Consider the following 72089-nt stretch of genomic DNA (forward strand, 5'->3'; position numbering starts at 1 on the left):
CCGTTCTGCACTGGCCAATGAGAATTCCCATTGTAGCCAACCCAGGCAGCCGGGAAACCTGTGGGGCAATCGGAATCCCGCTGATTGAGAATTCACCCCACTGTCACCACTCTCTATCACATTCACTGTTGCACACACTGTCACATTCAATGTCACACTCACTGTCACACACTGTCGAACACACTGTCACTCACTGTCACACACACTGCTGCACACACTGTCACACTCACTGCCGCACACACTGTCACACTCAATGTCACACTCACTGTCACACTCACTGTCACACTCACTGTTACACACATTGTCACACTATCACATTCACTGTCACACTCACTGTCGCACAAACTGTCACACTCACTGTCACACACACTGCCACACTCACTGTCACACACACTGTCAAACACACTGTCACTCACTGTCACACACACTGTTGCACACACTGTCACACTCACTGCCGCACACACTGTCACATTCAATGTCACACTCACTGTCACACTCACTGTTACACACACTATCACACTCACTGTTGCACACACAGTCACATTCAAGGCCACACTCACTGTTGCACAAACTGTCACACTCACTGTCACACTCACTGTCGCACACACTAGAACATAGAGCATAGAACATTACAGCGCAGTACAGGCCCTTCGGCCCTCAATGTTGCGCCGACCTGTGAAACCACTCTAAAGCCCAACTACACTATTCCCTTATCGTCCATACTACTTTCTGAGTAAAGAACCTACCTCTGACATCTGTCTTATATCTATCACCCCTCAATTTAAAGCTATGTCCCCTCATGCTAGACATCACCATCCGAGGAAAAAGGCTCTCTCTGTCCACCCTATCCAATCCTCTGATCATCTTGTATGCCTCAATTAAGTCACCTCTTAACCTTCATCTCTCTAACGAAAACAGCCGCAAGTCCTTCAGTTTTTCCTCATAAGATCTTCCCTCCATACCAGGCAACATTCTGGTAAATCTCCTCTGCACCCTTTCCAATGCTTCCACATCCTTCCTATAATGCAGCGACCAGAATTGCACGCAATACTCCAAATGCGGCCGCACCAGAGTTTTGTACAGCTGCAACATGACCTCATGGCTCTGAAACTCAATCCCTCTACCAATAAAAGCTAACACACCGTACGCCTTCTCAACAGCCCTCTCAACCTGGGTGGCAACTTTCAGGGATCTATGTACATGGACACCGAGATCTCGCTGCTCATCCACACTGCCAAGAATCTTACCATTAGCCCAGTACTCTGTCTTCCTGTTATTCCTTCCAAAATGAATCACCTCACACTTTTCTGCATTAAACTCCATTTGCCACCTCTCAGCCCAGCGCTGCAGCTTATCTATGTCCCTCTGTAATTTGTAACATCCTTCCGCACTGTCCACAACTCCACCGACTTTAGTGTCATCTGCAAATTTACTCACCCATCCTTCCACGCCCTCCTCCAGGTCATTTATAAAAGTGACAAACAGCAGTGGCCCCAAAACAGATCCTTGTGGTACACCACTAGTAACTGGACTCCAGTCTGAACATTTCCCATCAACCATCACCCTTTGTCTTCTTCCAGCTAGCCAATTTCTGATCCAAACTGCTAAATCACCCTGAATCCCATGCCTCCGTATTTTCTGCAGTAGCCTACCGTGGGGAACCTTATCAAATGCTTTACTGAAATCCATACACACCACATCAACTGCTTTACCCTCATCCACCTGTTTAGTCACCTTCTCAATGAACTCAATGAGGTTTGTGAGGCACGACCTACCCTTCACAAAACCGTGTTGACTATCTCTAATTAAATTATTCCTTTCCAGATGATTATACATCCTATCTCTTATAAACCTTTCCAAGATTTTGCCCACAACAGAAGTAAGGCTCACTTGTCTATAGTTACCGGGGTTGTCTCTACTCCCCTTCTTGAACAAGGGGATAACATTTGCTATCCTCCAGTCCTCTGGCACTACTCCTGTAGACAAAGATGACTTAAAGATCAAAGCCAAAGGGTCAGCAATCTCCTCCCTAGCTTCCCAGAGAATCCTAGGATAAATCCCATTCAGCCCAGGGGATTTATCTATTTTCACACTTTCCAGAATTGCTAACACCTCCTCCTTATGAACCTCAAGCCCTTCTAGTCTAGTAGCCTGAATCTCAGTATTCTCCTCGACAACATTGTCTTTTACCTGTGTGAATACTGACGGAAAATATTCATTTAGCGCCTCTCCTATCTCCTCGGACTCCACGCACAACTTCCCACTACTGTCCTTGACTGGCCCTACTCTTACCCTGTAAGCTGTAGGGTTATCCTTGATCCTACCTGCCAAAGACTTCTCATGTCCCCTCCTGGCTCGTCTTAGCTCTCTCTTTAGGTCCTTCCTAGCTAACTTGTAACTCTCGAGCGCCCTAACTGAACCTTCATGTCTCATCTTTACATAAGTCTCCTTCTTCCTCTTTACAAGTGTTTCGACTGCCTTAGTAAACCACGGTTCCCTTGCTCGACCACTTCCTCCCTGCCTGAAAGGTACATACTGATCAAGGACACGCATTAGCTGTTCCTTGAGCAAGCTCCACATTTCCATTATAGCCCATCCCCTGCAGTTTTCCTCTCCATCCGATGCATCCTAAGTCCTGCCTCATCGCATCATAATTGCCTTTGCCCCAGATATAACTCTTGCCCTGCGGTATATACCTATCCCTTTCCATCACGAAAGTAAACATAATCGAATTGTGGTCACTATCACCAAAGTGCTCACCTACCTCCAAATCTAACACCTGTCCTGGTTCATTACCCAGTACAAATCCAATATGGCCTTGCCTCTCGTTGGCCTATCTACATACTGTGTCAGGAAACCCTCCTGCACACATTGGACAAAAACATACCCATCTAAAGTACTCGAATTATAGCGTTTCCAGTCAATATTTGGAAAGTATAAGTCCCCCATAACAACTACCCTATTGCTTTCGCTCCTATCCAGAATCATCTTTGCAATCCTTTCCTCTACATCTCTGGAACTCTTCGGAGGCCTATAGAAAACCCCTAACAGGGTGACCTCTCCTTTCCTTTTCTAACCCCAGCCCATACTACCTCAGTTGACGAGTCCTCATCAAACGTCCTTTCTGCCATCGTAATACTGACCTTGACTAACAATGCCACCCCTCCCCGCTTTTACCACCTTCCCTGAGCTTACTGAAATATCTAAACCCCGGCACCTGCAACAACCATTCCTGTCCCTGCTCTATCCATGTCTCCGAAATGGCCACAACATCGAAGTCCCAGGTACCAACCCATGCCGCAAGTTCACCCACCTTATTCCGGAAGCTCCTGGCATTGAAGAAGACACACTTTAAACCACCTTCCTGCCTGCCGGTACACTCCTGCAACTTTGAAACCTTACTCCTGACCTCACTACTCTCAACCTCCTGCACACTGGAGCTACAATTCAGGTTCCCAAGCCCCTGCTGAACTAGTTTAAACCCTGCTGAATTAGTTTAGTCACATTCAATGTCACACTCACTGTCACACACACTGTCACACACACACTGTCACACTCAATGTCACGCTCAATGTCACGCTCATACCCACTATCACAGGAATGGTAGAATTGTGGATTGTGAATAAAGGGCAGCATGGAAGCATGGTGGTTAGCACAATTGCTTCACAGCTCCAGGGTCCCAGGTTCGATACCGGCTTGGGTCACTGTCTGCGGAGTCTGCACATCCTCCCGGTGTGTGCGTGAGTTTCCTCCGGGTGCTCCGGTTTCCTCCCACGGTCCAAAGATGTGCAGGTTAGGTGGATTGGCCATGATAAATTGCCCTGAGTGTCCATATTTGCCCTTAGTGTTGGGTGGGGTTACTGGGTTATGGGGACAGGGTGGAGGTGTTGACCTTGTGTAGGGTGCTCTTTCCAAGAGCCGGTGCAGACTCGATGAGCCGAATGGCCTCCTTCTGCACTGTAAATTCTATGATAATCTATGATCTATATTACTGGATTACACGGGTTTAAATTCCAATCTAACAGCTAGCTGGCACATTTAAATTCAATTCATTAAAAATTCTGGAATAGACAGCTAGACTCAGTAATGGTGACCATGTATTGACTTGATTGCTGGAGAAGCCAATCTGGGACACTAATGACTCTTTCGGGAAAGAAATCTGCCGTTTCCGAAGAGCTGGACATGGATAGGTGAGCGGCATAGTTATTGGATTAAGCAATGGGAGCTCGGATTGTGAATTGTATGAAACCAGTAGCTGCAGGATGTGCTAACATCCATTAATGACTGATGATAAAAAGTATACTTCCCTTCATTGACCTCTTCTGGGAATAGACCGTCCACTAGTGGTTAGCACTGTTTCTTCACAGCTCCAGGGTCCCAGGTTTGATTCCCACTTGGGTCTCTGTCTGTGCACGTAGATGTAGAGTCTGCACATTCTCCCTGTGTCTGCGTGGGTTTCCTCCGGGTGCTTAGGTTTCCTCCCACAAGTCCCGAAAGACGTGCTTGTTAGGTGAATTGGACATTCTGAATTCTTCCTCTGTGTACCCGAACAGGCGCTGGAATGTGGCGACTAGGGGCTTTACACAGTTACTTCATTGCAGTATTAATGTAACCCTATTTGTGACAATAATAAAGATTATTATTATTACAAGCCCACCAACTCCCACAGCTACATTGACTACAGCTTTTCATACTCCACATCCTGTAAAGAATCCTTCCCGTTCTCTCAGTTCCTTCGCCTCCGTCGCATCCGTTCCGATGAAGCCACCCTCAAAAACGGTGCTGCTGACATGTCGTCATTCTTCCTTAATCGTGGTTTCCCACCCACTGTGGTGAACAGAGCTCTCAACCGTGTCTGACCCATCCTCCCACACCTCTGTTCTCACCCCATCACCGCCGTTCCAGAACCCCTTGTCCTCACTTTTCACCCCAGCATTCAAAGGATCATCCTCTGCCAGTTCTGCCACCACCAAACACATCTTCCCCTCACTCCCTGTCAGCATTCCGCAGGGGCTGTTCCCTTCGGAATACCCTGATCCACTCTCCCATCATCCCCAACACCTTCCCCCCTTCCCACGGCACCTTCCCATGCAATCACAGAAGGTGTAACACCTGCCCCTTTATGTCCTCCCTGCTCACCACGCAAAGGCCTGAACACTCTTTCAGGTGAGGCAGCACTTCACATACACCGCCCTCAATCTGGTCTATTGCATTTGCTGCTCTTAGTGCGGTCTACTCTGCATTGGAGAGACTAGACGCAGACTGGATGACCGCTTTGCAGAACACCTTCGATCCATCCTGTCGCTTCCCATTTCCATTCACCGTCCTACTCCACATGTCCGTCCTTGGTCTGCTGCAATGTTCCAGTCAGGCCCAGCACAAACCGGAGGAACAGCATCTCATCTTCCGATGAGGCACGTTACAGCCTTTCGGACTTAACATTGAGTTATAGAGTCATAGAGTCATAGATGTTTACAGCATGGAAACAGGCCCATCGGCCCAGCTTGTCCATGACGCCCAGATTCTATCACTAAGCCAGTCCAACTTGCCTGCATTTGGCCCATATCCCTCTATACCCACCCTGCCCATGTTACTGTCAAAATTGTACCCGACTCTACCACTGCCTCTGGCAGCTCGTTCCAGATGCTCTCCACCCTCTGTGTGAAGAAATTTCCCCTCTGGTCTCTTTTGTATCTTTCTCCTCTCACCTTAAACCTATGCCCTCCCTCTAATTCTAGACTCCTCGACCTTTGGGAAAAGATGTTGACTATCTCCCTTATTAATGCTCCTCATTATTTTTTAGACTGCGAACTCTCTCCTCCACCTTCACTCCATTTTTATTCCTATCAATTTATTTTCATTCCTTCCATTGATTCATTTTTCCATCCCCCTATTCATCCCGCTTTCCATCTTGTTTTGCCCTTATCACCGTCTCCCCTCCCCTCCCCCCCCCCCCCCATCCCAATAGGGCCATCTGTTGCCTGCTCCAGGTTGTCCTTTGACACATCGCATACCTTTGTTCTGCCATTAACACATTCTGATCTCTTAATGTGCCACCAGCAGCGCCCTTCCTCACCATGATCACCACCATTTCCATTATTTTTGTTCACAACATCTTCTTCAATCTCTCCCAAGCTCCCACCTGTCGCTGGCCACCCACCCAGCCCTACTGCTCCCCCCCCCCCCCATCCCCTCCCCCCACTACTGTATAAATCTCATCCTATTCCCAGCTCTCTCCAGTTCTGATGAAGAGTCATCCAGACTCGAAACGTTAGCTCCATTCTGTCTCCGCAGACCTGCTGAGATGGTCCAGCATTTTCCCTTTTTGAATCACTGATGTTTGGGTTTGTCTTTCTGATTTGAACACAGGCTTTTCCCGATCTGGGGATTCAATTACAAGTCGTGTCTCCCCTTTAGCTCAGCCTTTCGAAACTGAATAACCACATGTTGTATTTTTGTCTGAATGACTCAGAAAACTCGTGTTGTGCGGTATCACTTCCCATGTTTTTTTTTCCTTGCAGAATCGCTGAGAGCTTTCAACTGATCAGAAAACTATTGCAGTTTTCCTTCCCTAGCAACGTACATCCTGGGGACAGATTCACTGCGGTCCAGGGTTTCCCTGCGGGTGGTGGGTTGGAGCTAGGGGCCCCCACAATATTTTTCTGAAGCCACCATCTTACATACAGGACTGAGGGAGCTGTCCGCAGCCTTCTGTTGCATAAAGAGCAGGTGCTCTGCTGTTTAAGATTAGGTTTTATCCCGGGCTGTGTTAATCTGTCCTGTTCTGAAATTCACATCCGAAACTGGTTGCTAGTCAGTGAGGTATCATTGCTTTCGATTATGTAGAGAGTTTGATACATCTGGACACCCATGGGATGATTTATTTGTGGGCGTCTTATTTTAATTTGTCGCATCATATTGAAAAGCAACAAATGCAGAATTCTATGGTGTGAAAGCCCAAGCTCAAAGGGTTAATATTTGTTATGATGGAACGGTCAAATGGAAATGTGAATGGCTATGACAGATGTGCACAAACATCCCATTTAATGAGGTCCCGGTGGGCCAATTGAGATGGAACAGTAACTTTGGCCCATGGCGTCAGGTCCTCCCCATGGCTGGTATGGGTGGAGTACAGATAGAACACAATAACACACTATTACAATGAGGTGAAACCAAAGAGGTCCCAGGTGCATGCCGACCTTTTCCAGCTAATCTCTGGCTGTTTGCTGAATTACATGTAACTTGTTACCACGTGGGACTAATGGAAGCAAGTTTGCGATTTTCCATAACTGAGTTTTATTCCAGTCCCTACAACAGAAAAGCAAAATAAGTGTGGGGGTGGGGGGTGGAAATCTGAAACATAAGCCGGAAGTGCCAGGAATATTCGGCAGCCGAGGGGAGGGAGAGAGAGAGAGACAGATTAACGATTCGGTCCAACATGACTGAAGATGAGTTCTGACAAAGAGTCACGTTCGACTCCACAGGTGCTGCCAAACCTGCTGAGTTTATTCCAGCACTCTCTGTTTTGATTTTATACGTTATGACCATGAACTCAGTCCTGGAGCTGCGCAACTTCCAGTCTCAGCCGAGTACTGGGTGAAAGTTCGGGAAAGTTGGGGAAACTCCAGCGTCTCCATATTTCACAGAGTTCCACTGACTGCATCTTTCTTCACAACATTCTGATCCGTCAAGGGGTCTCGCTGGTGCAAAATCGATTGTCGAGAGGAAGGAAAGACTTGCATTTAAGCAGCCTGTGACAATCTCGGAACATCCCAACGTGCCTCACAGTCAACGATGCAGGATTACATGAAATGAATGAAAATCGCTCATTGTCACAAGTAGGCTTCAAATGAAGTTACCGTGAAAAGCCCCTAGTTAGGCCTGTACATTAGCAGACCTTTCAGCCCATCTGCTCCATGCTGCTGTTTCTGATCCACACGCGCCTCCTCTCACTCTATCAGTCTGGCCTTCTAATCCCTTCACTTTCCATGTGTCTATCCAGCTTCTACTAAAATCTATCTATACTGTTCACCTCAACCACTCCTTGTGGGAGCTAGTTCCACATTCTCACCACTCTCTGGGTAAAGACGTTTCTTCTGTATTGTCTGTCGCATTTATCAGTGATGATCATATATTCATGGTCCTGAAATTTGGAGAGGGAACGTTTTCTTTACATTTACTAACTAGGAGCCTCACAATCACCCCTCAGCCCAGTGACCGGAGGTAATGTAGGGAACACAGCAGTTAGGCAATCTCCCCGAAACAGCGATGTGGTAACGACCAGATTATCTTTCTCTTACTGATACTGGCTGAGGGATGAAAATTAACCTCAGCGCACCAAGGATGGCACCCCCGGCCCTCTTCAGAAAGAATTTTACGACCACTAGACAAATCGGAGACAAATAGGATCGCATCCAAGAGACGATACCTCCCTCGGCCCTACTGCCCATCCAACCATGGCTGAGGTTACATTCTGCAACGTGGACATCTCATTAATATAAAGGTGTTTACCTCTGAGAGACAATCTAGGACCTGGATCACTTTGTGAACTAACCGCTGCTTATCTTTCCCTGGGACCGCAGGTAACTCTGGTGATGGTAAGGCATTGAGCAGGACAGGTTGGTAACTGTGTTGGGGGAGGCATGGGAGGGCACTTAGGGGAGAGACACTGCGGTTGTATGGTGGCGGGTGCAATACTAGGGTGTACACTTGAAGGAGACACTGGGGGGTATATACGGAGGGGTACGCTGTGGGGCTGACACTTGGGGGGCCTACACTGGAGGGAGACACTGCAGGTCTACACTGGAGGGAGACACTGGGGAGTGTACACTGAGAGGATCTACACTGTGAGTTCTACACTGGCTGGGGTGTACACCGGGGGGAGTTGCACATTGGGAGAAGACCCTGGTATATGTGTACTGGGGGTGTATTTACTAGGGGTTGTATACTATGTTAACACGGGGGACACACGGGGGTCACTGTGTGAGAATATGGAGGGGACTTGCATTCATATAACACCTTTAATGTAATAAAACAGTAAAGGTGTCCCTGGGGGAAATGCAGAAACATTGGGTGTAATGAGGGATAAATCTTACTGGACACCTGTGGAAACGAGTATAGTTGAGCTAAAAGGGATCAGTCAAACCCTGCATTCCATAAAGTACTGATTGACGGTAATAATGGAAAATCATCTTGTTATCTGGGAAGGGTGGGCACCACATAGTCTGTGTAGTTTGACTCCTGTGGTTTGTAAATATGGAAATCAGGAATTCACAGAGATTCATTCAGATTCATTTGAAAAGCTTGTAATCACTAGGCCCTGTTTAACAAGATCAAGGTCAGAAGAAACGGAAGACACAGAATTACATAAAACACAGAAACAGGCCATTCAGCCCAGTCAGTACTAGCGTTTATGCTTGACGAGTCTCCTCCCATCTCTCCTCATGGAGTTCTCTCAGAAGAATCCTCCATTCCCTTCCCCATTATCCGTCCCTCTGCTTTTCCTGTGGGTGCATCAATGGCATTCACCTCGGCCATTCCCTGTGGTAGCCCGCTCCACCTTCGCCCCAATCACAGAAGCTCCTTCTGAGTTCCCTGTTTGGTTTCTTGGTGGGTATTTTATATCAGTTGCCTTTTCTTCAGGGCAAACACTTGGCTGCCTGCTTAGCCTGATTCCGTATGCTGGGGGCCACTGTTTCCACAGAGGTAGACCTCACTGCAGCTGCCTGAGACATCATGGCACTCAAGGTAGAGAGATCCTCCTCCAAACTCTCTTTTGTGTGTCCTCTGGAAAATGCTGATGGAACCGCACATGTTTCTTCCTGCTGCTCCAGAAGTGCCCGTTTCATGGATGACCCTCCGAGGCTGAGCACCTGTGACCAGCCCTCCCTCGGATGGGGACACGCCACTGCTGAGCCTGTCTGTAGTACCTGTGTGATGTTCTTTGCTTTGTGGATGAGGGTGGCTTTGAAATGTGTCTCACACAGAACATAAGCTATGTTTTAAACAAAGCTTATTTTAGTAACACAACTAACTAGATTCGAACCAACTTACTAAGATATAAATATTACAAAATACACAAAGACTATAATTCTATCCACAGAGCCTCTGAAAATGTGATTACTCTCTATCCCACCTAATCACCTACTCCCAGAATCAAGGAGCGGGATTCCCCCCTACCCGGCAGGGTGGGGAGTCCCGGCGGGATGGAGTGGCGTGAGCTACTCCGGCATCGGGCCGACCAAAGGTGCGGATTCCTCCGCACCTTTAGGGGCCAAGCCTGCACCTTTAGGGGCTAGGCTCGCCCCGGAGTGGTTGGCGCCCCACCGGCTGGCGTGGAAGGCCTTTGGCGCCACACCAGCCGGGACCGAAGGGACTCCGCCGGCTGGCGGGAGTCCGCTCATGCGCAGGAGCGTCAGCGGCTGCTGACGTCATCCCCACGCATGTGCAGGGGAGGGTCACCTACGCGTCGGCCATCGCAGAGCCCTACACGGCCGACGTGTAGTAAAAGAGTGCCCCCACGGCACAGGCCCGCCCGCGGATCGGTGGGCCCCGATCGCGGGCCAGGCCACCGTGGGGGCACCCCTTGGGGCCAGATCGGCCCGCGCCCCCCCCCCCCCAAGGACCCCAGAGCCCGCTCGCGCCGCCAGGTCCCGCCAGTAAGGGACCTGGTTCAATTCGCGCCGGCAGGATCGGCATAGCAGCAGCGGGACTTCGGCCCATCACGGGCCGGAGAATCGCCGGGGGTGGGGGGGGGGGGGGGCGCCGACCGGCACGATTCCCTCCCCCGCCGAATCTCCAGTTTCGGAGAATTCGGCGGCCGGCGGGGCCGGGATTCACGCCGCCCCCCAGCGATTCTCCCACCCGGCGGGGTGTCGGAGAATCCCGCCCAAGGTATCACGTGATTCACATCTGTGCTCTTGATCACCATCTAGTGGTTGGAATTGTTACCCCTTCATTTATCATACAATTTACATATTGTCACAACCTGCTCCTACTCACGTGATGTCCACCCCACCATGTGCCAAGGTAGCTTGATAATTGGTGCTAATTGTTTTTTTGCCATGCTACAGTGAGATCCGGCTTTCGCCTATGGGAGCAGGCCGCTTGCATTGCATTGCAAATTGTTTGGCGCCCGCCGCAGATCTCGTTTTTGGCCTCTCCTGCTATTCGCCGGCCTCGTTACGCTTGAGCGAGAGCGCAACGAGGCTGGAGAATCGCGGCAACAGCAATTAACATTAGTGAAGAAAACGTATGGCGAGATTAATGGGACTGAAAACTGACAAATCCTCTGGACTCAATGGCCCACGTCTTCGGGCTGCAAGAGACTGCGGAGGAATTCCTCACGGCCTTCCAGAATTCCCAGCTTCTGGAATGCTCTCAGTGGATTAGAAGGCAGCAAATGTAATGTTACTGTTCAATCATGGAGAAAGAGAGCAATCAGGGAATTATAGGCCAGTTCGTCTGACATAAGTCATCAGGGAGATCTTAGAGTCTATTACTGAGGAAGTGTTAAAAGGTCACAAGGAAAATAACAATCTGATTAGTCAGTTAACATGATTTTATGAAAGAGAATGGTAAGTCCTTTACAGTTTTTTGAGAATGTGGCTAGTAGGGTAAATAAAGGGGAACCAGTGGGTGGTTTATATTTGGATTTTCAAAAGGAGTCGGATAAGATGCCACATGAAAGGTTGTTGCACAAGATACAACGCGGAGTTTTATCACTTTTTAACATAGTGTCAATTCACGCGCGGAAAGCAGAGTGTAGTCCATCAACTCTACTGCAGGCTTTTCCCGCCATATCTTTTGACACTTCGTTGAAATAAATTCTAGAGGCGGGTCCCAACGACATCATGCTGGCGAGACAGGCATGGTAGCCTCCTAACACACAGCCCCCTCCATGCACATGCCCTCTCCAGAGACCCCCCCCACCCTCCCAGCGACGAACAGCTCCTCAAACACAATCACAAACATCCCCCACCGTTTCTCGAACTCCCCTGCTGAGCCTCTTAATTCATATTTTATCTTCTCTAACCGCAGGAAGTCGTACAGGTCACCCAACCAAGCTGCTACCCCCGGTGGCGATGCCGACCGCCACTCCAGCAAAATTTGTCGCTGTGCAATCAGAGAGGCGAAGGCCACGACATCAGACTTCCTTTCCTCTGGCTTTTCTGAAACCCCAAATATTGCAACCAAAGGGTCCGGGTCCACCTCCTCCTCCACTATCCTGGCTAAGACCACAAACACTCCCGCCCAGAATCTTCCCAATTTTTCACAACCCCAAAACATGTGCGCATGATTCGCTGGCTCCCACCCACACCTCTCACACTCATCTGCTACGCCGTGAAAGAACCCACTCATTCTCGCCCGAGTCATATGCGCCCTGTGCACCACCTTGAACTGTATCAAGCTCATCCTTGCACAAGAGGAGGTCCCGTTTACCCTTCGCAGTGCCTCACTCCATACACCCCAATTGATCTCCATTCCCAACTCCGCTTCCCATTTCTCCTTGATCTTCACCACCCGCTCGCCCCCCTCCTCCCCCAGCCACTTATATATATCCCTAATTCTTCCCTCCCCTTCCACATCCGAAAGCAGCAGTCGCTCCAGCAGGGTGTATCCCGGCAATCTAGGGAACCCCTTCTAGATCTTTCGTGCAAAGTCCCTAACCTGTAACTGCCTGAACTCACTACCCCTCGGCAGCTCTACCCTCTCCCTTACCTCCTCCAGACTGGCGAACCCTTCCCCCAAATACAAATCCCTCACCTTGACAAGCCCCACTTCCCCCCACCTCCTGTATACACTATCCACCCCCCCCCCCCCCCCACCCCCCCGGCTCAAACCCATGATTCTCGTACAGTGGCGTTAGCACCGACATCCCTTCCACCCTATAATGCCTCCTCAGCTGATTCCATATCTTCACCGTGGATTAGCACCACTGGGCTCCCTGAATACCTACTCGGAGCCATTTGAAATGCTGCCATCACCATAGCCCTCAAACTAGACCCCTTACAAGATTCCTACTCCATCCTAACCCACTCTACCCCTCCTCCTTCCCACCACCGCCGCCATTTCATCATTGGTGGCGGGCGGGGACAACGGAATGGGAAATCTCGCCGGTGTTAAAGTTGTTTGGGCAGTGCCATTGGATTCTCTGCCCCCTCCGGCTTTCCCAGTGGCGGAGAATCCTGGCCAAGGGCTCCTGTGGCTGGGGTGATGTAATAGCAGGGATAGAGGATTGGTCAATGGACAGGAAGCAGAGAGTGGGCATAAAATGGGTCATTCTCAGCATGGATGCACGAATCATTGCTTGGAACTCAGATATTTACAATCCATAGTAATAACTTAAGAGTGTAACATAACCAAGCTTCTGATAATTCGGTGTGAGGTGGGAATGTAAGCTGTGAGGAGGACACAAAGAGGCTGTCAAGGACTTTAGAGAGGGTAAGTGAGTGGACAAGTATGTGACAGGTAGAATATAAAGTGGGGAAAGTAAGAAGTCTTACAACACCAGGTTGTAACACCAATTGGGGAAATGGAGAGGTTAATAACTTCGATAGGGAGAAGTAAAAAGCAGGGCATTTTTAAACAGTGAGAAACTATTACATTTTGGTGTTCAGAGTAATTTGGGTGTCCTTGTGCATGAGTCACATAAGTTAACATTCAGGTACAGCAAACAAATAGGAGGCAAATAGTATGCCGGACTTTATTACAAGGGGTTGGCATATAAGAGTAAAAGCTGCAGTTGAGTGGGGATTTGGTGAGACCACACCGGAGTAAAGTGCGCAGTTTTGGTTTCCATTCCGAAGCCAGGAAATACTCACCTTGGAGGCAGTACAGCCGAGGTTCACTAGATTGATTCCTAGAACGAGAGGTTTGTCCTCCCGGAAGAGATTGAGTAGGATGGACCTACACCAATCGATAGATTAAGAGAATTTAAATCTCTGAGTCGGATGCGAGTCTGAGAGACTTTATCGGGATAGGTGCTAAGAGGTTGGGCGAAGTTTTCCGGCCACTCCAGCTGGTGAGATCTTCTAGTCTCACCGGTTCCCCGGTGGCCGAGGGTGGGAACACCGGGAAAACCCCATTGACAGCATCGCGACCGGATGATCACCGCCACCAGCCAATGGCGGGCCTCTTCCTCCACTGCAGAACATGCCGTGGGGGCAGGGGGGGTTGGGGGGCAGGGTCAGAAAATCCTGCTCGATGTTTCTCCCTGACTGGGATACCAGGAACACGGGGCCACAGTCTCAGGATAAGGAGAGGCTACTAAAGACCGAGATGGGGAGCAATTTATTCATTCAAAGTCTTCTGAAGCTTTGGAATTCTCTATCCCAGAGGGCTGTGGATGATCAGTCACTGAGTATATTCCAGACTGCAATTGATAGATACTTGGACAGTAAGGGGATCGAGCTTTTCACGATTGGATGAGAAAGTGGAGTTGAGATTGAAGAGCAGCCATAATCGTATTGAAGGTGGAAGGGTTTCGAGGGGCCAGGCAGCTTAATCCTGCTCCAATTCTTCATGTTCTCTATTTTTATGAAAGACTTGTGCCTTCTCTTTCATGGAACTTAATCATTTATTTTTGTATCCTCGTCCTGTCTCTCTTCCTTTTTAAGTTCTCCTCTGTACTTTCTGTATTCGGCTTGGTTTTCGATGACATTGTGAGTTTGATTATGCATCCTCAGCCTCCTGTTTCTGTTTTATTTTCATTTGACCATTTCTGCTTTGAGCACAGTCCAGCCTCAAATTGCCCTCAAAAGTGTTTTTTTTTCTCCAGCTTCCACTCAAACCTTTTTGCATAATGTTGAAAGTTAAACCATCTACAGTTGGGCAGCACTTTTGCATTTCAAAGATTCTAAGGTGTGTTTAAAGCAGCAAACATGTTGCAGGCTTATCGATACAGTGGAAAATGCCATTATCACAAATAGTAAGGGTGGGATCACTCCACCCGGGCGTGTTTTCCGGCTGTGGTAGTATGTATTGGGGGTCATGTGGGACTGGAAGCCCTAATGTCATTGGCTGACAGATCCCGGGTCCTGGTTGGCCGTTGACCTCATACTCCGCCCTGAAGGCGAAGTATAAGAAGCCGGTGCCTTCCCCCGCAGGCCAGTTTACTATCGGGCTGCTGGGGAACAGACACGCTTAATAAGGCCTCATCGACTTCACTCTGTTTGTCTCACGGAGTCTTTGTGCACCACACCGGCCAAGGTGGCTCGCCATTGGGGTAGAACATAGAACAGTACATGAGGCAACCAGAACTGGACACAATATTCCAAGTGTGGTCTAACCAGGGATTTATAAAGCTCCAGCAAAACCTCGCGGCCCTTAAACTCAATCCCCCTGTTAATGAAAGCCAACACACCATACGCCATCTTAACAACCCTATCAACCTGGGTGGCAACTTTGAGGGATCTATGTACGTGGACCCCAAGATCCCCCTGTTCCTCCACACTTCCAAGAATCCTGCCTTTAACCCTGTATTCAGCATTCAAAGGCTCAGAGTCGGCTTTTCCTCGCACTGTGTCCCGTTCCTGTGACCGAACACACTTTCTCTGGCAACAAAAGGAAGAACTAAAGGGTCGCATCCAGTTCCCGTGCGTGTGTCGTACCTCTTCCGCTTGGACGGCGCGAGCCGGTTGCACCGTATTTCGTAGTTGAACCCGGTACCTGATTCCCTGTCAGGAGGAAAGCAACGTGTCCCGCGCACGGGATCTTCCCATCCCACTGGCATCGGAGGGAGGGTCGCCTTTGGCAGGACTTTGGCTTGTCACAGTGTCTGCGTCACCACGTCGGATTAAACTACTTTTAAGTCAACGAAAGTGACCGTAAAAACTCTACAGAACAATTTACTGGCTTCATTTTTGTACAGAACTCAGTTTCTTAATAAATAATTTTTTATATTTATAAGTTTTTAGAAGGTGCCCATTAGTGTCCTCGCACCTAAATAAATCTAGCTCAACCTTAAGAACCTGAATGAAGACCCCCAAACATTGTTTAGCGTACAACGGGGATTCATTTGATCCAGGTTGAGAGCAGGGCCAGTTCCAGCACAATGTTTTCTCAACTAGTGCAAGAGATCCAGGATTCCTTGATCTTGGCACTGGGTTCTGCTGATACCAGGCAAATTGCACTAAGAGTCAATGCAAGCTAATGGAAACTCAAGATCATTATCTTCAGTCATCCAGAGAGCTCTAACTTGAGACACCCTCCTCTTTGTGTGGGAATATGTCTCCTCCGTATCCAAATAACCTCTTTGAAGGCAAATCTTTGACTGCAATCCGACCAGGCTAGATCACTCAACTCAGTGAAATTCCTGGTGAATATTCTTACCTTTGATGTTTCCTTGTCCTTTTCCACCCTTAATAGACACCCCTTAACCCAATGACATTGCGAGCACCGTTTCACCAAACAGTCACCCACTGAAACGTGCCCACTTGCCCCACTTCCTTCCCCAGAACTAGGTCCGGCTCCTTCCTGGGCTTGAAACACACTACTTAGCAAGAAATTGCCATAGCACATATTCCAGAAATCCTTAGAATCCCGACAGTGCAGAAGGAGGCCATTCGGCCCATTGGGTCTGCATCGGCAAACGCCACACAGGCAGTCACCCGAGGCCGGAATTGAACCCGGGTCCTGGAGCTGTGAGGCAGTAGTGATAACCACTGTGCCATCCCCTTCAAGTTGGAATCATAGAATTGCTACAGTGCAGAAGGAGGCCATTTGACCTATCGAGTCAGCACCGACCCTCTGAAAGAGCACCCTACCTAGGCCCACGCCCCTGCCCTCTCCCTGTAACCCCACCTAACCTGCACATCCTTTGGACCTGAGGGGCAATTTGGCATGGCCAATCCACCTGATCTGCACATCTTTGCCCTTTACATATCTTCCCCAGTATAGAGGGAGGCAGTGGCATTGTGGTAATGAGTAATCCAGAGGCCCAGGCTAATGCTCCAGGGGACACAGATTCAAATCCCACCACGGCAGCTGGTGGAATTTAAATTCAATACGTGAAAATCTGGAATTGAAAGCTCGACTCAGTAATGGTGATCGTCAAACTACCATCGATTATTGTAAAAACCCAGCTCGCTCACTCGCGGCCTTTAGAGAAGGAAATCCGGCATGCCTGGCCTACATGTGACTCCAGATCCACGATAACTGCCCTCTATTTAAGAGCAGTTAGGGATGGGCAACAAATGCTGGCCTTGCCAGTGATGCACACATCCCATGAAAGAATAAATATACACTTGGGTAAGGGAAGTCCCTCATTATCACCACTCTTGCACCTTGTTGAAGGTTGCCTGAACATTTGACCAAAACCTCCACCCCATCTCATTCTGTCCTTTCCTATCTTTTCTGAACATTAAGTTGCTCTTCCTCTCCTTGTTCACCATTATTCCAGCTATTATTGTCGTTATATTAATTCTACTATACCCAAGTTCATCAACCCTTTTTTTTAAAAAACCTTACCCAGGGTATTTCCATAAATATACTCCAAACCCATCTTAGTTTGTCTTACTAACTACACCCCTCCCCCCGCCGACACTCTCACCTCCTGCTGTCTGACCCTTCCTCTCATCCAAAAAATACAGTAGGAGGCTCCAGCTGGACAGTCCACAATTAAAGCCACAATCATTCACTCCCCCAAAGACCCATCACATCTTACTGCAGTTTTCCCCACACTCGCTGCCCTACTTGGTCCTCAGACAGTCGTTCACTTGTTTCCTGTGTAATGCAGGTCAATATTAATGACCTAGGCTTATGGATGCGAGTATAATTTCAAAATATACCGATATTTTGAATTTAGAAGCTTATCATCTAGGGACAAAGTAGCCCGCTTGATCGACATCCCATTCACCACCTTCAACATTCACTTCCTCCACCACCATCGCACAGTGGCAGCCGTGTGTACCATCTACAAGATGCACTGCAGCAACTCACCAAGGCTCCCTTCGACAGCACCTTCCAAACCCACGACCTCGACAACCTAGGAAGACAAGGGCTGCAGATATATGGGAAATTTGCAGGTGGTGGTGTTCCCTTGAAGCTACACACCATCCTGACTTGGGAATACATCAATGTTCCTTCGTTGTCGCTGAGCCAACCCCCCGCCCCCCCGCCAACATCACTGTGGGTGCATCTACACCGCATGGGCTCATCACTACCTTTGTAAGGGCAATTAAGGATGAGCAATAAATGCTGACCCTCCCAGCACCTTGTGAATGAATAAATAAAAATAAAAGTACAAAAACGTGGAAGAGTAGTGCCGAGTGAGGAAGGTAGCAATTAAGTAGTGTCAGCTGTGAGTCATTTGGGTCACTCTTGCTCATTCAGAAGGTCCCACACCAGGACTTTGCAGAAAGGGCAGAAGACACTGTCTGTGTGGAGTTTGCACATTCTCCCCGAGTCTGCGTGGGTCTCACCCCCACAACCCAAAGATGTGCAGGTTAGGTGGATTGGCCACGCTAAATTGCCCCATAATTGGAAAAAGAAAATAATTGGGTACTCTAAATTTATTCAAAAACAAGAAAGGCAGGAGAGTTATCCTCAGCACCCTGGTCAATACCTATCCGCCAATCAACAGATCACATGGCCATTATTACCTTGATGTTCCTGGAAGCTTGTTGTATGCAAATTGGCTGCTGTGTATTCTACAATTCAAAAATAGTTCATTGGCTTTTAAAGTGCTACGGGACACTCGGCGGTCATGAAATAGCACTGCACAAATGTAAGTATTTCTTTAAAGAGGGCATAGACAGACGGGTTGAATGGGCAAATGAAACTCAAACCAGGAAAGTGTGAGGTAAGACAGAGGTTGGACAAAGACAATCTAAGCTCAATGGTACCACTTTAAAATGGATACCAGAACGGTCATAGCCTGGGGTTAGGCAGGTCATGGGACACTAGTGAAACCTTAAGCACGTCATATGACATTCATGAGACTGGGGGTTTGATGTATTTTAAGGTGTATTTTAAGGGATTGGGGGTTGATGTATTTTAAGGTGTATTTTAAGGGACTGGGGGGTTGATGCTCTCATAGGTCCACACTCCCTCACTGAGGGGCGGGGTGTCCCCTTCTACATCCTGTATAAAACCGGAAGACCATGAACTGTGAGCTGGCTTCTGTACTGTTGTTCTGTTGCATTAAAACGTTTTCCTTTTGACTGAACCTGATCGGTTTGATGTGACTCCTCTCCGGACCTTATAATAAGAATGGAGATAACTGGGCTTTTAGTGCACAACTCTTGGTTGACCGATCCTGCTGCCTTCATAATAATAATAATCGCTTATTGTCACAAGTAGGCTTCAATGAAGTTATTGTGAAAAGCTCCTAGTCGCCACATTCCGGCACCTGTTCGGGGAGGCCGGTACGGGAATTGAACCCGAGTTGCTGGCCTTGTTCTGCATTACATGCCAGCTGTTTAGCCCACAGTGCTAAACCAGCCCCGTCAAAGCTGTTAATAAAACAAGAGCAAAATACCGAAATGCTGTGGATTCTGGAAATTTGAAAACACTCAGCAGGTTAGGCAGCGTCTGAAACATTGGGTGGGACTCCGTCTCTTCCCCCCCCCACCTCTCTTTCCTCCTCCCCCCCGCCCCCCCCCCATAGCGGAGGTGGCTCACCATTAGACGGTGGTGGGATCTTCCAGTCCCGCTGATGTCAAAGAACAAAGAACAATACAGCACAAGAACAGGCCCTTCAGCCCTCCAAGCCTGTGTCGGTCATGATACCACCCTTGGCCAAAACCCTCAGCACTTCAAAGAACAATGAGGTTTTGCATTGTTCACCTCCCCCCCACACCGGGGATACTGCTGGGGGGGGGGGGGGGGGGGGTTGCCAACCCCCCCCCCCCCAAGTGTAACCGGAAGATCCCGCAGGCGGGAAGGGCCAGAAAAAGTCAGCCCATTAACCCTGTTTCACTCTTCGCAAATGCCTGCCAGACCTGCTGAGCATTCTGTTTTTATTTCAGTTAATAATGAATACGGGATCCCGGCCTGAAGCTCAAATTACGGACGACAGGAAATGTATTAAACATACACAAAAATGCGAATTCAGCCCCAGCTGGAATACGGTGTCTGATTTTGTGCACCACACCTCAGGAAGAACATGAAGACTTTCCGGACAGCGTGGAAAACACTTATTAGAACGGACCCGGGGATGAGGGATTATGGTGACGAGGATCGATTGGAGAAGCTGGGGGGTTTTCGGCTCAGAAGAAATATGATAAAGGTGTTTAAAATCACGAAGGATTCATATTCGAGCAAAGAAAGAAAATCAATTTCTGTTGGCTGAAGAGTTGATAACTAGAGAGCACAGATTGAGGGGGCTGGCAAAAGAGCCGGACGCGATGAAATACACTGAGTTAAAGTGACGGACACGGTTTCAACCGTAGACTAAAAAGGAAAATAATTTACAGACGCTTGAAGAAATTGCCGGGGAATGGAATTAACTGCACTGACCTTCGAAAGAGCCAGTACAGCTTTGATGGGATGAACGACCTGCTTCTATGAGGCAGTGGTATTGTCACTGGAAGTAATCAAAAGACCTCAGGTAATGTTCTGGGCACCCGGGTTCAAATCCCACCATGGCAGAAGGTGAAATTTCAATTCAATAATTCAGTGGAATTAAACGTCTAACGGCTGACCATTGTCGATTGCCATCAAAACCCATCTGGTTCACTCGTGCCCTTTAGGGAAGGAAATCTACTGTCCTTATCTGGCCTGGCTTGCTTGTGACTCCAGACCCACAGCAATGTGTGCTTTTGAGTTCTGCCAGGGCCACTCAAATTCCAGGTATTATTGGTCCAATAATAGCCTTGGTCCAATCAAAGACAAAAGCACTGAACTCTAGAGGCGAGGTGAGGATGACTGTTCTTTGGCATCAAGCATTTGTCGAGTGTGGCATCAAGGAGCCCTCGCCCCAGATGAACACTTGAAACTCCGTAGCTTACAAGGCTACAAAGCAAGTGCTGGAAAATGGGGCTAGAATAAATAGGTGCCTGGTGGCTGGCACGGACTCGATGGGCCGATGCCTCTTTCTGTGCTGTTAAACTCTTGTGCTTCTATGACAAGCCACTCAGTTCAAGGGCAACTAGGGATGGGCAATAAATGCTGACCCACCCAGCAATGCCCATGTCCCACAAATGAATTTTTAAAAACTCTAGTTCAATGGGGTGAATTTTAACACAGACAAGTGTGAACTGATGCATTTTGGAAGAATGAGGAAAGGAAATATAAACTAAATGGTGTCATTTGAAAGTGGATGCAGAAACAGAGAGACCTGGGGGTTTATGTAAACAATTCATTGAAAGTAACAGAACACGTTGGCCCCGCCTGGAGCATGATGTCAAGGCCTTCGAGAGGATATAGAAGTGATTGACTAGTAGAATTCCTGTTGGGAGAAATTGTTTGCACTGGTCGGAGGGTCAGTAACCAGAGGAGACAGATTAAAGAAAATTGGCAAAAGAATCAGAGGGAAGATGAGGAGAATGGTTGTGATTTGAAAGATGCAGATTCCACACGAAAGGGAATTGAATGAACACTTGAAAGAGAGGAATTTGCAAGGCAATGGGGCAAGAGCTGGGGAGTGGGACCTAATTCAAAGCTCTTTCAAAGAGCTGACACATGCATGATGGGCCAAATGGCCTCCTTCATAGAAAATAAGAACAGGAGTAGGCCATTCGGCCCCACGAGCCAGCTCCTCCATTCAATAGGATTATGATTGATTATCAAACTCATAAATCTGTTCCTTTTTTCCTCCCCACATTCTTTGACCCCTTTAGCCCCAAGAGCTATAGCTAACCCCTTCTTGAAAACCATACACTGTGGGATTCTCCGTTGGCGGGATCCTCTGATCCGCCGACAGTGCACCCCCGCCCCACGTTTCCTGACAGCATGGGGTGGCCCACAATAGAAAACCCCATTGGCCAGCTGGCGTGACGGAAAATCCCGCTCACAATGTTTTGGTAACAACTGCTTCCCGTGGTAGCGAATTTCAAATGTTCAACACTCTCTGGGCGAAGACATTTCTCCTCATCTCAGTCCTAAAATCAGTCCCGTATCCTTAGTCTATGACCCCTGGTTCTGGATACCCCCACCATCAGGAGCATCCTTCTTGCATCTACCCAGTCTAGTCCTATTACAATTTTACAGGTTTCTATAACAGCCCCCCTCATTCTTCTGAACTCCAGTAAATATAATCCTAACCGACTCAATCTCTCCTCATGTCAGTCCCGCCACCCCAGGAATCGGCATGGTAAACCTTCTCTGCGCTTCCTCTATAGCAAGAACATCCCTCATCAAATAAAGAGGCCAAAACTGCACACAATATTCCAGGTATGGCCTCACCAAGGCCTGTTTAATTGCAGCAAGACATCCCTGCTCCTGCACTCGAATCCTCTTGTGTTGAAGGCCAAAATACCCATTTGCCTTCTTTACTGCCTGCTGCACCCGAATGCTTACCTTCAGTGACTGGTGTATCGAGGACACCAAGGTCTCGTTGCACATTCCTCTCTCTTAATTTATAGTCATTCAGATAATAATCTGCCTTCCTGTTTTTGCCACCAAAGACGATAACCTCACGTTTATCCACATTATACAGCATCTGCCATTCATTTCCCCACTCATCAACTTGTCCAAACCACACTGAAAGATCTCTGCATCCCCCTCAAAGCCCTCCCTCCCACCAAGCTTTGTGTCATCTACAAAGTTGGAGATATTACATTTAGTTCCTTTGTCTATATCATGAATACATGCTCACGGCGCCGAGGTCCCAGGTTCGATCCCGACTCTGGGTCACTGTCCGTGTGGAGTTTGCACATTCTCCCCGTGTTTGTGTGGGTTTCACCCCTACAACCAAAGATGTGCAGGGTAGGTGGATTGGCCATGCTAAATTGCCCCTTAATTGGAAAAAATGAATTGGGTACTCTAAATTTTTTTTAAAATCATGAATACATATTGTGAATAGCTGGGGTCCCAGCACCAATCCCTGTGGTACCTCACTAGTCGCTGCCTGCCATTTGGAAAAAAGATCTGTTTATTTCTACTCTTTGTTGCCTCTCTGCCAACCAGCAGCTCTGCCAAGTGCCACTTACGCAGCAATAAACTTCTCATCGCTGCTTATTTTGAGTTTTGCCAGGACCATCCAGTTCCAAGCTTCGTTAGGTCCAAACAAGGAGAAAAGCACTGAACTCTAGACAGGAGGTGGAAGTGACTGCCCTCGACATCAAAGCAGCATTTGACCGGGCGTGGCATCAAGGAACCCTAGCAAAACTGGAGTCAATGGGAACCTCCACTGGTTGGAGTCATACCCAAGAACAATGGCTGTAGTTCGGGTCAATCATTTCAGTCTCGGGACATTGTTGCCGGAATTCCTCAGGGTAGGGTCCTGGGCTCAACCATCCTCAGCTGTTTCATCAATGACCTTCCCTCCATTGTAAGGTCACTGGTGGGGATGTTTGCTATTGATTGCATAGCATTAAGTAACATTTGCAATTTCTCAGATACCAGTGCAGTCCATGTACATCTGGAAAACATTCAGGCATGATAAGTGACAAGTAACATTCCTGTCAGGAGTTGCCAGGCAATGATCATCTCCAGTGAGAGAATCATTTGCTCTTAACATTCAGTGGCATTACCATCACTGAACCTCCCCACTATCAAATCCTGGGAATCACCATTGCCCAGAAACTGAACTCAACCAGCCATATAAATATTGTGGTTACAAGAGCAGGTCAGAGGCTAGGAATCCTGCGGTGAGTAACTCACCTCCTGACTTCCCAAATCGTGTCCACCATCTACAAGGCACAAGTCAGGAGTGTGATGGAATACTTTCTTATTGCTTGGACGAGTGCAGCTCCAACATCACTCAAGAAGCTCAACACCACCCAGGACAAAGTAGTCTGCTTGATCAGCATACAATCCACCACCTTAAACATTTACTTCCTTCACCACAGCGACATTAGTGGGTACCATCTAAAAGATGCACTGCAGCCATTTGCCAAGACTCCCTCAACAGCACCTTCCAAGCTCAAGACCTCTACCACGTAGAAGGGGAAGGGCAGCGATGCACAGGAACACCACCACCCGCAAGTCCCCCTCCAACTGCCTTCCTAACAGCTCAGTGGGTGTACCTACAGCACATGGACTGCTGCGGCTCAAGAAGACGGCTCACCACCAATGGCAATTAAGGATGGGTAATAAATGTGCTGTGCACATCTAGTGAATCAAAATTTTAAAAATCAGGTTATTATTTTTAAATTTAGATGAGGAAAGCCTCGAGTGGAGCGTTTACACCAGCACAGACAGAATGTGCCAAATGGCCTGCTTCTGTGCAGCATATGCTTTGTAATCATATGTAATTAGGATAACCTCCTCCTTGAGCCTTCTACCCACAGTAGCCAATCCCAGATTCCTCCCCCCTCTTCACCTCTCCGACATTTTATTAAGCTAACAGTTCTACTTTGCCTTTCCTGCAGTGCCTCAGCCTCCTTTGCTTTAGTGCAGTGACCAGCTAAAAGACCAATTTTCTCTTTCCTGAATTTTAGCACTGAGCTGTTAAAACTGGCAAAGAAACTGATCGCAATAACTAAATACCTTCAAGTGTGATGCCTCTGTTAGCCTTTTCTCGCTGCTTCCAGTTCTGGCCCAGGTTTAACCCTTACTCTCGGTCTACAGCAGCAAACTACAGCAGATGTCACAACAAAAGCTGTCCCTGGCACTCAAATGGTTGAAGAAGGTGAAATTACAACCTGTCATCCCAAAACAGCCTTATTGCAAATATTCTCCTCTATTGACATTCCAGAGCTGCAGCAGACGAGGCTTCCAGGGTAGAGATGGTCCGACGTTAGTGTAACACCTTTGGTATGACACCGATTCCAAGAATCCTCCTCATGAGAGGGGCTCCTTCACATGAGAGTAAGGTAAATTTGTACAAGTGGATGTGAGCAGACATTTGCAAATAAGAGTGAGACTCCTAACTCAGCAATATTTCCTCTGTCCACTTCGACTGAAGCACTGGCTCCTTCCAGGTCAGTCCCTCGGAGAGGCGATGGGTGCTTTGGTTTGGGACAGAGGATGGGAGGTGGGACGGAACTAGGTTCCAATTATAAAGTAATGTAAAAAATAGGAGGAATAGGCCACATAGCCCCAAGCCTGCTCCACCATTCGTGGTTCATTCTTTTCGTCTCTCCCACCCACTCCCCAATATTCCTCGATTCCCTGGGAGACCAAATCTGTCTATCCCAGTTTTAAATATATTCAATGATGGATCATCCATCTGGGGTAAAGAATTCCAAAGATTCATTTGATTGAAGACATTTCTCCTCACCTCAGTCCTAAATGATCAGTCCCTTATCCTGAGCCTCTGCTCCAGTGTTCTAGATTCCCCAGCTAGGGTACACAATCCCTCAGTATCTACCCTGGCAAACCCTTCAAAATCTTGCATGTTTCAATGAGATCACCCCTCCTTCTTCTGAACTTCAGAGAATATAGGCCCAATTTATTCAGGGTGAGATTTAATGGCCCATAATGCATTAGGGGGGGGGGTCGGGGGTCACTTCGAGGGCCTCAGAGTTTGGGACGCCTCTCCCTGCACTGAGGAGTTCCGACGAACAGAGCTCCTCAGTGTACAAAACAGGGCTATGTGCGGTCTCAGCCGCAATTCCCCATTGAAGCCCCTTTTCAAAATGCGAGTCACGTTATTAGCGTTGTGTTTCTTGGCGCCGCGAGTGCCAGGAAACACGCGACTAAACACGCTCACTGTGGGACGTTGTGCCATTTAACTCACACCCTCATCTCTCCTCAAATGACAACCCTCTTACCCCAGGGACAATCTAGTGAACTTCCTCTGAACCTTCCAAGACAAAACTGTGCAGCCTCTTGTACCTTACCCCAAAATTCCTCTGCACTGTCCTCATCAAACACTCCCAGGACAGGTACAGCATGGGGCTAGATAGAATAAAGCTCCCTCTACACTAGCCCCATGAAACACTCCCGGGACAGGTTCAACAAGGGGTTAGATACAGAATAAAGCTCCCTCTACACAAGTCTCCATGAACAATCCCAGGAAAGGCAGAGCACAGGGTTAGATACAGAGTAAATCTTCCTCTCACTGTCCCCATCAAACACTCCCAGGACAGGTACAGCACGGGGTTAAGAACAGAGTAAAAATTCCTCTGTGCTGCAATTACAACCTGACTAACGTGACAGTTTTATCAGATCTGTTCTAGGCTCCAACTGAGATTTGACAACTAAATTGCCAAATTAGGAGCATTTTTCTGTGGTGGACTAATACATCCTAGGACCTGGAGTAACCCTGCACAAGCTCATCTTCTTGAAGGCTCCCTGCAGCCCGAGGAAACCTTTTTATGCTTGTAACTTTGGTGCAAATCTGAGAGCTTTCTGTCCTTGTGCTCCAAGACTGAATCAATATTAATATTCTTCCAGTGTCTGTTGATTACGTGTCGGTGATCAGGTTGCTGTTAGCTGGGGAAGACTGTTAGAAGAGGCACTGCACCAACATTCACCTTGGAGGGTAGGTCCTCCCAACCTTCAGACATAACCTCAGGCAATAAACTGCAAATGAAGATAATTAACTGAATGGATTGGAGTCCAATTATTCATTCCACATTCCCCAGTCCCTGTTCTTATTGGAATGTGTGACTCATACTGACACAGATTTTAGATGTTCCTTTGCACCTGGTCTGCACAGGGATCAAAAACAGCCATTTATTATGCTTCGTAGAAATTTTTTTTACAACTTTAAATATATAAATAATTAGTCACAATATTTATCCTGAAAAATAATTCCATTCCAATATTTACTGCAAGGACTGACGGGTAGCAGCCCCTCACAAATACTCTCAACAGCAAGCAGCCTCATCGCACAAGCTCCATCATTGATCAGTGGCACTGATCAGCCCTCTGTCCCCCAACTCTTGCCCACGTTTCCTGCCCCCTTGCCCCCCCAGCCTCTGCTCTATTTGGTTGAGCACCATATGACAGTCAGAGTTGCTCCAGTTAAATCCAAGGCTGGAGTTTGATCACAAGCTCTGGCTCTGATTCAGTGCGGACCCATCCCTAGCCTCGAGCGGTGTAAACAAGCAGCAGGAGCTAGGCTGCTGTCAGCTCCTCAAGTATGCACCAGGTCTAGGGAGAGCAGGAGGGGCTGGATCTCGCTGCTTGCCCCACGGAGTGGCTTCACTGTCACATTCTGGCTATGGACCATGCAAATTCTGCCAAAAGCCAGCCCAGGGGCAGCTGGAGAGTGGTGGCCCCTTTGGCCCAATTAACCCTTACAGCTCTGCAAGCTTGACACCAGGAGGCAAAGCAGAGGTAGGTTCTGCTCGGGGGTGGGACTGCGAGGCGGCAGCATTCACTGAACCCGCTTATTACCCAGTGGAAGTAGAAACCTGGGTTTTGATCCATGGGAGGGCTGGAGAGGGTCCAGAGCCCCCCCTCTCCGGGAGCTATGCACATGAACCCTGAGTAAAGTTTGGAACCAGTCACTGTGCAGTTACCAATACACCGGGATCTGGGCCTGGAGGCAGATAAGGGATGGGGTGAGGTGGGGCTGGAGGTCCCAACATCAGCACCTGGTGGACAGACTCGGACAATCAATGTACCCCTTTAAAATGCTACTCAGAAACTGGCAGAGCCGGCTAAGTGCAGCTTGCCTTTGTCTCACGCTGTTCACTACAATCAATACACCGAAACAAACATTAAATATAGAAAATATATAAAAAAGCAAAATATACAGTGCAGGCTTCGATGTAGCATCAACCACACCCTGTCTATTCACACAGGCATGGAACTGATTGGCTTCGGTCATTGCTCTACAAATCCAGTGGTCATCACTTATAAATGTTTGCATTTTAAAAAATCAACTTTAGTCTTTAGTGCACATTTGTCTCTGGTTTGTCCTGTTACTCGAATCCGCAGTTCATGAAGTTCTTACATTTGGCCATTAACAGTTTTAGTTCCGGAAGATTCCCCTTGAGAACAGCTGGGCCAACATGAAACACTTCTGCGCTGATTGACTCCGACATCGATTGGATAATCTGTGGGACTTCTTGAGTTTTAGACCTGAAAATTCAAACAGGGCGATGTGAGTGTGACGGAGTGCGGCGGGCAGGGCAAAGCGCGACCAACACCGACCCGCAGGAGTCAGCCACTGATGTAATGTTAGTCAGCAAACAGACACAACACATTCAGAACTGGCTGACACCCCCCCGGCCCCCTCTACAGCAACACTTCCCCCACACGCCTCCCCTCACCGCAACAACCCCCCCACTCAGATCCAATGGGACAGATTCTCCGATTCTGAGACTAAGTGTGGAAGACTCATGGAGTTGTACGTGGAAAAAATTGGAGCTGTCCCCTCACCGATGCTGCGACCAGTGAGGGGCTAATCTAATTGCTGGGCCGTGGCCGTGCATGTGCACGGCGACGACCTGCAGCGGTCACGTCGTACAACATGGTGCCGTCCGTGCGCGGACCCAACCTGCCAGATAATGCCCCCCTGGACATTCCCAGCCCTTGCCGAAGACCCCCGGCCAGCAGCACAGTTTCCGCCCGACTGTGGCGGTGCTGGTCACAGTCCGCAGCCACCACACCGGGTTCCCGCATGGATGGAACCACATGCCCCCCGTGCAGTCGTGACCCCGGCCCATCAGGGATGGAGCATTGAGGGACGTCCTGAGGTCATCCCAATGGAGTGCAGCACGTGCCGTGATTATGCCGTTTCAGGGGGGGGCGGAGCATGCGAAACCTGCGTCAAACAGGCGGAAAATGGGATTTTCCGCCCGATCACCGATTACGAAATCAGCGTCGGGAAACAAAGAATCTCGCCCCCTGTTTCTTGTTCCCCATGGTGTTTCTTTCTTTCTTTTTTTTTTTAAATTTTAGAGTGCCCAATTCATTTTTTCCAATTAAGGGGCAATTTAGCGTGGCCAATCCACCTACCCTGCACATCTTTGGGCTGTGGGGGCGAAACCCACATGAACGCGGGGAGAATGAGCAAACTCCACACGGACAGTGACCCAGAGCCAGGATCGAACCTGGGACATCGGCGCCGTGAGGCAGCAGTGCTAACCACTGCACCACCGTGCTGCCCCGTGCCCCACTGTGTGAGGGGCTAGTTTAGTTGCATCCCAGAACTCCTTACCTGAATCTTGCCACCTGGTCCTATGTTTGGGAGACGCCCTTCCCTCCACTGATGTGCTTGAACTTCTGATATTTCCGTTTGCCGCTGTTCTGCTTGCGAGCCCGGAACACGGTGGGAGCTGCAGTCACCAAGGACCCTGGTGGGAAAATGAAACCATCAAATTCTGAGCCTGCAACATCCTGGGTCCAGCCTGGCTTCAGCCAATTAATCTCAGCTAGGGCTAAGTCTTAGAACAAGTAAGGTAAGAGCTGAATACCCTGCCCCTGGTTAATGTCTGTTAGGGACGGGTTTAGCTGTGATCCTCTCCACAGTTGAATATTTTGCAAACATTCACAATCCCATCTCACATACGCATGGGATGAGCATGTTGGTTAGGGCGAGTAAACAGTAGTGGATAGAGGTGCTATGCATGAGCAACATAAACACGTACTGGAGTGTAAACAGGACTCGATCTATACTCCGCTCCACCCAAGACAAGAGAGGACAAGCACACACACATCATACACCCCAGACCCACCCAGACACCCATCAGAAACCCGACCCACCCAGACACACATCAGACAACCCAGACCTACCCAGACACCCATTGTGCAACCCAGACCCACCCAGACACCCATCATGCAACCCAGACCAACACAGACACTCATCATACCCGATGCAGCCAGACACCCATCAGAAACCCCGGCCCACCCAGATAACCATCTGCCCCAACTTCCCAGCGCCTTTCCCCTGCTGTGAGCCTCAGTTGTGGGATACTCACCCTCTCTCTCCCGGGAGTCTGCGTATTGAGCTGCAGTCATGCACTTGCATTCCACGTGGTCCATCAAGACCAGCACGGCTTTCCTGGTTACAAGGCGTCTGCGGCGATACACCCTTTTTATGACCTGAGGATGGGTAGAGAGGACACAGAGCACTCAGCCACTGCAAACCACAAATAGAACAGAAATACAGTTCCTCAGTCACAGTTTGCTGTCAATGTTTGTCACAGAGACTGTGTCAGCAGGTTTTTAATGAAGGGAATGCACACTCCATTAAGCGGCCCATTCCTGCTGCACTTTTCCAGTATTTTCCATTATTCTCACAAAGATACAGACACAAGCCATTGATGGTAGACGTAGCCGAATTGGACAAGTCAGGCCAGGAGAAAGGCCTAAATATCAGATACATCTCTGCTCAGCTCTGAGGATTCTAGAAGCTTCCACTGACACCTTAGGAATTTTTTTTTCCTGAAATTTTCCTGGAGGGTCTAATGCAAAAGAATGGAGGGAATTTCCTGGAACACTTTGACTGAGCCCAGGTTATTCTTTCCCATCTGATAAGGGATGGAGTTGTATTTCTGATCAGACAGGGTCAAAGAGCTGAGGAAATAACAGTGGCTGCCTGCCAGGGTCACTGGGCCATGTGCTCCACCCATCACAAAGGAGGAGGCGGCACACACACAGCCAACTGAGACACTCCTCGTCAATCCTGCAGGATAGGGCAGTCTGACCAAGCAGAACCACATGCTGCTACCCCAAAATCAGCAACCCCCTCCCTGTCAATGCCCCTGTTACCCCTCTCCCTTCATGTTGCCCTGACATCCATATTCATTGCCCCCTCCCCCATAGTCCTAACACCCCAATTCCCCCTTCCCACAACTGTTGGTCAACCCACCCCCCTCCCCACAACTCCAACATATCCACCCCACATTCCGCAACCCCTAATCCCCCCCCAACTCCCTTCCCCTACCCCACTTCCCCACCCACCCCAATGCACCCACCCCCTTTCCCATCCCTCACCCCCAACAAACCCATCCCCCTTCCCCACGCACAACACACCCACTGTAATTTTTCTTTGTTCTTTAGAAAAGAGGCGACAGTTTTAGATAGAGGATCTGGATCGGCGCAGGCATGGAGGGCCGAAGGGCCTGTTCCTGTGCTGTAATTTTTCTTCTTCTTCTTTGCTCACTCCCTGATTCCCCTACCCCCATTCTCAGACATCGTACACCAATCCCCTTCCCATCCCTCTCCCTGCCTCCTCCCGGAAAACCCAACCCAGCTCCAGGACAACTCCAACCTATTCTGTCCCACACCCCTGGCATCTCCTATTGCCCCTCACCCCCGACACCCCAATACCCCTCCCCGACACTCTTGTTTCCCCCTTCCCCAACCCCACACATTGAAATCTCCAAACCCCCCTCACCCCAAAAACCTTCTCCGACACCCTGTCGTCTTCCCTCCCCCACCGATCTCGAACCCCCACCCTGACATTCCCCACAGTACTACCTTGCAGCAACAACACTCCTCACCTGTACGTGCCGTTCGTGTACCTTGGTTGCCTGACACTTATAGTTTCTGGTGTTGCAGCAACCTGAACATCGCTGTACCTCCACACAGGACGGCCACACAATGAAGTTGGCGGCGGTAGGATCCACCATACTGCGTGTAATTTCGATTACTGCTGGCCTCACCTTGCACTCGGCAGGCTTAGCATCTTCCACCACTGTAAGAGACAGGCACACAGGCTCAACACAATGATCTGGGCGCACACAGTGCCAACCCCTACCCCTCACTACCCCCTAGCTCCTCAGCTACATCACTCAGAATTACGAGTAGTCCACACTGCTTCCCCAAAAAGCATCTGAATGGAGGACAGGAAGCTGGAGAGATGTGGAATCAGAATCCCTACAGTGCAGAAGGAGGCCATTCGGCCCATCGACTCTGCAGTGACCCTCTGATAGAGCACCCTACCTAGGCCCATTCCCCCACCTCTATCCCCATAATCCCACCTAACCTTTGGACACGAAGGGGCAATTTAGCGTGGCCATTCCACCTATCCTGCACATCTTTGGACTGTGGGATGAAACCGGAGGAAACCCATGCAGACACGGGGAGAACGTACAAACTCCACATAGCCAGTCACCCAAGGCTGGAATTGAACCCCGGTCACTGGCGCTGTGAGGCAGCTGTGCTAACCAATACCACCCAAACATTGAAGGCAGAGGTACCAATGGTGGAGCGACAGGACAGGTCAGAGGAACTGGCAGTTCAAGAAAGCAAGGAAGGGATTCTTGGATTTTGAGATAGAAGAAGGGTAGAGGCCATGAAAGGATTTAAAGACAAGAATGAGAATTTTAAATTGGTGAATTCTGGGACATGGCAGCCAATGTGAGTGAGTGGATGCAAGGTTAATGAGGAGCACAGGTACAGGTGGCTCAGTGTGGGATAGGATTCAGTCAGTCACCTCCACCTGACCTACATTGGTTCCTGATCCAGCAACGCTTCCATTTTAAAAGTTTCATCCTGCTTTTCAAATCCCTCTATGGCCTCAGCTCTCCCTCTTTTTTTAATCTCCACCAGCTCTCTGCACTCCTTCAATTCTGGCCTCGTGAGCATCCCCAATTTTAATCATTGCACCAGTGGTGGCCGTGCCTTCAGTTGATTGGAATTCCCTTCCTAAACCTTTCTACCTCTCTTTCCTTTAAGAGGTTGCTTAAAACCTCCCTCTTTCTTTGACCAGGCTTTGGTCACCTGACCCAGCATCTCTTCATGTGGCTGGCTGTGTTAGATTTTGTCTAAGTTACGCTCCTGTGAAGAGCCTTTGGGATCCTGACTGTACCAACTGATGACCCAGCCATCCTCAACCCCCAGAGGGAACTGACCAACAGTTTTCCCCCCCATTGACCCCCAGTCCTCCTGTTGTCTCCTGTCTGACCTCATCCTCTCCCAGGGAAACAGGTCTAATGCCCCCACCCTATCCCCCCCGGGCATTCCAACTAAAACCTGTCACCCCTCCACCCGTATTTTCCCCTGGGGTATTCCAAGTAAGCCTACCCCAGCCCCACCCTTAGGGATCCCGCTCATATTGCCCAAGAGTGCCAAACAATACCCCCCCCCCCCCCCCCCCCAAAAGGAACCCGACTAATTCCCATTGTGTCACTGGCATCAGCAACTGGGAAGCACCAGATGTGAAGTGCTTGCAGATGAGCCCCTCTCTCTGTCCACACTGACCACAGAGCCTAGCCCAGCGGCCTGAACTTCGAGGAGTTGGATAGTTTGTACAGGAATGGCTCTCACCTGGGCTGCGGGTCACACGGAGAGATCGCCAGTGACCCTCTCCAGTTACAGACACGGAATAAAGATTCTCAGAATTCTCACCATCTGAAAGGAAACGCACGACTGGTTATTATTTCCATCAATCCAGATTCTATACTTAAAAATGGGCTGATCGAAATAGACTAGAGGCCAAAGACAAAATATAACATTGCCTATTTCCAACAAGTATTTTGAATGAAATAAGTAAAACACTGCGATCAGATTGTTAATTACCTGCTGCTTAAAAACCAGCCTTTAACTGGAAACAACTAAGCAGTACCAGGGCAGCATGGTAGCATTGTGGATAGCACAATTGCTTCACAGCTCCAGGGTCCCAGGTTCGACTCCGGCTTGGGTCACTGTCTGTGCGGAGTCTGCACATCCTCCCAGTGTGTGCGTGGGTTTCCTCCGGTTTCCTCCCACAGTCCAAAGATGTGCAGGTTAGGTGGATTGGCCATGCTAAATTGCCCTTAGTGTCCAAAATTGCCCTTAGTGTTGGGTGGGGTTACTGGGTTATGGGGATAGGGTGGAGGTGTTGACCTTGGATAGGGTGCTCTTTCCAAGAGCCGGTGCAGACTCGATGGGCCGAATGGCCTCCTTCTGCACTGTAAATTCTATGAATCTATGACTCTTAAGGGCAAAGAAAGTCCTAATTCATTGCTGTTTTCATATCTTCGTTATACTGAGAACAGGATGTTCTCCAAACCCTAGGCAGACTTGCTGCAAAATCCGCACCTTTGTGCGACAGAACATGATTCCAGCTGCCCCAGTGATGGACCATGCGCCTCTGCAATAGAACCACAGGAACAGGGGGAGGCCATTCAGCCCCTCCTGCCTGCCCCACAGGAACAGGGAGAGGCCATTCAGCCCCTCCTGCCGGCCCCACAGGAACAGGGAGAGGCCATTCAGCCCCTCCTGCCTGCCCCACGGGAACAGGGAGAGGCCATTCAGCCCCTCCTGCCTGCCCCACAGGAACAGGGAGAGGCCATTCAGCCCCTCCTGCCTGCTCCACGGGAACAGGGTGACGCCATTCAGCCCCTCGAGTCTACTCCATGGGAACTGGGAGAGACCATTCAGTCCCAAGGCTCTTTTGTCATTCAGTTGGATCGTGGTTGATTGGTTCCTGGACTCCGTCTCCCCACCTTAACTGAACAAAAAAAAAATCTAGCAATCTCAGTTTTGAAATGTTCTTTTAGGGCTGGTTTAGCTCAGTGGCGAGACAGCTGGTTTGTGATGCAGAACAAGGCCAGCCGCGCGGGTTCAATTCCTGTACCAGCTAACACGAACAGGTGCCAGAATGTGGTGACTAGGGGCTTTTCACAGTAACTTCATACTTGTGACAATAAAAGATTATTATTATTTATCGTACCCAATTATGTTTTTTCCAATTAAGGGGCAATTTAGTGTGACCAATCCACCTACCCTGCACATCTTTTGGTTGTGGGGGTGAGACCCACGCACACACGGGGAGAATGTTCCACACGGAGAGTGACCAGGAGCTGGGATCGTGAGGCAGCGGTGCTAACCACTCTGCCGTGCCGCCCTGCCAGTTTAGAAATTTTCAATTGACCCCTGGCTTCAGCAGCTTTTTGGGGGGGAATAAGTTCCAGAGATTCTGGTTACAAATGAGGAAATGAGAACGAGGTCAAGGTTGTTTCCTTTGGGATAATGTTGAGGAGGTGACCTACATGGAAATACATGGAAGGAGACCGTTCAGTGTGTAATCAGTCCATCTCAGTATTTACTCCACACTTGAATAAATCACCCTGACCTGCTCTATTCCTATTATCCCATTCTCCGCCTTTCCTTCATCCACCTATGAAATCTACTAATCTTCAATATTGACACAGGTTTTTGCCTCACTCACTAACATTGGAAGGGAATGGTGAAGCCTCACATCTCTCTGTGTGAACAAGATTTAAATCTCCTACCTTTAATTTTTGTATCTTATGGCCCCTTGTTCATAATCTATGTACTACCGGAAATGCGGGTTTAAATCCCCTAAGCCCATTCTAAATACTTCACTCCTGTTGTCTGCAATCGGTGTCGTTTCAACAGAAAGATACTTCAATTTTTCAAACCTTTCCTCACAGCCTTCAAATTATGAAGGAGCTTGACAAAATTGACCAAAGCGAATTGTCCCCTGCATTGAAAGGTTCAAATCCTTTGAACCTTTCGGGCGATGGGGTTGCAAATGGGGAATCCAGGAACCATTGGGAGATTATTTTTCACCCAAGCTGGAATTGAGTTGTGACATAATTTACCTGGAAGTGAAGCAGGCAACGTGAATGGGATAGAGGAACAACTAGACGTGCCCCTGGACAGGGAAGGTATCAGCAGCTATCACAGTTCATATTTATGTAGCCCCTTTAAAGTGCTAAAACAGCCCAAGTGTTTCTTTGGGGCACAACCAGGCAAAACTGAACAGCAAACCATACAAGGAGATATTCATGGAGGAGACCGATAGCTTGGTCAAAGTGGTAGGTTTTAAGGAGTTTCCTAAACAAGGAGATGGAAATGTTTAGGGTGGGAATTCCAGAGCTTGGAGTCTAGGCAGCTGACGCCATGGATGCCAATGGTGGTGTGATTTAAAATAATAATAAGAATCTTTCTTGTCACAAGTAGGCTTACATTAACACTGCAATGAAGTTACTGTGAAAAGCCCCTAGTCGCCACAATCGGCACCTGTTCAGGTACACCGAGGGAGAATTCAGAATGTCCAAATTACCGGATAGCACGACTTTTTGGGACTTGTGGGAGGAAAACGGAGCACCTGGAGGAAACCCACGCAGACACGGGGAGAACGTGCAGACTCCGCACAGACAGTAACCCAAGTGGGAATCGAACCCGGGTCCCTGGAGCTATGGAAGCAACTGTGCCGCCGTGGTAAAATGATATGTGCAAGGGGCAGTTTCGTAAGGTATCAGGTAATTGGGTGTGTCTAAACAGGTCGATGTGATGGGTCTGGTGTGTGGGTGCAGAGAATCAGCATGCTTTCCACTTTTGGGTGCTAGTTTGCTTCTCATCATCAGCGTGCACCACTGGCTGGCAGCGGTGAGAAAAAGAGAGCCAAAATGTATAAATCTCTCCCCGTCAGTACACAGCCTCTCTAGCATCAAGTCCTCAGCAGTGCCTCCTCTTGGTGATATATTCTGGGTCCTTTGTGGTGAAAGCTACAGAGAAATGCAGAGGAGGTTTATCGTCCAGGCATGCAGTGTGCCCCAACTCTGGCATGTGGACAGACCCTGGTGGTCATGGACCAAAGCTGTGGGCAAATAGCTCCACCGTTTTGTGGCTAGCTCGGTTGAGTTGAAGACTAAGGGAGAAAAGCCTGACAAAAAATCTGGAGGCGGACTGGTGTTTAAATACGTCATTTTCTGTGGGCTTTGCATTCCTTTGGAAGGGCGAGAGGGGTCCTTGACCTTTGGACAGTCCAAGGTCTCCGTAAATTTCTGCCCAACTTGGTTTGCTGCAGGGTGTTAACACAAGCGAGACAGCAGCTTTGGGTGATAGGCCCAACTCGACTGGCGCAGAGAACGGGGTGCTACAGGCTATCACCATCTTGTCGCACTGGTCTGTGACATCCACCTCAAGTCAGCCACTGACATGGTCCAATGGAGCTTGGGTTTTCTGCTCAACAAGTGGACAGAATCTATTGCACAAAACAAACAAAAAAACCTCTTCAATTATCAAACTGGAACGTCATGAAGAAAATGTAAGGAACTCGACACTCTTGATGATAGGACATTCCAGAAATGGATCACAACGTCTTCTCTCCAGTCACCTCCCAACTCAAACAGGGCCAGTCAATCTCATCATTATCTATGCTCCAGTGCTGTGATCCACTATAGAACTGAAAGACCAATTCTAAGAGGTGTTGACATTAAGAGCAGAATCCTCAGGGGAGTTTCAATGCAAGAGTGAGTGTGGACCATGGGCCATGGCCTCAGAAAAATAAATGAGTACAAACAGCGACTACTTGAGGTTTGCAGCTGTCATGAGCTTGTGTAACTAGCACCTTCTTTCAGAACAAAGTGAAAATGAATACACACAGACACACAAAGTGAAATGAGACATATTTCTGGACACCATCTACAAACCACACTCAACATATGAGAAGCAAGAGCAGGAAAATGCTGACTTGTTTGAGGCTGATATCACTGTGATGGAACTTGTTACTGAAACCAAACAGTCCTTGCTCATTAATTACAAGAGAGATTTGAGCGAGAAAACTCTGAATGCACGAAAACAATGGCCTCAAAACTGTGTGGCAGTCCATCTAAGACTGCTGGTTACAATTCTGCCAGAATATCTAGATGTGATTTGACACATGGATTGTCAGATGCATGAATGAAGGGATCAAAAAGGCAACAGGTCCATCAGCAAAGGAAATAGCTTAATTGAAAACAAAGAGGGGGGGTTCATCATTAACTGCAATCATTGTTGGAAAGTACTCTCAGGAGATCACTGTCATTGAAGAAGCTCTAAACACCATGGTAAACCTTCCTGTCCTGGCAAAGCTGAATATCGAAACCACAGTGAAGGAGCTTGGAAAAGCTATTGACTCGTTTGCTATGGGCACAGCTCCAGGTGCCCATAGCACCTGCCCACCTGAACCGATCGAGCATGGGAAACGGGCATTCCTACAGCATTTTCACAAACTTCTCTCAGTGTGCTGGAGGGAGGGGCAGAGCCCCACGATGTGCATGATGCAGAGATTGTGGGCCTGTAAAGAAACACAAGAGTGACTGCAGCGATTACAACAACTGCTGAAGAACATGGAAAATGTATTTGCCTGTGTTGCCCTTGGCAGACTGTGGATCTTGCCTGAATGCATCTACCCCGACTCCCAAGTATGATTTCAGAATTGGAGATCCACAATTGATATAATCTTCTTGGCAGCTGCAAGAGAAATACCGTGAACAAAGGAGTCCGCTATTTACCGTCTTCATCAATCCCACCAAGGCATTCGACCATGTGAGCAGAGGTGGCCTATTTAAGCTGCTGGAGAAAATTGGCTGTCTGCCAAAGCTGTGATCTCCTCTTTACATGACAGCATGATGGGTAAGGACAGCTGTGAGAGGGCAACATCGGAACCCTTTGAGATCCGCAGAATTGTGTCCTGCCACCGATACTCTTTGGCATATTCCTCTCTTTGCTGCTGTCACATACCTTCAGATCATCTATAGAGGGTGTCCACTTACATACGGGAACTGACAAAGAACTGTTCAGCCTTGCCCCCCTGAGATTCAAAACAAAGATGCGGCAACTCCTCATCAGAGAGTTTCTCGATATTGACTAGCACTCCATACTGAGGAACACATTCAGAGGCAAATAGACAGACTGACTGACACCTGTAAAGAGTTTGGTTTGACCTCAGCATCGAGAAAACAAATGTCAAAGTCCAGGATGTTGCCATGACATAGTGCCAACTATCAGCATTGGCAATGTGGTGCTGGGGCTGTTAATAGCTTCACACATCTGGGCTCCACAATCACCAACAATCTGTCACTTGATGCTGAAACCAACACATGCATCACAAAAGCTGCAGCTGTTATGTCCAAGCTGAGTAAGAGTGTGTGACAACTGCAACCTGACTGAGAACAGCAAATTACGAGTCTATCAAGCCTGTCACCCCAGCACACTCTCTATGGTGGTGAGACCTGGACAACATACACTAGAACATAGAACATAGAAAAATACAGCACAGAACAGGCCCTTCGGCCCATGATGTTGTGCCGAACCTTTGTCCTAGATTAATCATAGATTATCATTGAATTTACAGTGCAGAAGGAGGCCATTCGGCCCATTGAGTCTGCACCGGCTCTTGTAAAGAGCACCCTACCCAAAGTCAACACCTCCACCCAACACGAAGGGCAATTTTGGACACTAAGGGCAATTTATCATGGCCAATCCACCTAACCTGCATATCTTTGGACTGTGGGAGGAAACCGGAGCACCCGGAGGAAACCCACGCAGACACGGGGAGGATGTGCAGACTCTGCACAGACAGTGACCCAAGCCGGAATCGAACCTGGGACCCTGGAGCTGTGAAGCAATTGTGCTATCCACAATGCTACCGTGCTGCCCTTAAGAACACTATATCATTTTACCGTAATCCATGTACCTACCCAATAGCTGCTTGAAGGTCCCCAATGTTTCCGACTCAACTACTTCCACAGGCAGTGCATTCCATGCCCCCACTACTCTCTGGGTAAAGAACCTACCTCTGACATCCCCCCTATATCTTCCACCATTCACCTTGAATTTATGTCCCCTTGTAATGGTTTGTTCCACCCGGGGAAAAAGTCTCTGACTGTCTACTCTATCTATTCCCCTGATCATCTTATAAACCTCTATCAAGTCGCCCCTCATCCTTCTCAGTTCTAATGAGAAAAGGCCTAGCACCCTCAACCTTTCCTCGTACGACCTACTCTCCATTCCAGGCAACATCCTGGTGAATCTCCTTTGCACCTTTTCCAAAGCTTCCACATCCTTCCTAAAATGAGGCGACCAGAACTGTGCACAGTACTCCAAATGTGGCCTTACCAAAGTTTTGTACAGCTGCATCATCACCTCATGGCTCTTAAATTCAATCCCTCTGTTAATGAACGCCAGCACACCATAGGCCTTCTTCACAGCTCTATCCACTTGAGTGGCAACTTTCAAAGATGTATGAACATAGACCCCAAGATCTCTCTGCTCTTCCACATTGCCAAGAACTCTACCGTTAACCCTGTATTCTGCATTCATATTTGTCCTTCCAAAATGGACAACCTCACACTTTTCAGGGTTAAACTCCATCTGCCACTTCTCAGCCCAGCTCTGCATCCTATCTATGTCTCTTTGCAGCCGACAACAGCCCTCCTAACTATCCACAACTCCACCAATCTTCGTATCGTCTGCAAATTAACTGACCCACCCTTCAACTCCCTCATCCAAGTCATTAATGAAAATCACAAACAGCAGAGGACCCAGAACTGATCCCTGCGGTACGCCACTGGTAACTGGGATCCAGGCTGAATATTTGCCATCCACCACCACTCTGACTTCTATCGGTTAGCCAGTTCGTTATCCAACTGGCCAAATTTCCCACTATCCCATGCCTCCTTACTTTCTGCAGAAGGAAGGTAGGAGAAAAGGCTGAACAATTTCCACCTCCACTGACTCAGACGTATCCTTGGCATCTCTTAGCAGGACCGTTCATCAACTCATTCTGGAACATGCTAATTCCTTCAGCATACGTTCATTCCTAAGCCAACAATGTCTGTGCTGGTTTGGCCACATTCATTAGATGGATGACAGCCCCATTGAATTGACCATTGGGCCATGCATGACCTCCTGGGCAGCCTTACCTCCCCTACATGGACACGTGAAACTGAGATATGAAGATGGCGGATATCGGCACAGTCTGACAGCCATGACCTCTGGAGGCTGACTATCTGGTAGGGTATTGGAAGAGATGAGCAGAAACAAAAAAAAGTTCAGCAGGCCTACAAGAGGACCGGAGAAAACAGAGGCCAGCGAATTGTGCACCTTCCCAGTCCTCCTCTGCAGAAAATGCAGTAGGGACTGCCATGCTAGAGTGGGGCTCCTGATCCACACCAGCCGATGCTTAATGCAAAGTTGACCAGCACGGTCAAAACCATCACCATAAAAGATGGAAAATTGCCACCCGGCGATGTGGGGTGGTGAGGTGAGGAAGTGGTCAAGACCAATCTAGAGAAGATGCCCTTATTGGGCCTAATGGTCTTGCCGTCTCCAAAATTGCTCAATATTGCTAATCAAGAATTGTGTTCAATTAGTTACATTGGAAATGGGAGAGAACCTCCAGCAGTCTAGGGGTTAACATAAATTCTGGCTGCGAGATTAAACATACTGAAATGCTAACTGTGTCATATTTAAGAAGCAGAAATGTTAATGTGAAGGTCAATAGCACAGGGGAAAGAAAGAAACTTTGTTCATTTGAATTCTTCAGACAATTGCAAATACAAACTATCAGGAAACTATTCCACAAATTCCATCCTGGTTATGATATGTGGAATGCTAACACAGGGTGCCTATATTTAGAAGCATATTCATTGTGTTTGAAAAATACAAAAAAGAGACTGGCATTTAACAATGCTGGGACAAAACCCAGCACAGTGAGCCGGCCAGCACCCTCACGCGATGCTTCACTCTGTTATACTGGTGAGGAGACAGTGGACCCTTGCCAAGGTCCATTGGACTGTTAGACAATTGCAGGAAACACTGGGCTTTCTTAGATAGCAGCTGAGCTGGGGTTCGAATGGACAGCAGACAAAACAGGCGAGAATTGAAATGTCATTCCAGTACGCTGAAAGGAATGTGGCCCCATCTGGGAGCACCCTCAGCCCAGGAGAGAATACTGAAGGGCAGGGCCCACTCACCCTTCTATGTACCCTGCGCACTCTGCTCGTGGCTTATTCGCTCACGGCCGGGCCTACACACCTAATTATCTGGCAAATACCAATCCATAACAAAGTCTGTGGGTTCCCCAAGGTTGCACACTCTTTTGTCTCCAGCTCCATTGTCTTGGCATACACCCTTCACGACGCACCCGGTCCCCCTCCACTCTCAGCACAGTCGACACACCCTTGCGCAATGGGACTCTCTTCCTAAACCCATCTCCTCCCCCTCTCTTTCTCCTTTCGAAGGTCCCATGAACTCCAGAACCCTTGGCCCTTCCCTGTGTTCATGTCTTTCAATTCATGTTGAGTTGCTGATCTTCACCTTGTGCTGTTCAGCTCTGCAGGTACCAGCCGTACCAGCCTCCCCGAACAGGCGCCGGAATGTGGCGACTAGGGGCTTTTCACAGTAACTTAATTTGAAGCCTACTTGTGACAATAAGCGATTTTCATTTTCATTTCAGGTGGCACTGTACACTCCAAGACACCAATCTCCAGAAAGGTGGCTGAATGGCCACTGCTCATAATTGGTGGGCACAACATATCTGTAACCACCCACGGCAGCACTAGGGAACACCCCTCTGATCACCTTTTACCCACGGATCAGTATCTACGCTTGCCCCCCCCAACCTCACTTCTGTTATACCCGCAAGCAATTCCAGATTGCCCCTTCCTCTGCGTATTGCCCCCTACCTGCGCATTACCCACAATCTATCTATGATTTAATTTACCTCGGGATCGATGCTGGGGGAGGCTCTGGAAGCTGCTGTACTCAGAAGGGATCCGGTCACCCTGTTGTTTTTGGAAGGGGGGGGGGTAGAGAAAAGAGAGAACAGAGATTAGTGAGCAGCATTGAATTTACCCAAAGGACACAATCCTAACCTTCAGCAACCTGCCCAGAACTAGGGAAGGGACAGAGATGTGTGTTTGGGGGGGGGGGGGGGGGCAACACTCCCAATCCCCCTCCTGTCAATAAAAATCAGGCTACAAAGAGCCCATACATCTTACTGTAACCTCCCACCACACAAGTCTGGAGACAGCCCACTGTTTAACTCTGAATTATAAATTGCAATAAAGCCACACTGTCTCTCACTGTCCTGTATCACCTCTGATGTACCCCGTTACAGTGTTTTACCCCTCTCCCCCCCAGCTCACCTCAGTGGCCGGCCACAGGTAGCAGAGTGTGAACAGTGCGATCTCCAGATTCATGGCTCGGCTCGGCTCCCCTCTCGGTTGCTCAGCTCAAAGGGCAGAACGTGAACAGCTCATCTCCACTCTCGCCGGTCCCGGGACAGCCACACACGCGGGGGACTCCCTCCTGACCGAAAAGCAGCTTTGCACCCAGCCGCTGCTGGTTCCTCCTTTGGTAATTAGTCCCGGGCAGTGGCTGGAAGCCGGAGAGGAGCCTGATCCTTAGTAACAGGTGGACTGTGTCCCTGGTCTGTGTCCACCGTCAATCCCCAGCTCAGTGTCAGGAGCAGGGGCACAATCTCCAGCCAGCCTCGCTCTCTCTCTCTGTCGCTCAATCGGACCCTCTGAGTTTGAGCCTGTCTCACGGTGTGAATCTGCTTCTCCCTGTGTGTAAGTCTGTCTCTCTCCCTCTTTTTGTGTGTGTCTCTGTCTCTCTCCCTCGTGTCTGTCTGTCTGTCTCCTGTGTCTGTCTCTCTCCCCCGTGTGTATTTTTCTCTGCCTCTCTCCCCCGTGTGTATTTTTCTCTGCCTCTCTCCCCTGTGTGTGTGTGTCTCTCTCCCCGTGTGTGTGTCTCTCTCCCGTGTGTGTCTGTGTCTCTCTCCCCGTGTGTGTGTCTGTGTCTCTCTCCCCGTGTGTGTGTCTGTGTCTCTCTCCCGTGTGTCTTTCTCTCTCCCCGTGTGTGTCTATGTCTCTCTCTCCCCGTGTGTGTCTATGTCTCTCTCTCTCCCCCCCGTGTGCGTGTGTGTCTGTGTGTCTCTCTCTCCCCTGTGTGTCTGTGTCTCTCTCTCTCCCCTGTGTGTCTGTGTCTCTCTCTCGCCCCTGTGTGTCTGTGTCTCTCTCTCTCCCCTGTGTGTCTGTGTGTCTCTCTCTCCCCCCTGTGTGTCTCTCTCTCCCCTGTGTGTGTCTGCCTCGCTCCCCTGTGTGTCTCTCTCACCTATCTCGCTCTCTAGCAGTTGTTGCCCCGTCCTTGTCACAGTGAATAAATAACTCTGTCCCCTCCTCCTGCGCTTTTATAACCAGGGGACGAGTGAAGGTGTGGAGAAGGATTGCGCATGTGTCCCGGGGATTCCCCTGTCTCCGAGCTTTCTTAAAGGGGAGGTGCAGCCTGGCGTCTAGCCGACAGAAAGTCCACCCTGAGGGGCAGTGGATCGCTGGAGGTGAGAGCACTCATTACCAAAGTCAAACAGCCCAGCAAGGACACCAAGCTGCCTCCCTACTCACTTGTCAGCTCCAACGCTTTCTGTCCCTTCAACTTATTTTTATTTCTTCCATCTTCTTTTCTCCAGATCCCATATTTTCCAGTCATTTTCTTTACCCTCCTATTGTGCTGTTCTCACTATTTTCTCTATTGCTCCATCTTCCTCATTTCCTCTTCTCGCCTTTTGCTTTCTCTCTTTTCCAATCTCCCTATTTCTCTCTGTCCTCTCTATCTCTCATTTTCTTGGTCTCTCTCTCTCTATCTATCTGTTTCTTTGTTAGTCCAGCTCTGTTTTTCTCTGTGCCACTTTCTCTCTCGACCTTTCTCACTTTGGCCTCCCTTCCTCAAACTTTCTCCTCTTTTTCAGCTATTTCTCTTTCTTTTCTTCCTGTTTCTTCCCCTCTTTCTTTCCCTGTTTCAGTGCATCTCTCCCTTCCTTTTATGAAAATGAAAATCGCTTATTGTCACAAGTAGGCTTCAAATGAAGTTACTGTGAAAAGCCCCTAGTTGCCATATTCCGGCGCCTGTTCGGGGAGGCTCGTACGGGAATTGAACCGTGCTGCTGGCCTGCCTTGGTCTGCTTTCAAAGCCAGCGATTTAGCCATGTGCTAAACCAGCCCCGATCTTCCCCACTCTCTCTCTCTCCTCTCTCTCTCTCCCTGTTTTGCTATGGCCCCATCAATTCCTGCCAGCTCTTTTCTGTCCGCTCCCTGTCAATGTCTTACTCAATATCTTGACTTGTTTCTCTCTCCCTCTCCCTTTCTTTTGTTCTTTGCATCTCACTTCTCTTGTTTTGACTCCACCTGCATAACTTCCCTCTCATTCTGTCTCCTTCTAATTATCTCTTTCTCACTCTTGTCTCTGTACTTCTCCTTCTGTCTTTCTTAACAACTTTCTCTCTCCATGTCTCTCTCGCTCTCTGTCTCGTTTACTTATTTTTTGGCTGTGTTTATCTCCTGCTGTTGCTCTCTCCACCTCGTTTTCTCTGTATTACTCTCATTTTCTCTGTCTCTTTCTCTTCACTTGTCTCTCTCTCTGTCTCGCTTTCAGTCTTTCTTTCTCCCCTCTCTCCCTTTCTATCCATTCCTCTGTCTAGCTCCATCTCTATTTGTGTCCATCTGTCTGTCTCTCTATCCGTTTCTCTTTCCATATCTCTCTCTCTGACTTCCTTTCTATCTCCCTTGGGTGCTTGTCTCTTTTTCTGCCTCTCTCTCTCTATCTCTCTCTCTCTATCTTTCTCTCTCTATCTTTCTCTCTCTGTCTTGCTCATTTTCTGTGAGTATTCTTCCATCCCATCTCTTACTCTTCGTTTATCTTTCCAGGCGGAAATGGACAACATTTCAGATTATGTCAGCCCACTTGATCGGCACCCCACCCACCATTTTAAATATTCACCCCCCCCCCCCCCCTCATCGATGCACAGTGGCAGCAGTGTGTACCATATTGTGGTAGTCACCACTGTTGTATTATATTGTATATATGGATATTACGGTAAGGCATACTACAGGTACGGGGGTAGATCCCTGCCTGCTGGCTCCGCCCAGGAGGCAGAGTATAAATGAGTGTGCTCTCCGAACAGCAGCCATTTTGTAAGCATTTTGAAGGGCCATAACGCTGCCGTCAGTACCTGGCAAGCTCTTCATCATGGCACTCCTCAACAGATTGAAAGCAGAAGTCGGCAGCATCCTTCGTGAAGAACAGGCACGCTTTCTGGTTGGCAGCTCAGGAACCTTTTGATAGAATCTCTACAGTGCAGAAGGAGGCCATTCGGCCCATCGAGTCTGCATCTATCCTTGGAAAGAGTACCCTACCTATCCCCGTAACCCAGTATCCCTGCCTAATCTTTTGGACACAAAAAGCAATTTATCATGGCCAATCCACCTAACCTGCACATCTTTGAACTGTGGGAGGAAACCGGAGCACCCGGAGGAAACCCACGCAGACACGGGGAGAAAGTGCAAAATCCACACAAAACATCATAGAGCAGAGCTTGGGGTACGAGAAGCCACTTGTTCAACTTGATTGATTTCAAGAAGGCTTTCAACAGCATAGATCAATATCACTCTGGTATATCGTAAGACAGTATGGCATCCCGGAGTGGTATATCCACATCTTCAAAGCTTGATAACATAACTCCAGTGTCTAATGAGCATTGATTGGCATAAGACATCCTCCACCCCTCAGATTGGCTGACAGTTTTCTAGTCCCCCCAACAGGGAGGAGTCACTGCACAAACCAACCTGAGACTAGGTCCCAGGAACGAAGGCCCAAGTAAAGAGTTAGGGATCGCCACGCTGGCCGAAAAATCATGTGCTCCAAGACACGATCATCAGTCTTGAGATTAGCAGCACCAAGGTTTATGTACATGTCAGCTGTGAGAAGACCAAGACAATGACAACTCAACAGCAACAAGGCCCTCTCGTCAACATGGGGCAATAGAACATCAAGGACGCCAAGCACTTCCTCTACCTAGGGAGCAATACCTAGGGAGGGTAATGTAGAAATTGATGTCCACACGAGAACTAAAATAGGGCTGGTCTTCCAGAGACCCCACGCAGTATGAGTAACCAACACAATTAACACAGCAATGAAGCTACAACTCTACATGTCCAAAGTGGTACCAACCCCAATCTATGCCAGTGAGGTATGAAAGAGAACACCAAAGGTGTCACACAAGTTGGATGCCTTTCCCCAGCACTGCCTACATAAGACCCTGGGTATCACATGGAGACACAGCATCACCAATGACAAAAGTACTGCAGAGGACTGATCAGGGGTGCCTGTCGGACATATCATGATGGAGAGATGACTGAGGCTGGTAGGACACGTTCTTCTTTTCCTGAATGTTCATCTCACCAGTGTGGCAGTAGAATGGATACCACCAGGCATAAGAAGAAGACATCGTAGAATTTACAGTGCAGAAGGAGGCCATTTGGCCCATCGAGTCTGCATTTGGCCCATCGAGGCCCTTGGAAAGAGCACCCCATTTAAGCTCACACTTCCAACCTATCCCGGTAACCAAGTAACTCCACCTAACCTTTTTGGACACTAAGGGCAATTTAGAATGGCCAATCCACCTAACCTGCACATCTTTGGACTTGTGGGAGGAAACCGGAGCACCCGGAGGAAATCCACGCAGACACAGGGAGACCATGCAGACTCCACACAGACAGTGACCCAAGCTGAGAATCGAACCTGGGACCCTGGAACTGTGAAGCAACTGTGCTAACCACTGTGCTGCCCACAAACATGGCTAGCCAAAGAAGACCTGGTGAGATGTATTTGAGGAGGACATTCAAGAGTAGGACATCACCTGGGCTGGAGTGAAGAAGATTGAGATGGACAAGGGCTGGTGGCAGAGTCTTATTGCTCATTGTCCCACACGGGATTGGAGGAACCAATCTAAATCTCAGTGAACACCTACAAACAGGAATGTGATAAATTACTAGATCACTTTTTTCTTTCTGGTGTTGATTAAGGGATAAATATTAACCAGGACACCAGGGATAATTCCCCTGCTTTTCTTTGACCCAAACAGGCAGATGGGCCCTCAGTTTAATGTCTCATCTGAAAAATGGCACCTCCAACATTACAGTTCTCCCTATGTGCTGCATTGAAGTGTCAGCAGAGAGTTTTGTGCTCAAGCCCTCAAGGGGATTTGAACCCAGAACCTTGTGATTCAATTAAGCCACAGTGACGCACACACTCCATCTCTCCCTCTCTCAGTCTTTGTCTCATTCTGTCTCCTTTTCTGTCTGTCTCCATCTTTCTCTTTTTCTGGTGCTGTGTCTCTATTTCCCTGTAATTTTTGTTCTGCCCCCCCCCCCCCGTGTCTGTCCTTCTCCAATCTCTTGCCATGTCTGTCTGTCTGTCTCTTTATCTGATGCTGTGTACTGCTTTCTGTCTGCCTTCCTTCATCTCTTTTATTCTTCTCTGCCCTGTTCTGTTTTTCCCAGTTTCTTTCCACTTTGAAGCTGAATGTTGCTTGTAGTTTATAGCACCACCTGTTCAATATTTGAAAGGTGCTGCCTTTTCATTCATTTGCATTTCCGTCTTCAAACTAATTTCTGGTCATTGGAGTATCACACGATTCCATTAGTTGTCAGTGACTCTTTGAAACTGGCGCCTGTTGCAACCTGTTAACTATTGACTGGGTCTGTTACAGAGAGCTTCTTGTACCATTTCAAAAGATAAAAAGTCAAGCAAGAAACTACAAATACATCTCCCATCAAATGCCTGCCTGGGGTCCCTCCAGGTAGAGTCCTTCCTGAATAGGGTTTGGAATTTTCCTGATGAGATCCCACAGGTTTGGGATTCATCTTCCTGGGATCCCATTGGTTTGGTGTTCCTCTCTTCCTGGGATCCCATTGGTTTGGTGTTCCTCTCTTCCTGGGATCCCATTGGTTTGGTGTTCCTCTCTTCCTAGGATCCCATTGGTTTGATGTTCTTCTCTTCCTGGGATCCCATAGGTTTGGTGTTCTTCTTTTCCTGGGATCCCATTGGTTTGGTGTTCCTCTCTTCCTTGGATCCCATTGGTTTGGTGTTCTTCTCTTCCTGGGATCCCATTGGTTTGGTGTTCCTCTCCTTCTGGGATCCCATTGGTTTGGTGTTCCTCTCATTCTGGGATCCCTTGGTTTGGTGTTACTCTCCTTCTGGGATCCCTCCTACTGGGATCCCAATTGTCCTGGGTTACTTCCATCAGGCAGAAGACACTGAAGTCTGAAGACCCCCGCATCTTGACATAAGAACAGATTCTTCCCCACAGCTACTAGACTCCTCGTCTCTCCCTCTGTCTGATCTGTTCCCTGTAAGAACACTATTCACGACACCCTATGCTGCTCCTGCACATGTATTTGCTTTGTCTGCCCCTTGTTCCGCACTGTAACCAATCACTATTTGTCGATGTACTTTGTTGATTACTCTCTTTGTCTATTGTATACGTACTGTGTATGTTTCCTTTGCTGCAGAGAAATGCTTTTCACTGCATTTTGGTATATGTGACAATAAACCAATCAATCAATCAATGAATGCTTCTCTGGATCTGTTCCTGGAAGGGAGCTTTTCGAGCATAAGGGCGCTGGAGGAGAAGTTTGGGCTGGCGAGAGGGAACAACTTTAGATACTTGCAGGTGAGGGATTTTGTACGCAGACTGGTGCCGTCCTTCCCACGTCTCCCGCCGAAGGGGAGGCAGGACAGGGTAGTTTCTAGGGGAGAGGTGGGAGAGGGTAGAGTTTTAGATGTCTACAATGAGCTAATGGGAGCTGAGGATATGCAGACCGAGGACCTGAAGCTTAAGTGGGAGGAGGAGCTCGGGGGGGGGAGCTGGAGGGCGGTATTTGGGCAGGAGCCCTGAGCAGAGTAAACACGACCGCAGCATGCGCCAGGCTCAGCCTGATCCAGTTTAAGGTCGTGCACCGGGCCCACATGACGGTGGCCCGGATGAGCAGATTCTTCGGGCTGGAGGACAAGTGTTTCACTCCGGCATCGGAGGCTGTTCCCAGCCCCCTATTCTCCTGGCCCCGGGGGGCTAGGAGTGGCGCCACGTCATTTACACGTGCCGGGCCTTGGCGCCGCGTAAAAGCGGCGGCGCGTAAATGATGCGACCGGCGCGGCGTAAATGACGTCACCAGCATGCGCGGATTGGCCGGCGCCAACCCGCACATGCACGGTTGCCGTCCTCCCCACAAGAAGATGGCGGATCAATCTTGCGGGCAGCGGAGGAAAGGAGGTCCTCCTTCAGAGGGGCCGGCCCACCAATTGGTGGGCACGATCGCGGGCCAGACCCCTTTTGAGCCCCCCCCCGGTGCAGGAACCCCCCTCGTCCCCCCACAGGCCACCCCCCCCCCCCCAGCGTTCCCGCGCTGTTCCCGCCGGCAGCGACCAGGTGTGGATGGCGCCGGCGGGAACCTGTCGTGTTGGGCAGGCCGCTCGTCCATTACCAACGGCAAGCGGCGATTCTTCCAGCGGCCAGCCGTGATTCGCGTCGTGCCGGTTTGGGGAGGGTGGGAGAATCGGTGCGGGCGTCGGGACGGCGTGGCGGGACTCGCGCAGCGCCCGGGCGATTTTCCCACCTGGCAATATCCCGGGTATTGAAAACTGGGGTGGTAATGAGCCCGGAGGTGGCAATCTTTGGGGTTTTAGAAGACCCGGGAGTCCAGGAAGAGAGAGAGGCCGACGTTCTGGCCTTTGCTTCCCTGGTAGCCCGGCGACGAATACTGTTAGCATGGAGGGACTCAAAGCCCCCGAGGGCTGAGATATGGCTATCAGACATGGCGAGCTTTCTTGGCCTAGAGAAAGTCAAGTTCGCCTTGAGAGGTTCGCTATTAGGGTTCGCCCGAAGGTAGCAGCCATTTATTGACTTCTTCGCAGAGGAGTAAGCGTCAGCAGGGGTGGGGGGTGGTGTGGGGGGGGGGGGGGGGGGGGGGGAGGGTAGAGTAGAGTAGAATAGGGGGATATTGAGGCAGGTCCTTGCGTGAACAGAGCCGTGGTTTGCACTATGTTTAATTTGTGATTTGTGTCTTAACTTCTTTTTTTTTGTACTGTACAATGTCACTTTTTCTATATGCCAAAAAATACCTCAATAAAATTGTTTGTTAAAAAAAAAGAATACTTCTCTGGCTGGGGGAAACTCGCATACAATTGGTCCACTAGTTGATTGGAGCCTTGTCGATGTTGAACACAGCGTGGACCACAGCAGGGGAAGCGGTGTCGAAGTGGCAGAGACAAAGAGACAGTGAGTGTGGGGTAGAAGGGGGAGGGCAGTGGGGAAGGGAGAATTGATGGCGGGTTAGTGTGGGAGGGACAGAGGGTGTGGTTATGGACAAGGGGTGTGGCGGTTGAACAGTGGTTGAGGGGCAAAGGATGAAGGGGAATGGGGAGAGACAGGCAAAAGCAGTAGGTGGAGGAGGGGCAGACCGCAAGGAGCAATGAGGGTGGATCGGTGCGGGGGAAGGGGAATGGAAGGAGAACAATGGAGGAGAGGCAGGGGGTGAGGATGTTGAGACGGTGAATGCTTTGACTGCCCGTGATTAGCTTCTGTTGTAGTATTTGGACTGGGGGTATGTAGAGATTTTAAGCCAGCACTGCTGTGTAATGTGCTCACTGGATTTGTGAGGAAGTCAAAATCGGAAGTATTGTACATGAGTTGAGCAGATGGATTTGTATTTAAGGGAAGTGAAATATGTGGAGGGTATCAAAGGTAACTGTGTGGTGTTTGGTGTCCTGGATCTGGGCTGAGGCCTGTCCCTTTAAGCAGGGGATGTGGGTGTGGGTGGGTGGGGAGCCGGGTGTAGCTCCTGATTAGGTTCTAAATTCCAACAGACTGAAAATCTCATTCCTGTTTTGAGGGAGGAGGCATCATTTTTCCATTCAATGAGTAAAACTGCACAACAGTCACCCCCAGGGAGCAGAGGTTCCACTCTGGAAGATTTGATATAACATCCTGTTTATCAATGTCATCAGACTGCCCCCGACCCCCAGAAACAAGCAGACAGCACACATCAACATCTAAAAATAGGACATATGCATGCTGAGTCTGCAGACCACTCACTTCACCCGCCTGGCACAGTTATAGGGAGTATCTCAGTTACATGGGGCCTGGTGAGCAACGGACACTGGGTATTGAGGGTCATGGTGGGAGAGAGACGGGACTGCAACGGTTGGGTACAGCGACTCCAATAGCAGCCTCTCACTCTTGTACAATCTACCTTGTCTATCCCTTTAGTATCCTATCTCTTGGAGTGGCACAGTGACGCAGTGGTTAGCACCACTGCCTCACGCCACTGAGGACCTGGGTTTGACCCCAGCCCCGGGTCACTGTCCATGTCGAGTTTGCACATTCTCCCCGTGTCTGCATGGGTCTTGTCATAATATACAGACAAGTATTTGATGGTGCAGAGACAGACACTGACTGATGCACTGAAAGACCAATCAACACACAGAACACAGCAGCCAATCACCAGACAGGACACGGCCACTATATAGCCAGAGGGCACTAGTTTTCCCGCTCATTCGGGATGCAGCCTCTGAGATAGCCAGAGCCCGTGATCAGTAACACGAACATCTACCATGTGCTAGCAATATAGTCTGGTCAGGTTAGCCTCAGGTCTCCAGTCAACCTAACATAGTGTCAACCCACAGTGCAAGTATGCTTAACAGCTCATAGCTAAATAAAATAGAGTTGTACTTCTACAAGTGTTGGTCGCCTGTCTCTCTCTCTGCTCTGGTAAAAGCAGTCCTCGCAGGCCCAGCATACCCAACACATCATGGTACCAGTACGTGATGTTAGAGTTTGATGGACCTACCCTGAAATAACCTGCCTTCAACCAGCGATCAGCCATCTGGTAGTATGGACAGCATCCGCCCTCCCTCGCTGCTCCGCATCACCGGCAACCTCGGTGCGAACTGGAAGATTTTAAAACAAAAGTTTCAACTGTACCTCGAAGCTACCGACCTGGAAGCTACCTCAGACGCCAGAAAGATTGCTCTCTTTTTCTCCACGGCCGGGTACCACGCCATCCATTTTCTCAACTCCCTCACATTCGCTGAAGGTGAGGACAAGTCCAAGTTCAAGACAGTCCTGCTCAAATTCGACAGCCACTGTGACATCGAAGTCAACAAAAGTTTTGAACGCTTCGTCTTTCAACAGCGTCTGCAGGGTAAGGATGAACCTTTTCAATCTTTCCTCACCCACCTTTGCATCCTCGCGCAATCCTGCAATTACGGCTCCACCTCCAATTCAATGATCCGGGACCAAATCGTTTTCGGTGTGCACTCGGACCCCCTACACCAGCAGCTCCTCAAAGTTAAACAGCTCACCCTCGCTATAGCCATCGAAACCCGCGTTCTGCATGAGCACGGCACTAACCGATACTCGCACCTTCAAGCGGCAGAGGCGGCGCAGCAAGGCCCCCACGAAGCAGAGCGGGCGCAGGCTGTAAAACAGCTCTAGGGCCTAAGCCTGGATGAGGGCGGCCACTTCGCGTGCTTTTCCCGGGCTCCCGCGCATGCGCGCAACGATCGAGGGGACGGCGAGGCCGAAGACTGAACTGCGCAGGCGCACACTACGTACGACCGCACCGCGCATGCGCGGTGGCGCACTGAGCGTTCTGACGTCACGACTTGCGACAACTGTGGCTCCTCCCACTTAAAGCGGCAATGTCCCGCAAAATCTCAACACTGTCTCCAGTGTGGCAAGCTTGGCCACTACGCAGCCCTGCGCAGGTCTGCTCAAGCACCTGCCTCCCGTCGCTCCCACCAGCAGCGCAGGGACATCCGAACCGTACAACAACCGGTCACCGATTCCGACATGTTTCCAAACCCTGACACCGAGGATCTCAAATCCCCATTCCGGGTGGGCATCATCACCAAGCACACGGTGCTTCAAAAGAAAAAGGCCAAGCCCTTCCCAGTGATGAGCATTGATCCGGACGAAGAGTGGTGTGCCACCCTCACGGTCAACAAATCTCGCATCCGATTCAGGCTGGACACCGGCGCTTCAGCCAACCTCATTGCGCGGTCTGACCTGGACAGCCTCCACGTTGAGCCGACCATCCTTCCATCCGCCTGCCAACTTCTCGACTACAATGGCAATGCCATTGCTGCCAGCGGCTCATGCCAGCTTGTGGTGTCGCACCGTTCCTTAAAGAGCAGTGCTCCTCCAACGCGACAACGCCTCCTCATGGGCTCCAGTCGCATACGCATTGTGTGCAATGACGCCCACCGAGCAACGCTATGTGCAAATTGAAAAAGAGTGCCTGGGCCTCCTCACGGGAATTGTCAAATTCCATGACTACGTCTATGGACTCCCCAAATTTACGGTCGAAACGGACCACAGGCCACTGGTCAACATTATACAGAAGGACCTTAACGATATGACGCCGCGCCTGCAACACATCCTCCTTAAACTCAAGCGGTATGACTTTGAACTGGTTTACACCCCGGGTAAGGAGCTCATCGTCGCCGATGCACTCTCCCGTTCTGTCACTACGCCCTGCGAGCCGCCGGGCTTCGTGTGCCAAATTGATACTCATGTTGAGTTCTGCGCAACTAACTTGCCCGCCGTGGACGAACGACTCATCCAGATTCTTCGTGAAACAGCCAATGATCCTTTGCTCCAACGCATCATGTGCCATCTTACAGACGGATGGCTCAAGGGCCAATGCCCGCAATTCTACAACATCAAAGATGACCTGGCAATGGTAGATGGAATTCTGCTAAAGTTGGACAGGATCGTCATCCCGCACAGTATGCGGGAGCTCGTCCTTGAGCAGTTCCATGAGGGTCACCTGGGGGTGGAGAAGTGCCGACGGCGGGCCCGTAAGGCAGTGTACTAGCCTGGCATCAACCATGACATCGCCAACGCCGTTCTCAACTGCCCGACATGCCAACGGTTCCAGCCAGCTCAGCCAAAAAGCGACCTTGCAGCCACATGAACTGGTGTCGTCCCCCTGGACCAAGGTTGGCATTGATCTTTTCCATGTACTAGGCCGGGACTATGTCCTCATAGTGGACTACTTCTCTAACTACCCAGAGGTAGTTAGGCTGCATGACCTCACGTCGACAGCGGTCATCCGTGCGTGCAAGGAGACTTTTGCTCGCCATGGCATCCCACTCACGGTCATGTCCGATAATGGCCCGTGTTTTGCTAGTCAGGAGTGGTCCAACTTTGCCCAGCGGTATAATTTCACGCACGTCACCTCAAGTCCCCACTACCCCCAGTCGAATGGCAAAGCTGAGAAGGGGGTGCACGTTGTCAAACGGCTCCTGTGCAAAGCGGCCGATGCAGGATCCGACTTTTACCTCGCACTACTTGCCTACAGGTCAACTCCATTGTCCACTGGCCTGTCACCAACTCAATTGTTAATGAACCGCACATTACGAACGACGCTGCCTGCAATACACGCCCCAGACTTGGACAACTTTCCGGTCCTGCGTCGAATGCAACTGTCTTGGGCCCAACACAAGTCGGCGAATGACGCCCGCACCACAGATCTCCCTGCTCTCGTTCCTGATGACCAGGTTCGTGTACAACTTCCTGAAGGTGGCTGGTCTGCTGCCGCGGTGGTAATCAAGCAAGTGGCCCCCAGGTCGTTCCTGGTTCGTATGCAGGATGGCTCTTTTCTTCGCCGAAATAGGCGGGCACTGCGGCTCCTTCCACGCTTGCCGCCAGATCGTGATGCCCTGCCTCGCCCTCAGGACAGGCCCGTCCAAGAGCTCGCAGATCTGCCTCTTCTGTTGCCACCCTCTGCGACTGACACAGTCCCGCCCATTCCAGAGCAGGCGGCCCCTGACCCACTCTTGCGGCGGTCAACCAGAATTCGTCTCACACCACAGAGACTGAATTTATGAACTACCTGAATTTATGAACTCTCTAAACTCATGGACTGATTGTTTCGTTACCCTGGTTATTTGTTTGCTAGTTTGTACATACTGTTATTCATGTCCCGTGTTTTGTAACATACAGTCTATCTGCACTAGACACCTTCCCGTGTAAATATGTTGGAATTTTTGTATATAGTCCTGTAAATATGATCACATATTCTCCACATAGTCAGGAACATTTACATACCACACTATTTATTGCCACGTACACATATTTTTAAAAACTTTTTCAAAAAGGGGGAGATGTCATAATATACACGCAAGTATATGATGGTGCAGAGACAGACACTGACTGACACACTGAAAGACCAATCAACACACAGAACTCAGCAGCCAATCACCAGCCAGGACACGGCCACTATATAGCCAGAGGGCACTAGTTTTCCCGCTCATTCGGGATGCAGCCTCTGAGACAGCCAGAGCCCGTGATCAGTAACACGAACATCGACCATGTGCTAGCAGTATAGTCTGGTCAGGTTAACCTCAGGTCTCCAGTCAACCTAACATAGGTCAACCACAGTGCAAGTACACAGCTCATAGCTAAATAAAATAGAGTTGTACTTCTACAAGTGTTGGTAGCCTGTCTCTCTCTCTGCTCTGGTAAACGCAGTCCGCGCAGACCCAGCATACCCAACTCATCAAGTCTCACCCCCACAACCCGAAGATGTGCCGGGTAGATGGATTGGCTGCGCTAAATTGCCCCTTAATTGGGAAAAAAAAGAATTGGGTACAGTAAATTTAAAAAAAATAGTATCCTATCTCTCTTAAGCCTTAACTCTCCCAATGGACCCCGACACTTGCGAAGGTGGTAGTGAACTGCTGCAGACCATGTGGTGTAGGTACACCCACAGTGGTGTTGCGGGGCCTGCGGGGGAGGGGTGAAGTTCCAGAATTTCTACCCAGCGACAGTGACAAAATGACAACATGGTTCCAAGTTTGGGTTGTGTGTGACGTGGAGGGGCATTTGCAGGTGGTGCCATTTCTATGCGTCTGCTACCCTTGTCCTTCTTGAAGGTAGAAGTCACGGGTTCGGCAGGTATTACTGACAGACCCCTGGTGAGTTGGTGTGGTGCATCTTTTGAATGGTGCACACTGTAAACATAGTGCACAGGTGGTGGAGGGAGTGAATGTTTAAGGTGGTTATTGGGGCGCTGGTCAACCAGGCTGTTTTGCCCTGAGCAGTGTTGGCAAGTGGAGAGTATTCCTTCACACTCCTGACTTGTGCAGTGTAACATTGGACAGGCTTTGGGGAATTAGAGGGTGAGTTACTCACCCAGTCCCAACTTTTGACCAATTCTTGTAGCCACAGTATTTATATGGCTGATCCAGTGAAGTAAGTTTCGTGCCAATGGTAGCCACCTCCTCATCAAGAATATTTATGGTGGGCAATTCAATTATGGTAATACAAGAGCAGATGGATCAATTCTCTCTTGTTGAAGCTGCTTATTGCCTGGCACTTGCATGGCATGTATGTTACTTGCCACTTATCTACCCAAGCTTGAATGTTGTCCAGGTCTTCCTCGCGAAGATACGTGTTGCTACATTGCCTGAGGAGTTACAAATGGAACTGCACACAATGCAGTCATCAGCGAGCCCTCTCTTTGCCCTTATGATGCAAGGAAGGTGATGAAGCAGCTGTTAGTAATTGGGCCTAGGGCACTGCAGTGAAGAATCCTGGGACTGTGTGAATGAGCCTCCAACAAACACAACCATATTCAGATGTGCGAGGTATGGCTCCAACCGTGGAGAGATTGCCCCCATATTCTCATTAACTTCAATTGCACAAGGGCTCCTACCCGCCACACTGGGTCAGATACGGCCGTGATGTCACTCAGCTCTGGACTTCAACCCTTTTGTCTAAATTTGGACCAAAGCAGTAATGAGGTCATGAGCCGTGTGGCCCTGGCAGAACTCAAGCTGAGTATCGGTGAGCAGGTCATTGCTGAGTGAAGTGCCACTTGATAATATACGATCCCAGACCAGACCTCAACAGTGGCTAGGATACTGGACAGAAACCTCAATATTTTACTTTAATTTTTTATGACTGTGAGGAAAGGATACCTCGCCCCAGAGTGATTTCACGAAGAAATAGGGATGTCAGGTTAAAACAAACCTTATTACTAACACAGTATTAAAATATCTTTAACATCACATGAGGATATAGCTTACAATTACCCCCTAAACAATACTACTCAATGTGGTGAATACAATACTCTTAACCGCTATCTTTATTCCCACTCAAACAACAAGAAAAAAGTCCATCTCGGCTCTCAATCCATTATAAAACCATTGACACTCAGGAATACTTGCTTCACAGAGATGTTCTTTGAGAAAGAAAAATCTTTTAATCCTGCTTTAAAGAAAAGATCTGCAGCGGGATTCTCCGTGAACTGGCAGGGTGGCGGCGAGGAATGGAGTGAACCACTCCGACGTCGGGCCGCTCCGAAGGTGCGGAATCCTCTGCACCTTTAGGGGCTAGGCCGGCGCCGGAGTGTTTGGCGCCGCACCAGCCAACACGGAAGGGCTTGGCGCCATGCCAACCGGCGCTGGCCGTCGCGAGTTGGCGCATTCGCGGGAGCGCCAGCGTGTGCTGGCGTCATCCCAGTGCATGCGCAGGGGGGTCTTCTCCGCACCGGCCATGGCGGAGGTTGACAGTGGCTGGTGCAGAGGGAAAGAGTGCCCTCATGGCACAGGCCTGCCCGTGGATTGGTGGGCCCTGGTCGCGGGACAGGCCACCGTGGGGGAACCCCCCGGAGCCAGATCCCCCCGCAGCCCCCCCAAGGACTCTGCAGGCCGCCCGTAGAGCTAGGTCCCGCCGGTAAGGACCTATTGTGAGTTACGCCAGCAGGACCCGCCAAAAACGGGCGGCTATTCGGCTAATCACGGGCCTGAGAATCGCCGGGGGGCCGCTGCCAGCGGCCACCAACCGCGCAGTGCGATTCCCCCCCCCCCCGCCAAAACCCCGGCGCCGGAGAATATGGAAGGCCGGCGTGGGCGGGATTCACCCTGCCCCCTGGCGATTATCCGACCCGGCGTGGGGTCGGAGAATCCCGCCCCTGACTCCTGTCTGAACCATGCAGAAACTCTGTCTGTGTGTCTTCAGAAGCTATTTCAGCTTGTTTTACCTCCCCTTGTTGTCTGACACGTCTGCACTGCTTTAAAGACTGTTAATCTCTTTTAACTGAACTACAGTAAGAGCAAACGGCTTCACTTCTGGTCACAGCTTCATTCAGCTCACAACTGAACTGATTTCTGCAAAATGCCCGATGCATTAACACCAACCAGCAATGACACCATCTTACCAAGCTGAAATCTAATTGGGCGGCATGGTGGCGCAGTGGTTAGCAATGCTGTCTATGGTGCTGAGGACCCGGGTTCGATCCCGGCTCTGGGTCACTGTGGAGTCTGCACATTCTGCATGGGTTTCACCCTCACAACACAAAGATGTGCATGTTAGGTGGATTGGCCACGCTAAATTGCCCCTTATTTGGAAAAAAATATAATTGGGTACTCTAAATTTAAAAAAAAGCTGAAATCTAAAAAAACTCCACAGGGGATCCTCATAATCCAAACAAAATTGCATTAGCCCAAGCCTTTTATGGTGATTTAATTGCACCCCTGGCTCCCAACATATACTTGCCTATCAGACGAGGGTTTCCTTTAAAACATGATTACAGCAGGCACACACACACTAAGCCAAGCTTTTAACCCTTTTAACCCAAGCCATACCTTGCGCGTAAGAAGATGGTTGTTATCATTCAAAGTCAATAACCTCAGCCCAGGGCAAACACTGTATGAACTCCTTAGGGTCCAAATACCTATAATAAAATACACCTGAAATTCCCACATTCATCACAAAGCAATGTCAATAACACCGTCCATGACTTTGCTGAGATTGAGAGTAGATTGATGGGGCCATAAGATATAGGAGCAGAATTAGGCCACTCGGCCCATCGAGTCTGCTCCGCCATTCAATCATGGCTGATATTTTCTCATCCCCATTCTCCTGCCTTCTCCCCATAACCCCTGATCCCCTTATTAATCAAGAACCTATCTATCTCTGTTTTAAAGAAAGACAGATCTTTTTTTCTCTGGGTAGTAATTGGCCGGATTTTATTTGTCCATCACCATGAGTGGCTGGGTAGCGTCACTATTGCCTAAGGTGGCCGAGTGCTGCAGGGTATATCTGCCAGACTGGGTCAGTGTGGGACGTGGGCGCAGATACATCTATCCAATACAGAATTTATAGGAGTGACCACCATACAGTCCTTGTGGAAACAAAGGCCCATCTGAGCATGGGCTCGATGGTGTTTTGTGGCACCTTGCTAATTGAGATAGATTCAGAACAGATCTAGCAATTCAAAACTTATTGGACAGATGCATCTGCAGCAGGAAATTTGTTGAGGATGAGGTTAAGTAGGTTTCCTCTTTCTCCCTCTTGTTGGTTCTCTGACCACCTACCACATTAACCCAGTCTGGTAGAAATGCCCTTCAGGGCTTGGTCAGCTCAGGCAATCGTGATTCTACTGAGCCACTCTTGGTGATGGACATTAAAGTCCCCCACCCAGAGTACATTATGCACCCTCAATGCTTCTTTCAAGTGGTGTTCAACATTGGGGAGCCGATACATCAGCTGAGGGGGTGGGGGCTTGGTGGGTGTTGCGGGTAGGTTTCCTTTCCCATGTTCGACTTGATGCCGGGAGATTTCATAGAGTCAAGATTGAGGACTCCCAGGACCACTCCTCCTCACTGTATGCCGTAGTGCCATCACCTCTGCAGGGACAGGGCATACCCAGGGATGGTTATGAGGTATCTAGAACATTGGCTGTAAGGTATGACTCAGTGAGTATAACTAAGTCAGGCTTGACTAGTCTGTGAGACAGCTCTCCCAATTTTAGCACATGTCCCCAGATGTTAGTAAGGGGAATTTGCAGGGTGCGCCTTTGTCCTTTCCTGTGCTCAGGTTGATGCCAAGTGGTCTGTCTGGTTTTATTCTTATTGGACTTTTCTGTAGGAGTTTGATACAATGATGGCTTGCTAGGCCATTTCAGAGGACGTTTATCCCTCTGCATTGCTGTGGGTCTGGAATTGAATGGAGGCCAGACCAGGTAAGGATGGAAATTTCCTTCCAACAAGGGAGGAGCTTGATCATTGCTGAGTCTAGCTTTTTTATTCCAAAGGTATTTAATTAATTGAATTTAAATTCCTCCAGCTGTCTTTAGTCCAGGTCTATGGATTATGCATGCAGCAACACCCTGATTATGCTGTCACTACCCTGTGAGGGTAACTACCCTTTGTCATCAAGGCACCATTTTTTTCTTCTTTTTTTATAAATTCAGAGTACCCACTTCATTTTTTTCAGTTAAGGGGCAATTGAGTGTGGCCAATCCACCTAACCTGTACATCTTTGGGTTGTGGGGGCGAAACCCACGCAGACACAGGGAGAATGTGCAAATTCCACACCGACAGTGACCCAGAGCCGGGATCGAACCTGGGACCTCGGCGCCGTGAGGCAGCAATGCTAACCACTGCACCACCGTGCTGCCCTGTCAAGGCACCATTTTGTCATGATATCCACATTAACATATCATGGTGCAATCACACACACACACTGATGGACAGGTAGATGGACCAACCAACACACACACAACATCTCAGCCAATCACCAGTGGGAGCACACGCACTATAAAACAGGGAACACCACAGTTCCCGCTCATTCTACCAGGAGGTAGCTCAGAGCACAGAGCTCACAGCGTGCCACTCAGACATACACCATGTGCTGAGTGCCTCACAAAGATAGTGCAAAGGCTGGGTCCACAGGTTAGCTGGTGAAGTACGAACCACAGCCAGAAGTTAATAGTTATTATTGTACAGAACAATAAAACAGAGTTGTACCATCTACAACCGTGTTGGTTTGTTTGTGTATCGGAACACCCAACACGATATGATACCAGGACTGGAAACTCGCCAGCGACTGTGAGACCTACCTGCATTTCTTCAGAAACACGCCATCCTGCGCCATGGATACCATCAGCCCGCCGCAGCCGCTCCGGATCGCTGGAAATCTCGGTGTCAACTGGCAGCTGTTTAAACAGTGCTTCCAACTCTTCCTAGAAGCCACAGACAGGGAGAATGCATCGGACACCAGGAAGATCGCCCTCCTCCTCTCCACGGCGGGGCAACACGCTATCGACATCTACGACTCCCTGGCATTCGCGGAAGGCGGGGACAAGACGAAATACAAGACGGTCCTTCTAAAATTTGAGGAACACTTCAGCGTGGAAGTTAATGAGAGCTTCGAGAGGTACCTCTTCCAGCAGCGCCTGCAGGGTAAGGATGAGCCTTTTCAATCTTTTTTGACACACCTCCGTATCCTCGCGCAGTCCTGCGGCTATGAGGCCACCTCCGACTCCATGATTCGGGATCAGATAGTTTTTGGGGTCACCTCGGACACCCTACGCCAGCAGCTCCTCAAAATAAAACGCCTCACGCTAGCCACCGCCATCGAGACCTGCGTCCTCCACGAAAACGCGACCAGCCAGTACTCCCAAATCCATGACGTCACGACGTGCGGCAACTGTGGATCCGCACATTTAAGCGGCAATGTCCAGCCAAAGCGCGACAATGCCTCAGCTGTGGCAGGATGGGCCACTACGCTGCCTGCTGTCGAGCAGCTCAGCCTGCCAACTCTCCGCAATTCTGCCAGCCTCGCAGGGATGTGCGGGCCATTCAAATACACTGAGTCACACCCTGACGACATGCAGACCGGAGATACCGACGACCGGGAACCCTTCCGCGTTGCGGTAATAAATAAGAACCGGATGTCCCCAAGTCGGACCCACCAGCCGATGCCAGTGCACAGCATTGATCCGGGCGATGAATGGTGTGCCACCCTAACGGTCAACCCGAATTTGTCGCCCACCTGATAGACTGGACTTATGAGCCTGTTAGCAGGCTCACTGAATTGTTTTACAGTACTGTTAACGTGTTTCTTTCTTGTCGTTCCAGAAGTTCTCTTTCGATGTTTGCACATTGCACTTGTTTTGTTAGTGGTACAACCTCGTTGCTCTGTTGCACCTGACACCTTCCGATGTATATAGTTTAGCCTCATGTACATGTTGTAAATATTGCACACTCATACTCAGATGCACTCAGTACACACCAATATTTATTAGCATGTAGGCACATATCCTTGTGAAAAGGGGGGATGTCATGATATCGATATTAACATATCATGCACACACACACTGATGGACAGGTAGTTGGGCCAACCAACACACACACGACATCACAGCCAATCACCAGTGGGAGCACACGCACTATAAAACAGGGAACACCACAGTTCCTGCTCATTCTACCAGGAGATAGCTCAGAGCACAGAGCTCACAGCGTGCCACTCAGACAGACACCATGTGCTGAGTGCCTCTCTAAGATAGTGCTAGGGTTGGGTCCACAGGTTAGTTGGTGAAGTACGAACCACAGCCAGAAGTTAATAGTTATTATTGTATAGAACAATAAAACAGAGTTGTACCATCTACAACCGTGTTGGTTCGTTTGTGTATCGGAACACCCAACACGACACATTTGACCAATTATGACACCAAGGAGCTCCTGTATAATTGCAATCAATGGGAATCGGGGGGGAAGCTCTTCAATTGCTGGAGTCATACGTTGTGCGAAGGAAGATGATTGTTATCATTCAAAGTCAGTGACCTCAGCTCCAGGGCAATATTGTACGAACTCCTCAGGGCCCAACTCTCTTCAGCTATTTCACCAATGACTTTCTGCCATCATAAGTGGGAATGTTCACTGATGATTTCAGTAATCCCTCAAAATAATGAAGGAGTCCACGTCCACATACAGCAAGTTCAGGACAACATTCAAGCTTGGGCTGATAAATAATAAATAACATTCACTCTAACAAGAGGGAATGCACCCAGCCCCTCTATTCCTCCACCTCCTTTGTCATTCAACGGTATTTATTACCTTTATAGAATCCCTCACCATCAACATTATGAGCGGGTCATTATTGAATAGGAACTGAACTGGACGAGGCATATAAATACTGTAGTTACAAGAGCAGGTCAGAGACTGGGAAATCTGTGAAGAGTAACTCACTTCCTGATTTGGCAAAGCCTGTTCATCAGCTACAAGTCATAAGGCAGGAGTGTGATAAAATACTCTTCACTTACCCGGAAGAGTGCAGCCATAGCAACACCATGAAGGAAAAAAGCACCAGAGTTCACCATCTTAAACACCTACTTCCTCTACCACCAGTCCCCAGCGGCTGCAGTGTGTCCCAGCTACAAGATGAACTGCAGCAACGCAGCAAGTGTTCTCAACAGCACCTCCCTAATCACACAGGAAAAAGACAATGTTGTCGGGGAGAATACTGAGATTCAGGCTACTAGACTAGAAGGGCTTGAGGTTCATAAGGAGGAGGTGTTAGCAGTTCAGGAAAGTGTGAAAATATATAAGTCACCTGGGCCAGATGGGATTTATCCTAGGATTCTCTGGGAAGCTAGGGAGGAGATTGCTGAGCCTTTGGCTTTGATCTTTAAGTCATCTTTGTCTACAGGAATAGTGCCAGAAGACTGGAGGATAGCAAATGTTGTCCCCTTGTCAAAGAGGGGAGTAGAGACAACCCCGGTAACTATAGACCTGTGAGCCTTACTTCTGTTGTGGGCAAAATCTTGGAAAGGTTTATAAGAGATAGGATGTATAATCATCTGGAAAGGAATAATTTGATTAGAGATAGTCAACACGGTTTTGTGAAGGGTAGGTCGTGCCTCACAAACCTTATTGAGTTCATTGAGAAGGTGACCAAACAGGTGGATGAGGGTAAAGCAGTTGATGTGGTGTATATGGATTTCAGTAAAGCGTTTTATAAGGTTCCCCAGGGTAGGCTACTGCAGAAAATACGAAGGCATGGGATTCAGGGTGCTTTAGCAGTTTGGATCAGAAATTGGCTAGCTGGAAGAAGACAAAGGGTGGTGGTTGATGGGAAATGTTCAGACTGGAGTCCAGTTACTAGTGGTGGACCACAAGGATCTGTTTTGGGGCCACTGCTGTTTGTCATTTTTATAAATGACCTGGAGGAGGGCGTAGAAGGATGGGTGAGTAAATTTGCAGATGACACTAAAGTCGGTGGAGTTGTGGACAGTGCGGAACGATGTTACAAGTTACAGAGGGACATAGATAAGCTGCAGCGCTGGGCTGAGAGGTGGCAAATGGAGTTTAATGCAGAAAAGTGTGAGGTGATTCATTTTGGAAGGAATAACAGGAAGACAGAGTATTGGGCGAATGGTAAGATTCTTGCCAGTGTGGATGAGCAGAGAGATCTCGATGTCCATGTACATAGATCCCTGAAAGTTGCCACCCAGGTTGAGAGGGTTGTTAAGAAGGCGTACGGTGTGTTAGCTTTTATTGGTAGAGGGATTGAGTTTCGGAGCCATGATGTCATGTTGCAGCTTTACAAAACTCTGGTGCGGCTGCATTTGGAGTATTGCATGCAATTTTGGTCGCCGCATTATAGGAAGGATGTGGAAGCATTAGAAAGGGTGCACAGGAGATTTACCAGAATGTTGCCTGGTATGGAGGGAAGATCTTATGAGGAAAGGCTGAGGGACTTGAGGCTGTTTTCAGTAGAGAGAAGAAGGTTAAGAGGTGACTTAATTGAGGCATACAAGATGATCAGAGGATTGGATAGGGTGGACAGTGAGAGCCTTTTTCCTCGGATGGTGATGTCTAGCACGAGGGGACATAGCTTTAAATTGAGGGGAGATAGATATGGGACAGAAGTCAGAGGTAGGTTCTTTACTCAGAGAGTAGTAAGGGCATGGAATGCCCTGCCTGCAACAGTAGTGGACTCACCAACACTAAGGGCATTCAAATGGTCATTGGATAGACATGAACGATAAGGGAATAGTGTAGATGGGCTTTAGAGTGGTTTCACAGGTCGGCCCAACATTGAGGGCCAAAGGGCCTGTACTGCGCTGTAATGTTCTATCTAATCTATGACCTCCACCATGTTGGAAGATAAAGGTAGCAGGATGTGTGGCCTCCAACTTCCTCTCAAAGCCACACACCATCCTGACCTGAACATATATCACTGTTCCCTCACTGATACTGGGTCAGAATCTTGGAACGTCCAGCTGAAGGCACTGTGGAAGTATCTTCACCATAAATGCTGTAAAGGTTCATGTCGAAATGAAATGAAAATGAAAAGCTGGCTCATTGCCAAATTCTCAAGGCGAAACTAGGGCTGGGCAATAAACATTGACGTTGCCAGTGATGACCACATGAGAACATACCAGCTGTACTTTGAAGTTCCCTGAGATTTTCATCCGCTTTCCCTCGCTTGATGGGTTATTCCAAAATATTCTCAACCATTAAATAGTTTATTTCAATACAACTGTTTGAAATGACCCTTTCCCTAATGGAACTGTCGTGTTCTCTGGTCTCACAGTCTTGGTTCATTTTGAAGTAACATTCTTGATATTTGCAGCCTTCTCCATGCCTTTGAGCTGAACAGACTAGTTCTGCAGATGTTCCACAGGCAAACACCTGTGCAGACTTTGAAAGCGGAGGCGGGTGTTCAGGAAGCTGTTTGTCCTGTTCCCCGATGATAAGAAACTTCAGAACTTCCAGAGGAAGCTTGGAAGTAAAGGAGACACGTTGGAGATTCAGACACCTGTTTACCCATTCCCTTCCTGTTCCTCCATCTTCTGTGAATTTCCAGCTGGCTTTGATGACGTCACATTTAGAGCGTCCCAAATTTTGTTTGTAAAGAGTGGGTTCTATAAAGAACAGTAAAAACAAATACACAGACTCCATTCATCTCAATCCAATTACCTCACTTATTGGATCATGTAGCAAGTAACATAAGACCCCAGGGCTGTTCAGAGATGGTGTCAGTACAGGACTCTGCAGGGGCAGATATGCTGTTCCACTGCAACTTGTTGTGAGATATTTGCTCTCCTAGTTGCAGCTGCAAGCAGCACGGCAGGTTCCAACTATAGACAGTGTTATGGGTGCATTTAGTACAGTTTACAACACACTGTGTTGTCGGGATGCTGGTACAGATTATAGTTACTATCAGTGTTACAGGGCTGTTTGATACATAAGAAGATAAGATACAGGATTAGCAGTAGGTCATCTCGAGCCTGCTCTGCCACTCAATACTGTCATGGCTGAACTTTTACCTTAAATTTCTGTCCTTAACCACATATCTCTTGCTAAACTTCTATCAAAATCTATCTATATATATATATATAAATTCAAAGATTGAGGGCAGCAAGGTGGCGCAGTGGTTAGCATTGCTGCCTCACGGGGCCGAGGTCCCAGGTTCGATCCCAGTTCTGGGTCACTGTCCGTGTGGAGTTTGCACATTCTCCCCGTGTTTGCGTGGGTTTTGCCCCCACAACCCAAAGATGTGCAGGTTAGGTCGATTGGCCACGCTCAATTGCCCCTTAATTGGAAAAAATGAATTAGGTACTTTAAATTTATTATTTTTTAAATTCAAAGGTTGGGTGGGGTTACTGGGTTATGGGGTTACGGGAATAGGGTGGTGGCATGGGCTTAAGTGGGGCGCTCTTTCCAAGGGCTGGTGCAGACTCGATGGGCCAAATGGCCTCCTTCTGCAGTGTAAATTCTATGATTCTATGATTGTGTAGTTACAGCTCTTTGGATTCGAGAATTCCCAGTTCACTCTGAGTGAAGAAATTTCTCCGCATCTCAGTCCTAATTGGCCCACCATTTACCAAACTCCATGTATTCACATAAATCCACAGTAACCCTGATTTATATGTTATTACTTTCTCCCTTTCTCTGGGCGCGATTCAACCACCCCGCCCGCCGCGGATCTGGATGCGCAAGGTAAATAGCGGGAAAGACAAAAATCACGATTTGCGCTGGGCATGGACCAGTTTGCAATTCACCTGGCCTGCTCCCGATGCTGAGTTCCGGGCATTGCCCAAAGTTGGCAAGAATATCATTAACCCTCATTGGCATTTATTTCACTCTCATTAGCGAGATTGGAGTCGAATGCTGTGGCCTCCGTGAATTACCCAACTCCCCAGCGAGAAATCACATGGCGTCATTTAGCACTCCTTTTTAAAAACGTGAAGCTGGCGCAATGGCTGCTGAGGGGAAGTGAGGTGGTGAGTAGCCATTTCCATTTTCCAGCATGCAGCTCAAGGGCAACGGGGTAAGGGGCTTTCCTTCTGTGAGGCCTTCAAGTCATCTTTAAATATTGTGGAGACCCATAACAGGGACAAGCTGCAGCCTGTCTGTCCCATCAACCACTTCCAGGACAGAGCCCTGCTGTGGCTTCAATGCTGAAAGTCAATTCACTCTCCTTGACTGTGGGCAGTCTCTAGCTTCATAGCTGAAAGCTATTGCAAGCGCGAATTAGCCTTGTTAGTTGTGAGAGCACGTCACAGCTGCATATTGTGTTTGCTGCTTGCTCCTACTTGTGGCTGGAAACGCCTGGAGGCTGCTGTTACTGTTTCCTTCCTTTTCTGGAGCTGGAAAGGACAATTTTTTCTAAGATACCTGGATCCTGGAACCCTGTCTTAGGGGGACATAGGAGTCCAGAAGGCAATCTGGTTTGAAGCAAGAAGACGCTGCGGGACCTGGCGCGCGACATTGATCCAAATGGGCCACCTGATGATGCCGTTGAAGAAATGCTTTCGCAGATTGCTGATGCTTTTGTTGCTGGTGTGGTGAATGCTGCATGTAACTGGCACGTCACCACGGGTTAAACACCCTGGAAGTCAAGGATGTTCAACTGCACCTTGAGCGCCAGTGGAATATGTGGATGGCAGGATTTGGTACCGGTGAAATTGGGCCATGTGGGAGGTCCTGAATAGCTATGACTTCTGGACAGAGAATGGCACTGATATGTGGAACAAGTAACACATTGATGGACAGATTATTTTTATGACAAAGTTCTGGACATGATAACACATTCTCAGGCTTATCCTCCGTTTCTGTTGGGGAACCTGCAAGGGGCAATGCCGTGTATTTGTTTTTTTGTGAAAATAAGCTGATATAGCTTTGTATTGGTACCAATATGGACCGGAGACGTTTCCTTGTTATTTAATGGCTAGTCTGATGTGCGGAATGTTACATAGTTGATTTTCAAATCTTTGTTACTGTTGACCGGTTTAATAAACAAAATATTCTCAACTCTCAAGTGCTTATCCCAGGGTACACATGCCATGCCTCAGAGGATGATTCGTGCATAGCATCTCAAGGAAACATTGCCTGAACGCCAGGAGCGCCAGCACCATAGAGGCAGCTGCCAACAACCAAGCACTAAAGAGCTGGGCTTCAGCCCTGGGGATCCTCTCGTGACCAAAGAGAAAGTGCATGGATCATGGAGGGCACCTGAGCAATGTCTCCCTAATGTTCCCGGCAATGGACTGGGGACTCGGGGCTCCTGATGTGGCAGGAAGTGAGTGTGCAAAGCAAGGTTTGCCAACACATCTGGTTCGCTGGATAGTAGTCTGAGAGAAGGCAGGACAGTCACTGTAAGGGTTGGGGGGGGGGGGGGGGGGGAACTTGTGCGATTTAAGGTTCCCGGGATGGAAGCCCTAACTGATTGTTGGTCTCTCTCCTTCTGCAATTACTTACAGATATCAAACTGGATGGTGGTGTCAGTCCCGCAACAGCTGCCTTTGCGTTGTTGGTGGCAGTCGAGGCAGGCAGGTACCAAAGAAGGTAGCAACAGCAATGACACAGGCTGGAGCCGGCACCCTATGTGCAGGGGGCAATAGGACAGCCTATTTAAGGGGCATCTTGACAAATACATGAATAGGATGGGAATAGAGGGATACGGACCCAGGAAGTGTAGAAAATTGTAGTGTAGTCAGGCAGCATGGTCAGCACGGGCTTGGAGGGCCGAAGGGCCTGTTCCTGTGCTGTACATTTCTTTGTTCTTTGTTTGTTCTTTGAAGACCTGGCCGTCCATCAGGCCGAGGAGCAACCCAAAGGGGAGGCCAGCGACGGCCCAAGGTGTACAGGCGTTAGTCGTTCGATGAGATGACATTTGCCGCAGGAGACTCCGTCTCAGCAAAGAGCCAGTGCAGCACCTGTGCCACATCCTCGCGGACTTAGCATCCCATGGAGGAGGAGGAGGTCACCTGTTCCCGGTGGCCTTGAAGATCTCCGCAACCCTTAACTTTTATGCAACCAGCTCACTCCAGGGCTCGAGCAGATATCTGTGCGACATTTCTCAAGCTACAGCCCACAGGTGCCCTGTATGGCTGGGCATCAAACTTTATCACCTTCAACCTGGACCAGGCCCACCAGGATGCCTGGGCTGCAGAATTCTCTGCCATCGCTGGGATGCTTCAGTTCCAGAGGACAATATTTGGCACGCATGTCGCTTAGCTGGAAAGGCGGTGCAGGAGAAGTTTAGTTTCTTGGGACATTGGGATCTGCCCAGGAGGAGATGGGATCTGTACAGCCCGAAAGGTTGCACCTAAAATAGAGTCGGGACTGAGTTCCTTGCGGGTGATTTGCTCGTGCTGTTGCGGATGGTTTAAACCAACTTGCCAGTGGTATGGCAACCAGGAGGAAATATCAGAGAGGAATTCCAAGGTGCACAGAATACTGAGAGAAATAGTACGAGAATTAGGAATAGTAAGTTATTAGGTGGGGTCAGAGGACGCTATTCAATGGGAACATTGCGAAGTGTCATTTTGGGCGCGTTTGGCTGCGTGTTTCTCGACAGCAGCGTTGGTGCGATCACGGTCCGTATTTAACAGCACTTAGTGAGCCCTATATACATCTCGCCATTACTGGCTGTCGAACAGTCTGATTTGCCTGACTTGCCCCTTAGCATCTCACCGCTAACACGAGGGAGCTGCTTGTAAATGCTCCCTTACCACTCACTCCCAGTCAACACACAAGCATGGCAGTGCACAGACCTGGTCCTCGCTTTGGGGATGCCGACCTGGCCAGGCTTCTCAATGTTATGAATGCGAGGCGGGGCATCCTGTTCCCCTGTAGGGATTGGAGGGCCGGCATGTCCCAGTCGCTGAGGGGTGTGTCCCAGATGCAGATGGACATTGCCGAGGCACTGAGCATGTCCCAGTCGCTGAGGGACGTGTCCCAGATGCAGATGGACATCGCCGAGGCACTGAGCATGTCCCAGTTGCTGAGGGACGTGTCCCAGATGCAGATGGACATTGCCGAGGCACTGAGCATGTCCCAGTCGCTGAGGGACGTGTCCCAGATGCAGATGGACATCGCCGAGGCACTGAGCATGTCCCAGTCGCTGAGGGACGTGTCCCAGATGCAGATGGACATCGCCGAGGCACTGAGCATGTCCCAGTTGCTGAGGGACGTGTCCCAGATGTAGATGGACATCGCCGAGGCACTGAGCATGTCCCAGTCGCTGAGGGACGTGTCCCAGATGTAGATGGACATCGCCGAAGCACTGAGCATGACCCGGTCACTCAGGAGTGTTGTGTTATGCTTCTTCATGTAGCATAAGCTGCTTCCTTGATGTATACTCTGACAAAGGAAGGTTCAGACTTGGAGATAGGTTTAACACAATATATTGAACAGTTAACAATTCTCCTACTTGAGTTCGACTCTCCTGCTAATCTTGCTATAGTAACTCAGTCTAACTAACCAGTCTGCTCTAAGCCATGCGGTGGGTGTGATGCTTCCAATCTGTCCCGTCCTTCTCTCTTGGTGTTGCCTATGAATTCATATTCATAGAATTTACAGTGCAGAAGGAGGCCATTCGGCCCATCAAGTCTGCACCGGCTCTTGGAAAGAGCACCCCACCCAAGGTCATCGCCTCCACCCCATCCCCATAACCCAGTAACCCCACCCAACACTAAGGGCAATTTCGGACACTAAGGGCAATTTAGCGTGGCCAATCCACCTAACCTGCACATCTTTGGACTGTGGGAGGAAACCGGAGCACCCGGAGGAAACCCACGCACACACGGGGAGGATGTGCAGGCTCCGCACAGACAGTGACCCAAGCGGGAATCGAACCTGGGACCCTGGAGCTGTGAAGCAATTGTGCTATCCACAATGCTACCGTGCTGCCCCTATGGAAAGAGAAAGAGCATGTCCTTTTATATGGGTTGCCCCCTTGTGGTATTGTCACCTCTGGGTGTCTTGACTGCCCATTGGTCGTGTCCTATCTTACTGACCTATTGGTTGAATGTCTGTGTGTCATGATGTCTCTGGTGCTCCCTCTAGTGTTTATTTAGTCTTAGTGTATTTGCATTAACCCCTTGTGTATTTACAGTGATGCATATCACTACAAGGAGCATCTTTGGCACCATGGGGAGTGCCAGGAAAATCTGTTTTGCAAAGTTGGGAAATATCTGTAGAAGTCAGGTTGCGAGAGCCCAAGCTTCTCCGACAGTTCCTCTAAACTGGCAAACCACTTCTCCAGGTACAGACCATCCATTCTCTCCAACACCTTCGCCTCCCACCTCCCAAAAGTGGTATCCGATCTTGTCGGCGTGAACAGATGATTCACACAAATCGGGGCCAGCTTCAATACTGACCCCAATTTAAAATGGTTTCATAGAATTTCATAGAATTTCCAGTACAGAAAGAAACCATTCAGCCCATCAAGTTTGTACTGGCCCGTGGAAATGTTATCGAAGTTGTCTCCA

At 49.1% G+C, this 72089-nt stretch overlaps 1 protein-coding gene across 1 annotated transcript; it reads right to left on the minus strand.

Annotated features, from left to right (window-relative positions):
• Positions 1-26677: 26677 nt before the first annotated feature.
• LOC140403888 (platelet-derived growth factor subunit A-like) lies at positions 26678-43818 on the minus strand. The gene is made up of 7 exons (XM_072492107.1): positions 42819-43818; positions 42395-42455; positions 33220-33303; positions 31452-31645; positions 29925-30048; positions 29165-29300; positions 26678-28083 (listed from the first exon to the last, which is right to left on the minus strand). The coding sequence occupies exons 1-6, from the start codon at positions 42870-42872 to the stop codon at positions 29185-29187; spliced, it is 633 nt and encodes a 210-aa protein (XP_072348208.1). The 5' UTR covers positions 42873-43818; the 3' UTR covers positions 26678-28083; positions 29165-29184.
• Between the last annotated feature and the right edge of the window lie 28271 nt (positions 43819-72089).

The sequence above is a fragment of the Scyliorhinus torazame genome, chromosome 29 (assembly GCF_047496885.1).
Source record: "Scyliorhinus torazame isolate Kashiwa2021f chromosome 29, sScyTor2.1, whole genome shotgun sequence".
In the NCBI taxonomy this organism is placed as follows: domain Eukaryota; kingdom Metazoa; phylum Chordata; class Chondrichthyes; order Carcharhiniformes; family Scyliorhinidae; genus Scyliorhinus; species Scyliorhinus torazame.

What these genes read in the sequence shown, in the direction of transcription:
- LOC140403888 (XM_072492107.1), bottom strand. Translation starts at nt 42,872, where the DNA reads ATGAATCTGGAGATCGCACTGTTCACACTCTGCTACCTGTGGCCGGCC. An exon ending in ACCTGTGGCCGGCCACTGAG is followed by an intron (nt 42,456 to 42,818) that starts GTGAGCTGGGGG and finishes CAAAAACAACAG; the next exon opens with GGTGACCGGATCCCTTCTGA. An exon ending in CCGTGTGACCCGCAGCCCAG is followed by an intron (nt 31,646 to 33,219) that starts GTGAGAGCCATT and finishes TGTCTCTTACAG; the next exon opens with TGGTGGAAGATGCTAAGCCT.